This window comes from Ptychodera flava, chromosome 12, assembly GCF_041260155.1.
Source record: "Ptychodera flava strain L36383 chromosome 12, AS_Pfla_20210202, whole genome shotgun sequence".
Classification (NCBI taxonomy): Eukaryota; Metazoa; Hemichordata; class Enteropneusta; family Ptychoderidae; genus Ptychodera; species Ptychodera flava.
The window spans coordinates 40,134,103-40,206,191 of record NC_091939.1 but is presented as its reverse complement, the minus strand read 5'-3'; the positions used below and the strand labels follow the sequence as shown (position 1 = coordinate 40,206,191).

Sequence of the window (72,089 nt, the reverse complement as noted above, 5' to 3'; positions counted from 1 at the left end):
TTCTTCCTACGTTCAATCAAGTACTTATTCACTAATTTTTTAAACAATGTCAGGCTATGATCAGATTCTATTGACAAACAGACATGATGATGACAGAGTAGTGCAGAATGAAGATATTGGGGAGAGATATTTCCACTTTCATGTACGATGCTACTTTTGAAATTTCATTCGTAATTTCTATTGTATCCAATGCAGCAGTGAGAGTGAAAATATCTATACCAGCATTTTGGTGTCATACTTCAAGCATTCTAGCAGTCTGTTTCAAATTACACATTCCATACAATAATATACATATGTTACATTTTCACCCCCATTTCCTGTACAATGGTCAAACCCTACAGCTTATAACAATGGATGATACCAAAGAAGCAGACGTAATAGGTAAGGATGGAAGAAATAGGACTTACAAGATTAAGAAAAGAAGACAGGAGAGAGTAGAAAGATACAGATACCTGTTGTATTCTTCAAGACATAGTGCAAGCTTGTTCAGTGAAATGCAATCACTACACTGATGATCTACTACTTTGTGAATGTTGCTTGTTTCAAACATGTCAGCCAGCGATGATTGAGATGAAGGAATTCGTAGTGAATGTGATCCAAATACCGGTATGAAACATCCTAAAACATACCGGTGCATGATACATTATGGAAAGTATGGAAATTTTTTTATTGAATTTACTTATATAAGCTCTGCAATGATCTGCCATGGAACTGGCAAACAATCTGTATATGAGTTCATGCAGGGATTCTGTTGTGAAACTTTCTGATTGAAATTCACATACTAAGTAACAACACTGAATGCACTTTATACAAATCAAGTACAGTTGATAAAGAATAGAACAGACCATCAAATTTTCAAGAAAACATCATTTTCATGGGACAAACATTGCAATATTAATTCAATGATGACAATTCAGAAACTGATGTTTTTATCTCCATGGTAACATGACAGAACTGATGAACCAAACAGTTGCAGGCACCACCATTTTTCAGCAACAGCAAAGAGATCTGCATGAGTTTTGCATGAATTAACACCAACGCTTCCAATGGATGGATTGGAATTTGATGCAAAAGCTGACAATCGCGCTTTACCCAGGCAATGAAGCTGATGACACTGGGTTTACAAATCAATGTCCAATGACCAGGCACATTGGCATAAAGGTAGCTTATGTTTGACATTACAGACGTGATAAATGCAGACCTCAATCAACATATCTGGCATCACAATGTCACAAAGTAGTACAAACCTTTTCTTAAAATCATCAGCGTAGGATGGCGAATTACTGAACAAGAGAGAAGCATCTTCAGTGTCAGAATACTCAACAAACATCTCATTGATTTCTCTACCTTTAGCTTCATTCTCAGCTTTCTTCTTGTCTTCCTCCACGTAGAATGAAACAATAAGGTAAGAAGCACCTCCAAGGATGGCTACAAAACAGTTCAAGTAGAGTGCATATTGCAAAGATGTAAATTGAGCAAAGATGTTGGTTTTATCACCACGTATACCATCAGCAATCTGTGAAATGATATCAAGGGAAAGATTTAAAATGTGAGACTGATATGGAAACAAATGACAATGTATGAATATTTGCTTTATTTCCAATGTCAATGAGACAGTAGCACATGTATGGGTTCACACAAATACTTTAAAATGGCCTTTTCTATGTTGTTAACTTTTGATAATCACTACTTCAGGTTACTTTGCAATGCTCATTGCATTGCATTCAACACAATCTTCATACCAGTGATATATTTCCTATCACTTCACAGATAACTGACATTATGAGTTGATCATGTCATGGTTGACAACTCCCAATGGCAACATGACAGAACTGATGAACCAAACATGAGCCTAAAACTCAAACAAACCTGGAAAATAGAGGTCTGGAAAATTACTGACAATGTGAATCCTATGTTTTCCATCAAGATTTTGTTTTTCAGAGACAACAAGTTCTCATGTGGAGATGTATGTACGTGAATGAGCAGCAATTGGAACTTGTAAAATTCTTGTAAGTACAGTTAATCTGAAATTCAATATTCAATTTCAACAGAACTTCACCTATAAAAGCCGGATTATCATAAACCTATGCAAATGTAAAAGAAAACAACGCTCTGATCGGACATGCCGTGTTTGGTCCAAGAATCACATAATTTTGCAATGTTTCAGGCTTTCATTGTCATTGAACCTTGCATATGATGTCTGTGAAAATATAGCGACTAAACTTGAGTTGAAAGAAAACTGAAAAGCGTTCCTTTTTTCTGTCAGAAAACACGTATGTTTCAAAATGTGTTCCCTGTACAACCATTCAACCCCTCTTTGCATATGTCAAGAAAGTGCCCATCATGATTATTTAAATTTATCTTGCGGTCAATGCAATGCTGTGACAATTCAAAAACTCCCGCCCAGTGTATGCAAATGGCTGCATCATCAGTAATCCCCTATTGTGTGCCCACGGTCCTGTAACTTCCCGTTTAATAACTGCTCATATTTCACCAATATGACACAGACTATGGTTTTCTATTGTGACACTATGTTTATCATTTGAACGATACTCAAACACTATATAGTTCCACTACTCAAACACTGAGGTTTCACTTCCTGAATCGTTAGCTTTACGGACGTTACAACAACTGGATACAGTATAAAAAGCTTCATTAGCTGGTATCTCCACTGAGAAACAAACAAAAAAGGTGAAATATTGAAGTCAGACAGGGAAGGTAGTTCTTTGTCTTACCTGACCTACAATATAGGGACTAGTAGCATCGCCTAGTGTGTGTGAAAGTAACATCTGAAATGCATTTGCTGTGGACCGTCGTGTTGGTATCACAACATACTGTAATGTATAAGACATGCCATTTTTTAGATATCACGTTTTCACATGTTTCAAAGAATTACAAACATGCTGACTCTTTACCATTTCAATACCTTCTTGCATCAATAATGAACAGCATATGACTTTATGGTTTAGTGAGATTAATTCTAAAACATAATTTCAGTACCCTGAGATTGCAGTGAAGTGGAGCAGCTATCGCCTCATTGTGATTGGTATTTCTAAATTACTAAAAATTCTCCATCCAAATCTTTTGACTGTCAGTGGATTGCCTTTGTTTTGACTCGTCAAGAATATCCAAATAAGAAAAAAATACAACATTGATGGCATTTCAAAGAGCACACTATGTTTATGAAAAGTGTTTACAAGACATTTAATTTGTCAATTGAAGACTGCTGACCCAATATCCAACAAGTAGATAACGCCTTCTCATATTGGCAGGTGTGTGACAGTTACTGTATGTGTTTCATGGAAATGCTCATAAATTATGAATGGCGATACTTGAATAGGTCAAAGGTCACCTGAGAAATAGAATACACACACCCATTCACATTCTCCAAAGGTTACATCGGAAACACAGTTCTTACCAGGAGTATATCTGCAGTAACAGCCCAATTCAAGCTGAGAAACGTCTCTCCAAAAAATATAAGAATCTGAAAAACAACGGTACACAGGACAATTGAACAATTATTCTCGGAGGTCTTTTACATAGTTGGTATACTGGTTGAAGTTGGGGGTTTGAGGCGAGATTTAAAGATCTTATCTGCAATTAGAGAGCAGTCAGGGAAGAGAATTTAAAATATCTGTGTATTATCATCTATCGTGTCATACAAACAGGTTTGATTACCATGACATCATATGGTATTCATAATTATTTCTTCTGTCTTTCATTGAAAATATGCAAGCTAACAACAAATTGTGAACAGACTGTGTCAAATAAAGCTTAATGATCTAGTGCCTGGGAAAATGACATTTTTTATTCAGTGGTTTCAGTTCTCTATTTTTAAATAGACCCTAAAATAGAGGGATGGCAACTGTGGTCTTTTTTTACCGATACATCATCTGGGTTATGTTAATCAAATAATGGAATTATCTTATCACCTTGGCTGGCTTGATCTGCTACATGTGTATGTCAGACTAGGACCAAGCCTAACAAGTCAGTATGTTGAAATGCTGATATCTTTATCATGCGTGCTTATACTGTGCAAAGTTTTCTCTGGTTTTGTAGATAACTCTGACGATACTCTAAAAATCTTTTGCAAGTACAAGCAGTACGTAACAAAAAAAATTACTCAACTGCCACGTTTTGTACAAAACTAAAACATTAGTCGGCTAGGATAGTTCCATCAACACCAACATAAACCAACTTCACAACACACAGGGCTCGAAATTAGCGGTAGTCCCGCGTCCACAGACTACCAACTTTTCCCTGGGGCTACCAAAACCCATGAAATGGTAGCCCACACGGACTACCAAAGCCTGGGACATGAAATTGCTTAGCGGGCGACATGATGTTGATCGCTGTGAGATGACCAACGCTCATACAGTCTACTAAGCTTGACACAGAAAAGCCAAACTATGACTTTGTTATGCAAGTTAAAAGGCGATAGTGCAGTCTAATTTGTTGAGACAAACTTTCAAGAAAATATCATTATCTGAACTGATGTACTTGGATGACAGGCTTTGGAAATAATGGCCTATGAAAATTCATTTTCATAGTTATTTAATCAAAAGGTATCAATCACAATTAAACACAAAATTATTAAAACTGCAAAGAAAAAGCTGTCGGGCCATCCACAAATTACGCTTTCCGAAGTGTACGAGATCATCCCATGATAGTGTACTATGGTGGAGAAATATAGCCAAAATTGCCACGAAAGTATTGGGAACATGACTATACCAAGTTGTCATCCTGAAATTCATAGCCAATCTATTTTAGCCATGCTATGTTTACACGTGCTAAGTGAAAAGTCGTTGTCATGACGAACATCAAAATTTGCATTGAAGCTCTGCGTAAGTGTGAATTGGTCCTCAAACTTTGAGGCGTCACCCTTGTCCACTGCACATGCTATACCGTTCTCCTAAGGTTATGATCTGCAGGTATTGATGTCGAAAGACTAGAAAATTCACTTCCTGGATAGAATCATGCAAAATGAATATTTCATTGTCTAGAGATAAATAAAAATATCCTTTACAAAAAACCTTCATTCATGCATGGGCTACCAAACCTTGTCACTGGGCTACCAACTTTAGAAAATGGTAGCCCAATTGGACTACCAGGGAAAAAAGTTAATTTCGAGCCCTGACACATAAAATGTTTAGGGTCTATGATTTTTATGATCTTTTTTAAAGATTAGGTCAGGGAGTGATGTGTCCATAAAGCATATCTACTATGCACATTTATTTTCAAAGATTTACTGCCATGCTATAGAATAATGCTATCACAAAGTGCAGTGAATTCGTGTCTTTTTAATCTCCTGCGTTGACTGCAGGATTTTGTGGATAAGCAACTAACAACCCATGAAAAGCATTGCATTGGTAACTACTTCACTTCTATCACTTTGACATGTAGCTTGGTTCCTCATGGCCTGGAAAGGACATTGATCAAAACGTTGACAATTTTTGTACTCCCACACCATGTACTGGATTAGTTCAAGAAATATTTATGAAAACTTCAAGGCATCTTGTTCAAACTGAGAGATGCCAATGTTTCAAACTACTGAAAAGTGTATCCATGTTCATGAACATTCTTAAATTTAATTAAGTACTCCTGCTTCACACAATGTCCAAAAACATTGGAAAAAGCTACATTTTAACTATCACACATAAACCCTGCTATTTGAAAACTACAAAGAAGTCAAGACAGCTGTTAGTCAATGCTATTTCAGTATTGCTGAAAATAACACTTGGACATCACAGAAACATCCATCTTGGTTTGGAAAGGTTTGTGAGACCACATCTACCATGTATGAAAAGCTAACATATTTTAGACCAAAAAAACCCAGTTTGAACTTCAGCAATGACAAATTGGCTATGAGGACTTTCAAACAGACTTGTCATGATAGTAAACACAATTATCAATGGTCTATCAAAGAACAGAGAGTAGAAGCAAGAAGCCTTGTCAAAGGGAGCCGAGAAGTTTTTGAGTGCATTGAAAATAATTGTCTGTCAGAAAGGTACTGACAACATGATCCAGATATAGATTTGTAATACACTTATTTTGAGGTTTGCATAGATAATTCCAATGTAATCGTGAAGATGGATATTAGAATGACATGGATTGTTTTCAGTCTATTAAGGATAGTTGACAATTATGTTTCACCAGCAGAAACTAATGCAGATAGATTACGTTAGAGAAATTAATTAACCAATCACAGAAGATAAAAATTATTAGAAATCTGTGTAGTTTAAAACATGGGTAAGCATCTGGTCCAAATAGGATACCAGGTAAATTTTATCAATATTCCACAAATTGAATTTTACCACTTCTGGGTGAGCTTTTCAATTACATCTTTGAATCTGAAATTTCTCCACCGGATGGTCCAGTGCTATTGTCATTCCTCTTTGAAAGAAAGGCTCTAGGGATGATTTGCATAACTATAGGGGTATCTCTTTGTTGGCCAAATTTTCACTTCCGTCCTAAATGAAAGACTTACTTAATGGTTGGAATTAATGGATATTATATCTGATTGTCAGGGCAGATTCCATAAGGGACATAGTACTGTTGACAACATATTTGTATTATATGCCATAATCCAAAAATATTGAGTGTCAGCTGGGGAAATTTTACTGCTATATTTCAACTTTTCTAAAGCATTTGATTAGATAAATCATACTTTGTTTACCCAGTGGCATTTGCCAAGGCTGTGCTTTATTTTCCTTCTTCATTGAAGAATTGAATGGTAAGTTGAGGAATGCAGGTCAGATGGGTATAAAGTTAACACAAGAAATGTATGATATATTTTGTCAATTTTATGCAGATGATATTATTCTGTTTGCAGATTCAGTCGGAAACTTATAAAACCTAATAGGTGTTTTTGCTCAATGTTGTAAAAAATGTGGCACATGAAAAGTGAATTTAAGCAAAACCGAAAATGTTATTTTTCATGAAGGAAGTAGTAAGTCTAGTCCAGATAAATGGTACCTCAGTGATTGAAACGTTAATGTTGTAACATATTGTAAATACATTAATTTGTTATTATTTTCAAGAAATACCTGATCAAAAGCGGTGGTAAACTTTGCAGATCAGGGTAGCAAAGCTATGAAAATTATTTCTGTAGCTTCATATAGAGTTGGTAATTTCCTATTGAACTGTCATTTTAAACTGTTTGATTCTATGGTTCTTGCTATTCTATGCCAAGATGCTGAAATCTGGGCATTTATTTTTTTTCATGTTCTTGAATTGGTATAAAGAGAAATTGTTTTTTTCAGTACTTTGCATACCGAGCAATGCAACTACCTGGTAGTGAAGCTGTAATTGGGGAATGTGGTTAATCACATTCGCCACAACATTACATGTAGAATGTTATTTCAAATACTTAGGGACTGTCTGCTGAAACAAGCATATCTCATATTGATTAAGCTCAGTAATTTGAGTAGATATACCATGGCAATGTCTTTGATAAACATATATTTCCATATGGTTTTGGATATGATTGGTTATTTCAAGAAGAAGACAATAAACATTTACTTATTATGTCAGAGTGTTTCACTTGAGTGTCAGATGCATGTAAATGACCATGGGAATACAGTATTACATAAAAACCAAAACTGCACACTTATTCATATTCAAGCCTTTGTTCTGTTTTGATAATCTGCAGCACCATTAGCAATAGAAGAAGGCAGACATCACAATATTGATTTAATAAATAGAGTAAGTACACTCTGTAACTTAGGATAAGTGGAAGATGAATATCATTGTCCTTTCTATAGAAATATGACAATAGTACGGCATCTGTGCTCATTTATTGCTAGAACCAACTGGCCAGACAATCATGTCAACAGCAAGTTCACAGTGTATGGCAATATGCAAACTGAACCAAAAGCAGTTTTTTTCCCCCACACCAATGGATACATTTGATTTCACTGTCAGCTCTCATTGTCATGACTACATGATGGTTAGTAATATGCTACATCAAATCTGTGCAGAAATAAGGTAGTCTTACTTACCCATGAAATGATATGGTGTTTATGGGCCAGAGTAATTACAAAATAAAGAAATGGTGAACACCCAATGAGACCAATGCCACAGACTAGAGGGTCTGCCCTTGGATTGTACTTCTTCCAGCGTCTGGCAATCTCTGCTCCAAGTGCAACTCCAAGAATGCCAGTTACCACGGTGATACCTCCAAAGATCAATGCAGTACTAGTAAAAAGAAAAGTGGAAACTTAGAAATTCACAACTAATCTTTATCAATCAAAATTACAGTTTATATTAACCATTAGGATGCAAAGATGTCAAAAGTATTGGTTAGGACTAAGATCCAATCAAGTTTTCTTTTAAAAGTTTTTATACACTTCCCATTTTAACTCAACCATTTGTCAAAATGTTGAACAACTCCTAAATATTACTATCACCTGGTCATGATGATACACTGCATTGAATAAAAGTTATTTCATTTAACCTCCAATGAATATTCACAGATGATACTCTTCAGGGTTCTTTCTGCTTGGTCTTTTTATATTCATACAGTATTCTGACACATCCTCATTCTTTAGATATTGAACATTGCTATAGTAACAATTTGACATATTAATGATGAAAAAGTAAAGACTGTGTGAATCAAATTGATAATTTTGTTGATATTAAAATAATTACTTGTGATATGCAATGAAATTTTAATCTAAAGAGTTTTCCACATGTAACTATGAATATTATGCATATGGAGATCCACGTCTTGAATTCATAAGAACTAGTAGTTCTACTGACCTTGATCCGTCTTTACCACTCAATGTATAAGCATCTTCAATGTAGGTTGGTGCCCACCATGATAGACATCCTGCCACCCAAGCCACACCAACAAAGCCAAATGTTGACCAAATGTAGCTTGGACTGAAAAACAAAACCATCAGTTTTTGTAAATATTCACAGTGTACCAGGCAATACAGTATTCATTGGCAGTTTGTTGAAATACAAGACAAAAATCATATTTTTTACTGACTTTACAGACTGAGCATACACAAATGTTAACTCTTTTCACTTCAGGTCATTTAAAATCAGCAAAAAATCACAGTGCTTAGAGGAAAAATCTAAACACACATTGCTGTGACAGACACTATCACAGTCTCTTCATGTCAGTAACAGACACTCTGTTTATGTAAGTTTTAGCAAATCAAATCTCTGAAAATCATATTTCTATATCATTTTATGGTCTTCAAATTGCCAAGTCTGTTCACACATGTTGTAAAGACATGTTACACTTTATTATTTTAATCTGGTAACTGCAGATGAGCCAGGCAGGAAGTGGATAAACCATAAAGTGGAATACTCAAACTGGTATAACACTTTCCTCTCAAAACTGAAGGCTATCTGAAGCTTACAGACTGTCTTAGACTGGTCGGTTTTTCAATCTTATTCACTGATAAACATTTGACAGGAACAAATTAACAAAACAAGAAAAGATTGGACTCAGAAAAAAAGACATTGTATCAAACTCCCATTATGATTTCTTTATGTATTAAAGCAACCTCAACTGACCATTTATTGAGAAAAGCCGATGAGGGCCCAACTTGCAAAACAATGAAGTTTACTTACGTTTTTAACAGGGCACGCAAATCTTCACCATAACTTGTCGCCCTTACTCGACTGTGATCATCAGATGCACCTCTCTTTGGTTCTTTTACAAGTATTAAGATGAGGAATATTGCAATGACACCGAATACTGGTGTGACTCGCAGTCCCCATTGCCATGCCCCTAAAGCTTGTCCAACATAGGTACCTATGATATATCCTAACCCACTGTTAAATAAACAAATAAACAGAAAAAAATACCATGTTAGCATTCAACACTGGATTTGATGACAAAAGTAGACATTGTGTGAATTTGAAGTGAGAGTTTCCTCTAAGGTACTTGATCAACAGAAAACCAAATGTATACACAGCCTTATTTTCATTTATGTACAATAGAGATGGCTATGTTTCCGCCTTTGCTTGTTCTTTAATGTTTTTGTTAGCTGCCAGTCAACTCATTACATCTGACCCACTGCCATAGGAGATCATGTTCATATCTCACACACCTGCCAGAACAGCCCACCAATCAGAATAATTGTTACGGATTGTGCATTGTATTTAAAAATACAACCTGATTGGCTCTTCCAAAGAAACAAACAAAGGTGGAAACATCACCATTACTACGTGTAAATTTTTACAGCTTGAGTGCAAGATTGAGTGAACAGTAAAAGTGGGTTATTCCTTGGGCTGGTATAATTTTTAGTGTGTGCTCGTGAGACAATAAACGTTTCAGTTTAAGTTACTTCTTCAAAAGTCTCCGCAGTCCATAGAACCACATCATAAGAATATATTCCACTGTACCAGGTCGACAATACTCCTTGACTAGCTGATTAATCAAAGAACACTTTCAGCTCAGAAAAGATACATCCATATGAAAATTAACAAACTGAGAATTGCATAAAATATTTCACTATCAGAGGAGATATACTGCAAAATACAGGATTAGGTTTCTAAATGTTTAACCACAGTGATTTAGCCCAATTCCCTTGGTTCTAAATGATCAAGATCGCCCTGCACACCGGAGAACAGGGGAAGAGTTAAGACATTTGCATGACACAAAAAGCAATAGATGTCCTGTGTAGATCGGTTACGGAGTTCAAATGATTTTAAGAAATTACATTTATTTCTAAGGTCTTACCTTCCCACTGGTATAGCAAAGTAAAACACTGCTAACATTCTGGTTCTCATTCCTTTACTGAATAAATCAGCAATTATCGTTGGTGCTATGGTAGAATAACTAGCTTCTCCTACTCCTACAAGTCCACGTAAAACAAAAAATGCTGGTGCCCACTGTGTGAAAATGCAACAGACGAGACAAGAATATCATCAAGCACTCAACATAACTCATTCCAGATAACATTTAAATTCTATCATTAATGTGTGAAAACAAGGAATTGTCTAATACTGAAAGTTTTGAAGAGACTTTCAAAAACTATACGTTCAAAAATGATGACAAATGTACAACCATAGCATCAATGTTCATTCAAAATATGTACATTAGCCTCTGGTCCTTGACAGCTGGTAAAAATGATAATTTCATGTGATTTTAACGTGATTTTTCATTTTTTTTTCCTTCAACGCCACGTTTGGTTTGAAACTATTACCAAAACAACTCTTTTCCTTGACAGACAGATAAATGCTTTATATTCTTCTTAAGAATTGCAGGCAAATGAAGCAGCTGCAATATTGAATGATCAATCTAATAAATTTAGGTATATCATATCATGAATGGGATGGCCTATGTGTCAGGCTATGCTGCAAATGTTGTGAATATACATTCACTATGGGGGAATACAATGAACACAGGTCTTGAATTCATGTGTGAGATGATTACAGCGAATGGAGAAACGGAAGAACAGTAGGCCACAATGAATAAGTTAACAAATCAATATGATAGCAGGGGTGCCATTACTTCAGAAGGCTATGGAATACACCTCTCTAAGAAAAAGTAGTTGCTTTGAAAATTATATTGGGTCAACTGTTTTTTGGGTGAGGCTTCCTTGGCCTTAACATGATGATGACCAGAACATCACATGCCAGGGATCAGTTCTATGTACAAGATATAGCAACAAATAAATTCTTAAAATAAAGGTACAAAACTGACAAAAAGTTTCTGTTATTGGGAGCCAAATTCTTGGAAAAAATGTAAAATTACAAGGCTGTACTTACATGTGCTGGTACCAAAGACCCAAGGACAGTGAAACAGGACCACAAAAATATACCGACACTCATAATTATTTTTCTGTTATACCTATCCCCTAGGTAACCAAATAGAGGTGCTGCTATCATATACATGATAATGAAAACAGTTTGTAAAAGACCGCCTTCTGCATCATTCAGTGAGTAGTATTGTTGAATTTTTTTCAGATTCCCTGTAAGAAATGGAAATTGAATTTGACATGAAATGAGAAATGGTTGGTTTCTGCTCCTGGTTTCAGAGCTTTTGGAGTATTCTACAAAGGAAGTAGGCAAGACTTGAAGAATATTGCACCCATGATAACTAACATCAATTTAGAGGGGTATGTTTGTAAGAACGCACCATTTATGGCACCCTCAGACAAGCCCCACTTTGTCCTATAAGAAAGATGCAGTCCCATGTTTTTCAAGTATGTCATGCATGGACTGTTAACCCACCTGGGATAACTTTTTCTCTGGAAAGAAACAGCTATTAAACAATGCAGTATGCTTTCTCTTCTCTGAATACTTTGAAGTTTCAGAAAATATACCATGTAGGTTGCGATGATGATCCATCAATTTTACATGACTGTGATTGAGGCTTCCTCAAATGGTTACAGTAAGAATCCCTGAGATATTTCTCTGAGCTTTCTACTGCAACATAAACATTTTTGACCTCTAACGGAACCCAGGTGGCACTGTGGTGTATTTTTGTGTTCAGAAATGGAAAACAAAACTAACTGACATATTATCTTTGTTGCCATGCGATATTTAAAGCTGATTGGTAAAATAAATATTTAAATTATGTTATTGCGGTTACATGCCATAACTTAAAGGCACCCTTCTCAATCCCAGGTTCTCATATTAGCAAATGTATCAACAGCCCATTAACAGTTTGTCATTCTTTTGTTTCCAATTGAATATTTCATCAAGTAAATAATATTTATATTAGAAAATATCTGATAACTGAGTGGGGGGCTTTAAAGACCATTTGTAATTTTAGTTTACATCTAGGGCATGAACTAAAATGTTGACATCAAATAAAAATTATTCTAAATATATTCGAGAGGGTGTATAAGAAGACGTAGGCTCATATGTACATTATCATAATGTTAGTGGGCATGCATCTACACAAACTGTCTATCATTGAACTCAAGTAAATACAACGATTAAAAAATTAAAACATATTATTAATGCAAAAGGTTTTATCGGATGTGAAGGAAAATCATATGATATCGCTCATCTCTTCAGTTTTTTGCTTTATTGTAAGAGATCCGAACTTCCCTGTAGTACAGTGCACCGACGTAACGTCCATGCACTGTGTCATGCGATAACGTCAATGTATATTGTCATGCGATATATGACGTAATTTCAAAACCTGACATAGTCACATGATTATTTTACAACTGTATTACTTTCCTATAGCCTCATGTTTGGTATTTTAGAGAGCTTCATTGACTCACCTGCTACGGTAAATCTGTCCATGTAATTTAACAGATTTACATAAAACAGAATACCGACAGTGATATACCCTCTTTTGCCGGGTTCTTCGGGCCCACTGTTTGCACCAAGGGACGATCCCTCTTCAGTCGGGGTTTCAAGTTCTGTGGGCTTGGGCAGTGCATCATCGCGGTTCAAGAGCACCTCTGTTTCGCTCCCGTAGGGATCCGTGGGTGATTCGTCCGTAATAGTTCCGGACATGCTGTCAACGTTAACTTGGTCGGTACTTCGATCAAAGTGGATACTCATCTAGCCAACTGGTACCCGAGCTTTGGGTAACCGACAGGGAGGAAGCAAAATTCGTCTACTACCCAATGATGGTCGCCATGTTGATTTCCATAACCTTTGACTGCAACTCACATGACCTGGGGATATTCTACTTTTCTGGGAGGGAGAGACTTTTGTGTTATGGGATGGTGAGTGAATGCTTCACTTTAATGTGACAATATTGTTATGTTACCTGGCCCATCAGCATGTAGCAGGTTTCAGTGGACATACTTAACGTTGAACCGTTTTATATGTAATATTTATTCTGAATCAAAACAATGTAACCGCCGCAAAATCTGCTCCGTGAGTGACCCAACGTTGGCCAAACAGTCCCGTATTTGATAACTTCACGCATGACCAAGGCGCACTTTCTCAACGGCATCCAGGAAATACCTTTCTACGCATACACAGCACAGTCCATCCGATGAATTTTCCTATATCAGAACAATTCTGTCACTTGTTTTGTCGCTCTCACACAGCTCATCGTCATCTGTTTGCGTAAGTTGGGCTAAGGTATACGATCGTTTGATTCAGATTTCTTGTGATGCCAATCGTCTCGGGGTATATATGCGATCACAGTCCCTCTATCCAGTATCCACTGTGATCAGAGGGACTGTGATCCGATATCATGTACATGATATACTCCCGATATACTGCAGGTATAGCTGCAGATATGTGTACACACAGGCATTCGACTCAATGCAAGCAATGCAAAACGTCACTGAGACAACCAGTATTGTAAGAAAACTTACGGTTTGCTAGCATTGAGTCGAATACCTGTGGATTATGTGTAGTGGGCGTATAACATACCAGGTAGCATAGTGGGAGAACAATATTTGTGCGTGCCATAAAACAGACCATATAATCACAGTCCCTCTATAGAGGATAGAGGGACTGTGATATAATACAGACTGGTATACATACATCAGATAATAAATATCAAAAGAAAATGAAAGTGGTGATACAATGTGAACATTGACAGTATACTGTGTGCAAGTTCCAGTTTCATACTTAGTCACAGTGTTAACATTTCATACCTTTGCGTATTCTTGTTCGCACACAATGAAGTAGGAATGGCAATCACAAAGTAAGTTTTCTTCACATAAACATACACTCAAACTAAAAAATTGAAATCTTCCATTCGCAATATAACATCTCTTCTCCCATTCTTAATATACTGAAATGAGAACAAAGTTGATTGATTTCATTAACTGGCGCGGTCTTTCTGACATCTAATGAAAGGGTGAGAAATGTTACTGAGAAATAAAGATTTTTCATCAGAATTAATAGGGTCACTGTATAACAACTGTGAGTTTGTTGAGTCAGAGATACACCCTTTGGTAGCAGATTAGAGTCACAGAGATATAGGGATACATCCTATGGTAGCAGACCAGAGTCACAGAGACATCCTTTGGTAGCAGACAAGTTTGGTAGCAGACAAGAGTCACAGAGGTATAGAGATACACCTCTCGGTAGCAGATAAAACTCGGTTATAGTTTTGACATTTCCTTGTTAAGTTGATAAACCAGAAATGAGAAAACATAAGTTTTATCAATAAACAAAAAAGTGCATGTTTGGTTTATGGTTTGGTTTGTTAAGTGACACATATTATTACTTTGTACTTTTGTACTTGAGGCAATTTGTGTTATCATCTATCTATTATACAACCGCGGCAAAGCAAGTGCATAGATAACTGATTGTAATACAAACAGAAACTACAATAGCAACAAGTACTGGAAAACCTTAAAGTATAGAAGCGGCATCTTTATTTTACTGATAAAGAGCTAATAAACCACGGGGTGCTTGGTTTAGATATGAGAAGTCTCCTTGCTGAACGTAAATATAAGAAATCAACTTGGCATGGACTTCCTGAAGACAGTACCATTTAACGCCACCCTGCTGAGATTTCTTACTGACAGAGACAAAGCTGACGATAAACAAGGCGAAGTTAGACTACATATTAATTACTATTAGTGTTGTATTACAATCAGTTACCTATGCACTTGCTTTGCCGCGGTTGTATGTATATATAAAATTCTGAGAGAATGTATCATATAACTATCTATGTTATTTCTTTTCTCTCAGGTCAAGTCGTATGACAGCGTAACATCATGTCAGATGAAATGGATTCATCAAATGGAAGAGGTGATTCATCAACTGATGAAGAAGATGCTAAGATGGCAAGTGACCTTGAACTTGACCCAGATCAACCTGATACTGCCAGCTCTGCTCCATATCCGTGGCTAGTGACTGATGTTGAGAAGAGCAGTTTGCAAGAGATGAAAGAATTTTTAAGTCGTGTCAGAAGTGATGAGACTTTCTTCCATTACCAGATGAGTCACTGTTTTGTGACTGTAATTGAGTGGATTAAAGTCCATTCCCAGTCAGATGAGATGAGTCAAGTGTCTAGCTTGTTAGAACTGATTGACTTCACCTGTGTACCAGCCGATGTTGTAGTCAAGGGCTTCCAAGCGTTGATGGATCTGTGTACTGATGGAAATTCTATCAAGTTGATGTTGGATGTGATGGTATACCATGCTTCCAAACACAACCAGCCACTTGCACATGCACACAGGCAAGTGCAGTCCCATCTACAAGAAAGGTTTGTGATTGTTGGTGGCATGGTTTTGACAGATCGTAGCTTTCAAAGTGATGTCAGCTGTTTCAATACCACTACAAAAAGATTCACCAAACTGACTGACATCCCAGAGCCATCCTTTGGCCATGGTATAACTGTTCTTAATAACTTCCTGTACATAGCAGGAGGTTGTAACTACCAAACAGTGGATCAGCCTCAAATTGTCAGGGAAGTACATCGTTATGATGTCATGACCGGCAAATGGCTGTTTGCTTCACCTTTGCTTGAGAAAAGGTGTCTCTTCACATTAGATGCTATTGATGGGAGGTTGTATGCTGTTGGTGGAAGGAGTCCTAGAGCTTGGCATTGGCAACAACAAACACCCTCCGATATTCTGTCAAATACTGTTGAATGTTACAACCCTAAGACAAATCAATGGAGCTATGTTACACCAGCAAATACACCTCTAATGCTACATGCCAGTGCAGTTTATGGAAACAAACTTTTCATATCTGGAGGAGCTGAAGAAGCCGGCAGGAATAGAATTCCAGTCTTCTTCCTAAGGCAACAAGTACTGGGAATTTCTGACATGAGCTGCTACAATCCTGGAACCAAGACATGGGAAGCTTTGACACCAATGCCACATGGGGAAAGATCAGGACATGCCATGTGTACTTTTGGAGATTCAATTTATGTTATCGGGGGTTCTGACAGTGATCGAAATTTCATCACAAAAGTTGAATGTTACAAGCCTGACACAGATACCTGGATGTCACCAGTAACAGATATACCAACTAAAATAACCTTGAATGGTACTGCTGTCAATAATGATAAAATCTATGTATTTGGTGGATTAAAGATGACAACACCAGAAGGACATGGTGAGCCTATCTTTACAAGCAATTCAAATGTGAGATGTTACAGCCCATCACAAAATATGTGGGAAGATTTAGTCCAAATAGACAGTCTTCTAACTCCAAGTGGATGTTTCCTGAAAGTGCCCCAGTCAGTCTTTCACACAGGTACAGTAAATGTATTCCCAGCAAGTTGTATATATGTGTGTGTCTGTGTGTGTCTTCGTGTGTGTCTGGTTTTGTGTGTGTGTGAAAAACTGTTCAGGAAAGTTGGTATATCAATGCTCTGAAAGAAACTAAAAAAATGAAAAAATTGGCAGTAGTGTACCAGCTCATACTTGATGTGCCTTAGTTAAAAACACAAATGCAAGACTGTGTGATGTAGTAATTAATATGCTTAGAAGATTGTGATTATTCACAATGATATAGTGCTGTACATATATTCGTTCAACATTTATCTTTTCGCTAAGATTGATCATTTTCAAGCTAGTCACACATGTACAACAGACCATATGATCTAGCTTCTGTGGTTGCCATTGGATGTTTGAGTTGACGTTATAGTGTTGTTCTTCTTTACCTATGTCAGGAATCAATACATCAGATACACATCAGAGATTGGATTCCATAGTACAATGGCCACCAGTGTCCGCCTCCATCTGTCATCAACCACCACCCTCTGGCCAACTTACTGAGGAGAACCCTGCAATGAAAAAGTTTTATGAAAACATCATGGTCAGTTTGAGGAAACTGTTCAAATCAAGTGTTGACAGTGATGTTGTGATTGTAGTTGGCAAAGAAAGGCTTCCTGCACACCGAGCAGTTCTTGCAGCATTCAGTGACTACTTCAGAGCCATGTTCACAGGAGGAATGTTGGAAAGCACAAACAAGAAACAGGAAGTAGAGCTGCAAGGCATTGATGTAGAGGGACTGAAAGCTGTGCTGCAGTTCATATACTCAGCTGAAATGACTTTGAATCATAATAACTTTGGGAGCATTCTTACTGCAGCAAGCTACCTCCAAGCGACAGCCCTGCTTGACTTCTGTATCGAATTCCTGAAAGATGAACTCCATGAAGATAACTTTCTAGAACTGGTCACTATGACAACCACCTACGGCTTACTTGAAAGGTTCACCAGTTATGAAAAGGTCATCGACCTCTTCTTTCACATGGCAACAGAAAGTGAGAAATGTTCAAGAGTGCATTCACTGACTGTTGAACAGTTGCTCCTTTTCTTGCAGAGCAAGTTTTTGATGAGTTACAAAGCATTGGATGTGTTCCAAACTGTCAGGGATTGGGTTGAACACAACCAAGATGTCAAAACAGAAGATGTAAGAAGACTTCTCAAGTATGTATCAAATGAAAGCATCAATAAGATCAAGATTACTTGTTTTGTATAGAGTATAATTTACATGTATCTTAAGTTGCTGCAGTTGTCTGGTGGAAAAATTTGGAAGCTCTGGCCATAAAAGTGCAGCTATGTTGATGTTATACATCTAGATATCATGCGTGAAAATACATTGTTTGTAAACAAGAAAGTTGTGTGGTTGTAGTTTTGATGACAGCCTCCTTTTAATATTGTAAGTGGCATACAGTTGTAACCTCAAGATGAATCAATTTCAAACAATATCCCCGAGTAATGCTGTGTTTTGACGGCTCAGGGAATCAAATACTTGTCACACTAGGTTACCACATTATTCACTTTTCATGGCCATTTTTTCTTCCTACAGTTGTGTACCTTTCAGTTTGCTCAGCTGTGAAGAGCTATTACAACATGTCCAGTCATCTGACTTTATGATGAAGGACACTGAGCATGCTCAGAAACTACTACTATCAGCTATCCGGTACCATGCCGTGCCTTATTACCAACATGCATTGCAGTCAGAGTGTCAAGATAAGTTACATACAGAAGAGGTCCTTCTTACAACAGGTAACAGAAAATTAGGTATTTTTGAGTTAATCACAAAAGTAATGACATTCAAGAATATGTATACAAATGAAAAGTTTTCCTTGTCACTGATAACCTGCCACACTCAGCCTGCCACATAGCTGCGTTAATATTTCATGTAGCACTGCTGTGCATTTTCAGGTCTAAGTTTTACCAGTCTGATAACACTGGAAGTATAATTTTGCTTCTCTTTATTTCTCAGGAGGAATGCAGGGGAAAGATACCAATATACAGTACATGAGTTATTTTGACAGAGTTACTGGTAAATGGCACAATCTCTGCGAGATGCCCATTGAGAGATTGGCATATGGAGTGACTGTGCTTGACAACTTTGTTTACATTGCCGGTGGAGAGAACCATAATGACTCAGACATGGACCCTAGTGGATGTCAGTTTACCACGTCAACGGTCTATCGTTATGATGTCAGACTTGACTGTTGGCACATCATGGCTTCCATGCAAGATCCAAGGACTGATTTCTTCTTTGCAGCCTTGGACAGACGATTGTATGCGGTTGGTGGTAGGAACAGTAGATTCATGGCTGGTATTAACTCTGTGGAATGTTACAACCCACAAACTAATTCTTGGTCATATGTGTCTTCCTTGCCATCATCACTATTCGCAATGGCTGGAACTACATTCAGAGGAAAACTCTATGTCAGTGGTGGATGCTATTTTCATCAAGATCTCATGTACTCTAATGCCCTTCTCAGCTATGACCGCAAAGCTGACCTTTGGACTGAGGCATGTGCTATGTCACCAGTATGTCCTGTATCTTGGCATAGCATGGTGGCCATGAATGACAAGATTTACGTGGTTGGTGGCCAGCAATTGCCACTTGAGACATATGAAAGCATGTGCTCCTATGAACTGAAATGTTACGACCCAAAGACTGACCGCTGGACAAAATGCAAGGTCATTCCAACAGAAGAAGGAGATGACCCTACAGCAGTCATAGCAGGTTACAGGAGTGTTTCCAAAGATGGGAAAATCTACTGCATCCATGGTGTGCTCACTGAAGAAACATTCATCGTCAGAAGACAAGTGAAATGTTATGACAGTGAAAGGGACGTTTGGGAAGAAGGGCCTGAAATGCCACAAGATGGATATCAGTCTTTAGTCACAGTACGGTTGCCAAGTTACATGTTGAAGAAGAAGAGAGAAGAAATGCAGATGTTGTCAGGTCAGAATTGTTTTGATATTCTGTGGCACACACAAACATCTTGAGTATCTCTGACTCACTGATGTTGTACTAGATCCCCAATAGTTTAGCATCATTCTGAATTGAAGCTTTCTAAACATTAGTAGAGACAATATTTTCAGATGATAGACTGTACAACCCCTGCTTGTATAATGATAGTCCAAACGTAGTCAATCATGTCATGATCATTTTCAAAATATGGTCAATAATGATGGTCATTTAAACATGATCATTACACACATTTGTTACAATTGTCACCAAAGTCCAAATGGAGTCAATGATGATCAAATATTTATGATCATATCGCAGTCATAAGATATTCCTTGTAACAATTCATATTCAAAACATTGTTAATGATGCCAGCACGCATTTACAGTATAACTCTCCCTCTCGGTGTTCAGTACTACGCTATATATGCCCTTCAAAGCATTATGCAAACAAAGTCAATTCACACTCATGCCATATGCCTTGCAAAGTTCAAAAACAAAGTATCATGCATTTGCAAAGCTCAAAATCATCATTGACAATGAACGAATATACTCCATATAAATTCCAGTTTCAGATAGATCAGAGACAGACCTGCAGGAAAATTCAGAGAACATGTGTGAAGCTGATCATGGGGTTGATACAGACAGAAGATTAGTCAATACCCATCATGCAATGCAACTTTTGGAAGGTCTGCATGGACTCCATTCTGATGGTCTTCTGTGTGATGTCACCATGGCAACTGCATCAACAAGCATACCCGTTCACAATATACTGTTGACTCTCCTAAGCAATGTGCAAAGCTTGGATCAATTCCAAAAGGGTAACAAAATACATCAAATTTGAATGTTTGCTTGTCTGTTGGCAACATTATGTATCAAGAGATAGATAGTCTATGAATTCGAAGAAAACAGATTACTTTATATTTGTTTTGAGGTGTGAATCAAGTTTTGTAGATTCAAAACAAATCAAATCTGCTCCTTGTTTATATTCAGTGCCACTTAGATTGCTAGAGTCATATCTCTCCATGTCTGTAGTACACAGAAGGCACTCTCTTAGACGGCATGTTTGTTGAAATAAGAGCGGCTTGTTTTAAGATAAATTGATTTCAAAAAAAAATTAAGTTGTTGAAGCTAAAAGAAACACAATGTTGGGTAGCTGAGGTCAATGCTAATGCAGGAAGAAAGTATTGAATCATTGTGTCAAATCATAGACCAGAAAATACAATGGTCTATGGTCAAATGTATAAATGGTGCAGGACAGACATTCATTGTATTTTTACCAGTATTGCTGCAAAATGTTTGCAAAGTAAACTTAATAGAGGACGTGGGATTCTCATAGATAATTTTAGAAAATTATGTTATTTCTGTGATGGATTAATTATCCAAAGGTATTGGTACTTTTCAAATACATTTTTACTTCCAGTTTAATAGCTTCATTCTGTACAGTTTATAAACCCAGTATTTTTAATCCATTTGTATTCTTTCAGCTTCTGAAGATGAGGACACAGCTGAAGAAGTAATGACACCATTGAAAGTTGAAAGTCAAATTGAAGTTTATGAGTTGGCAGAGCCGTACCTTAATGTTTTTGTCAATCTACTGTACACTGGAAAACTACCAGCTTCTTTCCAGAAAGTTGGTTTGAATGAGATCAAAGCAGCTGCTAAGAAACTGAATCTTCAGGTTCTTTTTGATACGGTGATGGATGAGTCTGAATTACCATAATCTGTTGATACGGTGATGGATCAGTTTGAATGACCATAATCTATGGATATGGTTACACAGTAATGGATGAGTCTGAATGACCATAATCTGTTGATACGGTGATGGATCAGTTTGAATGACCATAATCTATGGATATGGTTACACAGTAATGGATGAGTCTGAATGACCATAATCTATGGATATGGTTACACAGTAATGGATGAGTCTGAATGACCATAATCTGTGGATACGGTGATGGATCAGTTTGAATGACCATAATCTATGGATATGGTTACACAGTAATGGATGAGTCTGAATGACCATAATCTGTTGATACGGTGATGGATCAGTTTGAATGACCATAATCTATGGATATGGTTACACAGTAATGGATGAGTCTGAATGACCATAATCTATGGATATGGTTACACAGTAATGGATGAGTCTGAATGACCATAATCTGTTGATACGGCGATGGATCAGTTTGAATGACATAATCTATGGATATGGTTACACAGTAATGGATGAGTTTGAATGACCATAATCTATGGATATGGTTACACAGTAATGGATGAGTCTGAATGACCATAATCTGTGGATATGGTAATGGATTAGTCTGAATGACCATAATCTGTGGAAAGGGGCAATGTTGGCTCTGTGTTGACAATTATCTTCATCGTGTGACCAGTTGGCTGTAAAAGTCTTACAGGTTATTTAATCATTTTGGGTTATAGCAGTTAAACTAGAAGCAAGTAGAAAGGATGACAGTTGTTTGAATATCAGCTGTTACCAGTGGCTAGTAGAATGAAACCCTGACAACTGAACTGTAGATAAATCTGTGTAGTCCCTTGCACTGCATTATGATCAAAATAGCTGGTTCAGAGAGCATTAGGAGAAATATCTGAATCAGTTTCCTACAAGTGTGTTGGATTGTTAGGTTGTTGTAGCAACTACTATTGAGTATAGCTATGTAATCACAGTGTTGCAAAACACTGAAGAGTTTTTCTTGAAGTCACATGTCAGGTACTACGGTACTAGACAGTGGTTTGGTCAGTTTTACGTGTAACATTTTGAGAATCAACATTTACTGTAAGTACAGTGAATTGGAATATTATACAGGTATAGATAAAATGACTAACAATCAAATATGGTATGAATATATGAAATTTGGCAATACAGTAATCATTATTTTATTCTTGTCAACAAGACTTTATGTTTGAAAGAGAAATGATTTACAGATGCTAACAGGAACTCAATTGAAAAACAAAAATTGAGTAAAACTCAGTCAAATTAATTATACATAGTAAAATTGACATTTTATGATCTTTGGTAAGACTGTCACTTGAGAGGGCAAGACAATGTTAATTTAATGTGTTGTCAGAAAAATTTTTTAGATAAGAGTTCATGTAGGCGAATGCTTATATGTATACAAGCAAATTGCGTATCAGTATTGTACCTTTGTAATTCAAAAACTAGCGATCTTGCCAACTTCATCTGATTGACTTAGAAAACACTTATCTGTAATTCTGTTATGTGCAGTTTTGCTCTGTTGTAAGATTTAACAACATAATGATCAACATGTTTTCTGTAGGAAAGTGAAGTTTCCTTCAAAATTCAGTACTGTATAAAATACTATTTATAATGATATTGTACCGGGACGTTGTACAGACTCTGTGGATTTAATCTGTGCAAGTATTTTACAAATAACAAACAGGATGCTCACAAGATTATCATTCATACAGAGAATTTTATGGAACATTTGATTTCAAGGTCACAATTGATATAAGATTTGAAAAAGATGTACCCTGAGCATGGATGGGCAAAGCTGATATGTGCATATTTTCCTCTAGCCACCAGATAGAGTTTGTGCCAGTATTTACTTCAAATCATACGTACATGATTGATCCTGACACAAATATCATTAGCCCTTTGTCGGTATAAATTTCATGTCAAGCCCATTGTTTGTCATCAGAAGTACTTCCTATAGAAAACTGTAATGTTGTGTTTAGGTAGCTGTACATGATATTGACTCTGACATCTACTTTTTGTAGGAAGAGCTTCTGTTGTGATGGTGTGTTTTAATACTCATTTTGTGATGTGTGTACCATATTCCAGAAATGATGTATAAACACTGTTCTGTGCAGTATACCTTAAACAATGACAAAAGACTTTGTTTCCTGGGCAAAGTATTGCTTAACCGTTTTTTGCTTTGTGTACATTTTGAAAGAAATAAAGTTTGAAGGTAGCTGATGTAGAAGAAATGCTCAAAGTACATCTGATGCCAGTGCAGCAGAACTTAATATAGCGCCCTCACAGTTAATGTTCGGTGCATCAGCCCAGTCTTCTAATCCCTTCTTTTTTGCATTGTCACTGTAGCAGTTTTCAGACCTTGAGAATAATGTCTAAACCCAGTAGAATTATCACCAAAGAGTTCCAATTCCAGGCTAAACTTACTGAATGAGTGTATCAGTATTAGAAAAGATATCAACAGCTTACTACAACCCTTTTCAGAATTAGAGCGCGAAGCTACTGCAGTGAACTGCAATAAAACTGCTTACACTAATTAGTTTCAGCTGTAGCCGTGGCCACTTTGGTGTTGAACAAGGCTACTTGATAAAGACCAAAAAGTCTGCTTGTACAAAGGCAAAACTAGCTCTATCTGAGGCTCGAGTTGTAAATGAGAGAATACGATTGGCACCCTGTGTTCAAGATTAAGATACAATGTAACATTACCATGCACTGGTCCATGTACAAATCTTTTTTATTTCAACTTCCCCAGACAAACTGTCTGCATGGGACATACAATGTTGTGGACTTTGCCAGCGGGCTACAGCTGAAACTAATTAGTGTGAGCAGTTTTATTGCAGTTCACTGCAGTGGCTTCGCGCTCTAATTCTGAAAAGGGTTGTAAGTATCTTCACTGTTCAAAGAGTGGCTGATAAGTAATGCCATATAACATACAAAATGTGTGTGGAAATGTCTGTTCATTGGCAAGTACCTTTGCAGAATCCTTTCCTTATGGAATGCATATGACATGGAAATTCTGCTGAATGAAGTCTTTGGGATTTCATTCCTTGCTTGAACTATTTCAAGTCAATTACCAGGTTTTCCTTAGCAATCACTTTTTTATATCATAGATGTTTTACTATCCTTTGTCATACATACAGAAAGCTCTCAATCTTCATTCTTTCAAAATGAAATCTAAGACAGATGGTTTGTGAGATGCTTATGAAGTTAATTTTATCATGGTATGGTGATAGATTTTGGTTAACTGAAATTTTTCTGCATTGCAAGTCTGTAAGGAAAAGACACCATTCAAACTCTCATGTTCAACTTTCCTTCATCACAAGAAATGGCTGGAAAATGATCAAAACACATTGTTAATGAAATAAATACTCAGACTTGTCTTTTGGTTTCCATTTTATATTTACTCAATACATCGAACATTCTCACTGATTAAAAAAACACATTGTGAAGAATTGATCCCAAACATGAGGGTTTTCAAAAGATCATTCTGAGTTGTTCATATGATGATTAGCTTCCTAAGTTTACAATATAACATGTGAACTGACCAATCAGCTTCAAACATGACAACTCATTTGCATATAACTGCCTGATCTGGTGTCAATCTACAGCTGATAACACACAACGTCATTTCCTTCAACCTTGCATAGTCAAAGTGAATATCCACTGTTTTGAAAATGCTGTTAATTGAGAAAGAATAAAATTAAGTAGATGACATCGGTAGGGGAAGGATAACTCTAAATCTACTATGCAAATATTTTGTCATCTTTGAAGCCTTGTCGGACAAGATCCATATACATATATTATTGTCAGAAGTCATAAGGTGTGCTAGCATAATACTAACCAAACTTTTCACAGATGATCAAAATTTCCGAATTATCCAAATTTACAAAGGTGATATGGTTCAATTAATATTAAATTGATAAGTTGCATGAGACAGTAATTGCATTTCTGATGTTCCAGTCTCTGAGTTACATAAGTACATGTTCAACAGACACGGTGTAAGTCAAGTATGAACTTGAACCCATCTCACATTTCCAGTATCCAATCAGTGGCCATGCACTGGTACACTACAACCACACAGCTTTATATCAGACTATTTCTACAGATATGTTGGTAATATCTTACACTAAACTATCAGCTCTGAGCACAGGTCTTTTGGCACCTGTGTAGACCTGATGGTGGCCACCATGGGCCAGCTGGCACCAGTGTACCTGATGGTGGCCACCATGGGCCAGTTGGTATCAGTACGTGCTCCATGTTGCCATCTCAGGCGTGATACAGATACAGATGTCAGTCTGGTGATGTAATGGTACCAACCTGATGGGATTGATGATGTTAAGAGACACCTAAGTGTGTTGACATACCGGTAGTACTAATGGTACTGGAACAGGCCTGCTGGTATAAATGCCACTGTGCTGGCACACACCTGATGGCATTAACGTAGACATAATGGTAACTGATCAGCTGACACAGCTCTGCTGTCCCTGACATAATGCAATAACATCAATAATGCTTACATATTTCTTTCAATTTGAAATTTTACCATGTCTTGGACCAAAATTAACTCTAGCCACAACAATAAATAAAGTTTAAGACAAAAAAGAGCACTTACATTAAAATGTTATAAAAAAGGAAATGTCGATGAAGGGCCTTGGTGATACTTGTATCAGAAATATTTGGAACAATAGTAATAGATATATTTGAGTTCTTTGAATTTTATTGCAGTTAGGTTTTATGGTGGGGAAAGTTCATGAAAAGTTGTTTCTAAACGTACCAGTCTCTTGAGCGAAGTACATTTCTATCTACAAATCATAGCTATCTACTTCACTTGCCTATTATAATATCAATGTTCTATTGCTACTTTCTAGTTTGAACACTTGCATGTACAATGTTATTGACGCACAAGCTGCAGATGGGACCATACTACATAGAGGAAACTAACACAAAGCTTTCAGCGCTCATCTTACAACACTGACACCTGGTCTGTAAATTGCGTCACTGGTACAGCAAAGTAATTGGTTTGACAAGGTCCATCTGGGCTGAGTAATATACATGCAACAGCATAAACAGAACAATGCTGTCAAAAGGTTACAAAAGACACATCTATTGTGGGTTTTCAAATGAACTGACAGATTAAAAATGTATAGACTTTAATACACAAATACATCCAATTTTTCATACACATACAAAGAATGGTTCATGTAAAGATTATGTGTGACAACATACATACATAGAATTATCAACAGCTGGCAAACACAGTATGCGCATTATGGAAATTTTATAATTATTTCAAAAGTAAATGAATCTTGACACACCTTTGTACAATTCAGTTCATTACAATACAATAAGGTACAATATCATGTGATTTAAAATCAGACTAAACGCTATTAAAAGTGGCTGTAAAGTTTTTCAGAAAATGATTTAGTGGCGAGAACTCAGTAATGTCGTTCTTAAGTAATGTCATCCTACCCTTGTCCCTGTAGAATGGTCTTGCCCGATCATAACACTGACGGGATTAAACCAAACAGAGGGCTGAAATGATCTTTTGATTGCTTTTTAATAAACAGTGATGTTACTTACGTCTCAAAACAATGTTTCTTTATGTAAAACCTGGCCGTAAGAAGACAAAAATTAACAATAATTGATGATTGTAATGGAATGTCATCAATGATAACAGGCTGTGTTTCCGCTGACTCCATGACAACAGGCAGTCACTCAGTAGTTATGAGTAAAACTAATCAGTAACTGAGTAAGTGACAGTACTCCATGTACACAGTCATTGATAAGTGACAGTACTCCATGTACACAGTCATTGATAAGTGACAATACTCCATGTACACAGTCATTGAGTACTCCATGTAGTCATTGATGGTAAATCACAACAGTACTTTAACAATAAATAAATGACAAACATCTTTTAAACTGAGAACATAATCCAAAAACAAATTAAATGCTGAGTTTTGGTGATCACTAGTAGTGAGGCAAATTAATGGTAAAGAAGTTTGATGACTAAAGAAAGTATTGGAATAATGAGTACAGGAACTGAGTCTGTAAATGATTTCACCGCCACTTTGCATTCAACAATAGTGCTAAATGAAAGGAGTGATTTCTATAGTGTTGATAGAAGTATTTACTTACTGAGCTTAAAGAAGCCAGAAGAGAGGCAGTGTGTCACTGGTCAGCTGATGAACAGTGAGTTGATTAGAAGGTACTTGCATTTGATACAGCAATTCAATGACACTACAATGACATCACTTATAGTCAATACTTCACTGATAACTGTCATTGATTGGCTCTACCTGAAACAATTAACGGATTGTAACTTGTTGAGGCTACTCTGAAAATGTGATGAAAGTAGCCATCAACAAAGCAATCCATATTAAAATGAGAAGTACAAAACCACAAATCAAACACATTAAATCACATAAAGAGAACGATGACATTTCTTAAATATTGGTCTTTCTTCACTCAACGGAGGCACTGTGAGAACAAGACACTGAAACAGAGTTCATCAACCAAGATATTGTAAAATGATCACTCAATTGATTGCAACTTTTCATTTAATCTTCTGTGTGAGGTCTGTCACTATGGCGGCTGTATACAATTGTTGTCGAGGTGTTGAGACTGTGCGAGCCACATTCACCTTTTTACTTTGCCAAGTATGAACGATTTATTGACCTGTTGTTGTTGCGACGAGTCAAAACCTATAATGAAGATTATGAGCAGTCAATGATATCACTAAAGATTATTCAAAAATGAACAACATATTTAAGACAACAATAGCCACTCCAATGATGTGCAGAATGACACTTGATTATTATTTTAAAAATGTACAAAAATCAACTTGCCTTCAGAAGCAATCACAATAAATTTACATTTGAGCTGAGCTGTATAACATTTTGAACAATTTTTCATAATTAATACCAATGGTCACACTAACATATGCTTAAATTCACTCCTGTAAATCAATAAAACAATTGAAATGTTGTACACTTACTAAAAATATGTCATAAAATTCTAAGCTAATATCCACACTATATTAACAGGACAAAGATAAACACTAAATATCAGTATTGCACTTACAAAGCTTGACCTACTGGCATGAGAATCACTAATATATTCACAATAAATGCTGTCTTTGAAATCAACGTAGGGTAAATGAAAATTGTCACTGACTTTCCACCTTCAACTATTTTTCGATAAACTATATTATCTTAATTTGATATAACAAGGGCCTATTTAACAATAGAAAATTCTGGGATTGAACCAATGTTTGATGATGTGCGGGTAAGATAAAGAGGACAAAAACATGATGTCATTCATGATCAAATGAAATGCTACTTCCATCAAAAATTTCTAATGGCTGTCAATTCATTAATCAGAGATTTACATATATTACCTCTATCTTATTTGCATTGGCATTTATCATTTCTTGAATTAATTATCGACACCTGCTTTTTATCTACTCTTGCTGAAGGCTAATTTTTTCCACTTTGAATTTTTTTAAAAGCTTTAAATTTCTTCAAGAGTGACTACAAGCCACTATATTTTACAATTTGACAGCAGTGGTGATGATTTTGTAAATAAGTGACTTGTAGTCTTGTCATTCCAAAATATAAATGAAAGTGCAGGAAATCTGTCATTGTTTATCTGACAGCTGTATTGAATAATTGATGGACTTATTTTTACTCATTGGATAAGTTCCTACATGCTCCTTTCAGGTTCAAGTCACAAAAACTAATGATAGACAAGCACTTTGTGGTTGAATTTTGACAGATTCTTTGACAATATGTCAGATTATCACTCAATGACAGAAACTTTGACTGACTGAGTGTGAATGAGTTGTTATTAAATAGCTCAATCATTTCATCAACCTCATTATCAGTTTTCATCAACCACTGCCATTTTATAAATAATTGACAGTTGTTATTTAATTGGTTAATGACAATTGACTGACTTATTTTCATTTATACACGTCACATCATAATTCACTGAATGGCGTCTGTCATTTAAGTAACCTGCAATGATTATCCACTCGATGATGTAACCGACAACTGAAAGTCAGATTTACTCCTTGCAATGCTTGTAATTGTGATCTGAGAACCAAACTTTGGGTGATTTCCAACAACTTTTAGTGGCAATAAACTGTAGAAAACATGCCTAATATTGCTAATTTGCAGTGATGCAATTGGTTGTGCGTTTAACTAATATGTCTGCATGGGTTTACTTTGACCATAATATTTGACATTGAGAAAATTCCAAAAGTTTTACAATTCAACAAAATTTGGTGCAACTGAAATGTCAGAAACATTTCATATGCTAGACATTGCTACAGCAGGGATTATACCCCAGTCACTTCAGAAATTTCTTTTGACCTCCTTTTTAACCACAGCCAATCATATGCAGCGAAAACACCACATACAAGTTGTTCATTTAATAGATGAGGACAACATCACCATTTTTGTATTTTTGGTCTTTAGGTGAGTGGCACTTATTTCATTGCAAAAACAAGCCATTATTACCTGAAGTAACCCTGATGGAACTAGTGTGGCATTTATGAACTGTTGATTTAACACAAATTGATTCTTGTCATCAGTTCATACAACAACAACCCAGGAATCATACGTTAAACCTCAAAGTCTTGGGTTTCACCGTTATATAATGCTAACACGTTGATGCCCTTCCGGAGAAAACAGTAATTCAGTTTGACAACATTCATTATTAGATAAAAGAAAATGTACATCAGTTGCCATGCCGATATGCAGGTGCCAGTAATATTACTTTTTAGCAGAATACATTATTTTTCAGTCAGTGATAGCTGTAGAATTCGTTGAAGCTCTTCTTCTTCTTGTTGTCTTCTCTTTTCTTCCTCTTTTTGTTCCTTCTCTGACAGTTCAATGGCCAGTTTCAGTTGGTCTTCTAACTCATTGGTGGTCCGTGCTCCCATACTCTGTGTTGGTGGAGTGGGTAGTGGTCTCTGGGCCATGACTGGAATAGCTGAACCATCACCACTATTGCCAGTCACGTCTCGGTCACCAGGTTCCTGTGACAGTCGTAAGCTTTCTTGGATTGCCCTGATCAAAGAAAATACACCTTCATGTCACATGATCAGAGTATTTACAGAACTTATGAATCATACACAGACTACCGGTATGCACAAACAGAATTTTTTTTGCAATGCGTTATACAGAAGGCTGGATACTTCATAAAACCAAACATTGTTATTGAAATGTCAATTAGGTGTTGCCTATGGCATTCTCAGTGTACGGTGCTGGCAAGCAAACAGGACGATACATCTTTGTCTGTACACCACATAAAAAAGTAATAAGTTGAAATTCCAATTCTCTCCATCTTAAAAGACAGATTAGAAGTCTTAGATATCAAGTCTTGTAGTGGCAAAGCTCTGCACACAGTCAGTATCAAAACCTGCTAATTACAGGCTTGCATAGCTGAATGCATGAAAAAGCAAAGCTATTTCTACAGACAGTAATTGTGTAATACTTTCTCACCTTTGTAACATCCTGTCTTCATGAGCTCTTGCAGTTCCTGGTCGACTGTTATTTAAGGCTTCCCAGACTGTAACCTATTGACAAATAATAATGGGCAAAATTTAGCTAACGTTTAAAGGTATCAAATTTTTGATGAAACACCTCTTGATAAATTAGCAGCACAAAAACACTACAACACTCTTGAACTATTTGGAAAAATCTTGCCAATGGTCAGATTCTACTTCTCCTCATAAAATTGTTTGACTCTGTCATTCAGCTTCAAATGGTTTGATATTGCAAACCCTCTGTCATCATTCTTGGATAGGTAAGGTCATGGTCACTTCGTCCTTTGTAACGAGATGCAAATTATGTTTTACAGAAGTCCAATTTTACTAATGAATACAACAGAACTTGTCTACACTTTGGTAATCTTCTCCTTGATCCATGAAGGCACGTACACAGACAGTAGTATCTGATACTAAGAATTACCCACAATTCTCCTTGATTTGTTCCATTAAAGATTGCTAGTCAAATAATTTTTCTATTCTACATATTAAAAATAAATGTGAAACATTTTAACAACTATTTAATTATATCTAATATCAGAACATTTTGATATTACATAAGGAGTTTCAAATTATGAGTATAACCATGAAAGTCATGGTCTAACAATATTGCAAATGCTACAAAAATGCTATCTCCTGTCTTCAAATAGGAATTGAGAAGAATTGTGTGCTTAAGTATGTTTTCAAAATTTCCAAAACTAATCTATAAATTTGTCGACACACGAAAGACATACTAGACTCAATTGAGGAATTACTGACAAAACAAATCAGAGTGGGTCATGGGATACATGCAATCAGTATGCACAGTGTAAATCTGGTGGATCATGGCATGGGCTATATCTAGTGTACCTAATACAAATCAGAATGGATCATGGGATATATCCAGTGTGCCTAATACAAATCAGAATGGATCATGGGATATATCAAGTGTGCCTAGTACAAATCAGAATGGATCATGGGATATATCAAGTGTGCCTAGTACAAATCAGAATGAATCATGGGATATATCCAGTGTGCCTAATACAAATCAGAATGGATCATGGGATATATCCAGTGTGCCTAGTACAAATCAGAATGAATCATGGGATATATCCAGTGTACCTAATACAAATCAGAATGGATCATGGGATATATCCAGTGTGCCTAGTACAAATCAGAATGAATCATGGATCTATCGGGCATGTGTAGCAGAGATCAAAATGGATCATAGTACGTGTAGGTATCCAGTTTCCAGAGTACACCTCAGAATGCATCATGGGATACATCAAGTATGCATACTGCAAATGAATGATGGCTCATGGGAAACATCTAGTGTGCATACCAGTATGTGATATCAGAACATAAACACAAGCATGACGCTTACAAATACAGGTGCTACAATACGAGCACTCATAAACACAACCATTTGATACAAATACACAGACACTAACACAAACAGAGTAGCTGCATCACCTGATCATCCTCTGTACCGGCATCAAGTAGACTCTGTTGAATTGCAAACTGCAACAAATCATCATCCTCATCACGCATGATTGGTTCCCGATATCCGTCACCAAGACGATCATAACTTGCTGGTGGTTCAAAGCAGGATGCATCCACAGCACAGAGAATGCGTGGTAGTGTTGCTTCTGACGTTGTCTCACCATTGCTTTCTGAACCATTCTCATGTAGGCTGATCACTCCAACAACTGACTCATTACTTGCATTTAAGTTGCCAAATGTAATTCGTGCATTGAGAATATGAAACAGCGGAATTTCTGGAGATAAAGACAGAAAATGCTAAAAATCAAACTAAAATCCTCCTTGAAATCTTTTTAATTTACAAGATATACAACTGTATATGAAAACCAATTGTCACTCTATTGTTTTCTACAGCATAGTCGGATCTCATAAGAAAGTGAAATGTGAACATTTTGACTCAAAATATAGCACAAATATCAAGAACCTTAAGACCTTTTCACCATTTCCTGTGTTTAATCACTTAAACTTTACGCTTTGTAAGGAAAGTTTTGATAAATAAAGTTAAGATGGAAAAATTTCCATCCCAGGATGTGAACATTTAAGTATTACCATTTTTAACCCCTGGCGCAAAACTTATTTGCCTGAAAAAAGTGTGACTAAAAGGTGACTTTGAATCAACAGCTGTTTAATCAGGACAAATTGAGATCTGGACTTGAGTTTATTCTATAACTAGAACAAAGCTTAATGCATGAAATGATCTCTCTGAGCTCTACATAGTGATGTCATCATCTTTATTGATACCTGTGTTGTCTCATTAAAGAATTTTGGATAAAATGATACTTACCTATTTTCACCGGAAACCCAGCCGGTAATTGCAATGTTATAAAGTCCCTTAATTTAGCAAAGTGAGCGTTACTTATAGCCATTAAGTCAATAATTGGTAGAACTTGTTCTTGTAGAGAGAGGGGATGTGCCTCACACAACCAGAGATTGGCCTTGAACTTCTGTACCTTGGTACTGACTTCTTTGGGGCGTCCTATGTCTCTATCACCAAGTTCAAAATCAGGGTTGAAGTACTCCTCTGGTTTGATGGCAGTGGGGTTGGTTGGGTCAGAACTTTTGGATACGTTACCCTGCAAGGTTAAGCAAAGAGGTCAGGACTGAAGTGTGTATGTTTAATGATGACCAATTGAAAAAGCAACCCATTGTCTGTTTGAAAAAAATAAAGCTTACTAGCTAATACCCATAGTTATCATGTATTTTATTATTGGTAATTAGTTCATAGGTGTAAAACAAACTAACCATTGCAAATATCACCAGGATTCCTACTGCTTTCTGATAATAAATTTATTCTTCATCAATCTTCATATATTCATAATTTCACTTACATAATTCTGTTTCAATAGCACAGACAGTATTGCAAACAGCTGTGGGTACACTTTTAACCCAACACTGATGGAAGTCAGTGAATGGTATTACAACAGCCAAGCACTGTAACCTTCCATTTTCAGTTTGCATCTAATTTCTGCCTTGTTCTAAAAATACCACTACTTTGCTAAAATGAGTCACCATGTATGAGTCTCACGTATCCAGGTCATTTACATAATCTGACATACTTCTTTGACAAATTGTTTGTGGAGTGACCGTGGCATGGCTGTATGTAGACAATTGTAATCAGGACTGAAGTCTGTAACTCATGCTATCTACAATCAAATCAAGTTGAATAATTGATATGTTGCCCACATTGAATTGGCAACCATCAGTTAAAGTACTGATGGTGATAACATAAAAACTTACCGCAGACGCAGCTTGGTGTTGCTCAGCCATACCAAGAAACGATTGCAGTGGATTGTGGTTCTTGAAAGTATCTGTGCATTGGGAAAACAGTAGATTACCCTGTCAGCCATTTTAATGCACAGAAACGACTCTGGTCAAAAAAGTAATCATTTTCTGTGCTTTTTCTCACTCTGCTAGCCTCCTAATGCCTTCTTTGGGACTGACTAGATAGATCTACAAGTCATCCATCATCTCAAACTATCATTAAATCATGAGTGTAACCATAGTAACAGGAGTCAACCTGCTGGCACATGAAGTAAACTGGGTCAGTACTGAGAATGTACATGGATTTCCACAGTCATGGAATTCAAATTAATATGTAAGAGACAGCAGGTTAGTACAAATAAATCAATTTCTTCAAAATCCTGTCATTACATGTCCAATCTTTATGAATATTCATCAAAGCTGTCAACAGGTATCTCAGTTTGTGATCTGACATACAAGTAGCTATCCTTTGTTCTCATTTCACATCACCTGCAATCCTCTTTGCTCTCTTCAACCGAGTATTTTACATTCCATACAAATCAAGTGAAATCATACAATGGTTTTGAGATGAATTTAAAGAGAGACACAGATATTCTGAAGTGTTTTAGTGACAAATAGTTTCCTTCCTGATCCAATGATGCATTTCCTGCATTACATCAGGAAAGCAACGGAGTTAAAATGTGTATGGTTGTTTCCTGAGAGTGCAAAAATTGGCATGTAGTACAAATTGGGGATTATGTCTCTTTATTGAGTCGGCCATCAGATAAATGCATTGCTAAATGGGTTCTTGTGATCAACTAGCCATTCATCATTCAATCAGTGACTAGCTTAACTTGGCATCAATAAAACGGTACAATCAACATTATTTGATTTGCTACAGCAATTTATGTTGTCCGATGGAGAATTGGGATTACCTCTATCACACAATAATGCAGAACAGTACGAGCTGCAGTCATTACAGACACTTCATTTGAGGATAACTCACAAAGTACAATATACTAGTAACAGTTGCGTGACAACACAGAAACAATTTCTGCATTTGAAAATCACCAGAGAGTCTGTACATTGTAAATGCTACAACTGTCCATATTCAATGTTGCAATATTTTCACTGGTGAGAAGTAATATACCTGCTGTGAATTTACAGTATCGGCTGATTTTCTTGAAGTAGAACTTTGAGTAGCTAATGCTACTATGGATCACTGTTGAGCCCCTGCATCAAGACCTCAAATTCCTGTTCAGTTACTGCAAGTCCAGTGTGGCACTTTGACAAAAACTACTTTCAGTTAAAATCTCTGAGAAATGGATGTCAGTTCTGAAGGTTATCGAGTTCTAGATGACTGATGTATGAATATTCATCATTAAGATTGAATTTGCATACTTGAACAATATTCAGTAATACAATTTGCATGACTGAATACTATTTTGTTGCAATTCAAATCTTGGATGGGACAGGTGACAAAACAAATTTGTGTCAAACATCCAGAATTTGTAGATCAATACAGAAAAACAAAGATTAGTTCTGACTCGTTCACAAAACACTTTCCATTTCTCACACAGCAGTGTTACCTTTTGTTCTTTCTTTGTCTTCTTCAGTTAGATGTTCCAGTCGTTGCTTAGTAACCAATTCCACATTGGAGGCACCGAATACCTTACACTCATACCCATTTACACTTTCCACTTTGTCACTTCTCCATCCCCAGATGCCACTTTTATTTCTGAAAAACGAAGATTACAAACAATTGAAAAAAAAGAATTTACCTGTTCATAATCATCACTGCACTGTTTTCACACTATTACCACTTCTATTACAATTACTATTACTGAGAATGCTGCATTTTATCTAAGATGTCAGGATTTTTTTCCGGTTGTGGTAGAGTTTTCAGACATGAAGAGCTGTTCTTGTACATGTACATCTAATGACAGTTGTAATGTGTCTGGAAATTTACAGACAACACTTTGAAGAGAAGCAATAGTTGCTATGCCATACAATATTAAGCACAGAGACATCATGTCATGAATGAAATAGAAAGCTAGAGTTACTGAAAAAATACATCAAGATGGAAACTATAACCAAAGTCTACTGCAATTGAAAGAGTACTTCATTTGCATCATGAAGAGTTCTTTGACTATCTTCAAACAGAATTTCTAAATGAACATACTTCGTTAAAGTTGAAAACTATAAAAATGTCATATTTATCCTACATAAATGCCAATTTATTTGTTCATTTATGAAGAACTCATTTAGATGTCCTATTATCTAATGCACATGTCAACTTTTATCCAAAATTAATGACTCTGAGGTGCTTTTTGACGTATTTGATAGATAATGACATGGTTAATTCAGTAAATATATCGTAGTCTGTGAAGACTTGCACATTTCTTATTGATTGATTCATACTCATCAAAAAGCTAACAAACTTGTGTCTTATAACATTACAATTTAGGATCATTCTAAAATTTCATGGAACAACAAACTTTCGAAACAAATGAGCTTGTGAGATGTATTCAATTTATAGAAAATGATGATTAATCCAGCACATTTGAGAATGAAACATTTTGAGGTCAAATGCACAGCATGGTGCAAGCACTGTCACCACAGCCATAGGCCCATACCCTTGTTCATCATACCTGCAACATTGCTTAAACTTTTAGTGATAAAATAGCATGACAGGGATAACACTCACTGAATGAACATGATAAAGTCTTGATAATATTACAGAAGGTAACCTGACTTCAACTGAGTAAATTCTTTCAATTTAACATTGCTGGGGCTACAGAGTTTGCCCAACCATTACTCTGTATGTAACATTGCATATGATCTTCATTGGCTGTTGTTCAACAATAAATCAAATTTAAAATTCTTTGTATTATTTTCAAAGTTCTCTGTAGTCGCGTACCATTGTATCTTGGTGCACTCTTGATTAGATGTTGTACCATTCACACCTTATGATCATACTCTAATGGGGAAATTAAGTTACATCAGTTCATTGATCACACAGCTTACTATGGGGATAGGCTGCTTTTCAATTTGTGCAATTCTTTACCGTCACACATTCCTGCACTTAAGTCACTCAATAATTTTTAAAGTTGGGTTAAAAATTTACCTTTTTAAGTCATTTTAAACATGAGTTTTATATTCTGATCTATTTAACCATTCCATGATTTTTATACGTTGTTACTTTTATTGTACATTTTTTATTGATGTCATTTTTCACTTTATTTAATGTAAAGCCCATTGGAATATTTAAAGTATGTAATGTGCTATATAAGAAATAAAGATTATGATGATTATGATTATTATTTTGATAAAGTTTGAGCTATTTCTGTCTTTAAGCTTTCAATAAATTGCATGACATAAACATCTTGACAGCAAATACATGACATACACCTATTGCAGCATGTGTTCATAGGTTATCTAGGTGCAATAGCTGTGAACCGTTGCAACAAAAATGCAGTAAAACTCTCAAAATATCAGACAAAAGACATAAAATTGCAGTCTGGGTGCAAAACTGCTTCTAAACCATTTTTTAATAATGAATGTTGTAACCTGGCAATTGAAAGAGGTTTAATTACACAAAAATTGGAGATTAAAAAGTTGGGAATTACTAAACCTGAAAATCATCTCTGAGCAAAAGATTTTACCTGGGAAATCTGCTACTGAGTGAAAACTACATGATGAAGAGAACATACCAATGATCAGAAACACTTGTATCACAGAGAGATAATTCTACAAGACTTACCTGGTGAATGCAATTTTGCCGGTATCAATGTAAGTGCACACTACAGGTGCTGTCAGTCTAGAAGCTACTGTGGATTCACGTGGCATCATCAGGGTCAAGTCAAAATCTGGACGTAGCTGTAATTTCTCCACAAACACTTGACACCTATCATGGTCTACTTCCATAAATGATGCTGTGTTTTCACCATCTAAGCACAAAATGAAATTTTAATGTGAATAAAATATTCCGAGTCAAACCTACTTACTGTACTAAAACAAGATTTTGCTGGACACCATATTTGCATTTGTGGTGGATACAATATACAGACTTGGCAATTTTCACTTACATTTTGCACAGCTACCTACCGTCAGAGACTGTTCCGGCTCATTCTATTCCTCTTTGGATGGCTAATTCTTGATTGGCATTGCTTACCATAAATCATAAGTGTGCATTTCCCTTGAGCAATGTAAAATATTCAGTGAAACTATAGATTTGTTACATATTGATAAATCAAATCTCAACCATTTCGTTGTATATTCCTTTTCAAAAATTCATCATTATTAATATACTACAAGAAATAACATTGATGATATTGCAGATATTATGAATCATGGGATGGAAAAATTCTGTAATATTTAAGAGGCTCAGAAAACATTCCATGGAAATTCTAAATTAGAAATTCAACAGAATTCTACACGAACAGTTGACAATAAGTTTACGGTGACTCACCTTCCCCTTTGAAAATATAACTCCTGTTACCACGCTGCCATGTCATCTGATCAAAACCTAGCAGCGTGGTATCAACTCTTACATTAGCACCACTTTTATAAACCCTGTATACATCACTGGGGCACATCCTGGACACAAGAGGAACTGTGGACACAGAAACAAACAAACAAACACATTTAGCTTCCTACTGGTGCAACTAGTAACAGATTTTACAAAAGAGCATCTTTTATTAAAATCTTCTCGATGGCACTTTTTACAGTCTTGAACTTTGAAACTGTTCCTGACAAAGATTATAATGAAATGATGATGAAATATTTGTCAAAATTTTGAAGAAAGACACAATTTCAGATTATTTTAGGGTGATTCTGAAGACTACCATTGCGTGCTTGCAAGTTTCTTGAATTTATGCGGCTCTCTACATACTTCCTAGTATCTCTAACTGTATTCAAATTAACGTGCTTCAAAAGTTTTGGTAGATCTTTTTTTGAGATTTGGCGGAAATTAAAACATGAAATTGCAAAGTGAACACTTGCTAACACTGTCAACAGGATATTCCAAACTGAAGTATAACATCAAAACAACCACAAATTCCATACTAAGGGATAGGAAAGGCTAGCTCACATACAACCTCTGAAAATCTGACAAGTTTTCAACAACATTTGGAGTGGCTGAAACATTTTTATACCTTCCTATACATATTTCATTTCTATGACATGACATGGTCTGTAGTCCACTGTGCATATGTATGCACCCACTTACAAAACTTTGTATTCATTTCTGAATAAATTCACAAAAAATCCACATTTTCATGGTTGCTGCACATTGTACCTTGCAACCATTTAATAACAATTTGAATCATTAAGAATAATGATAATTTTCTGTAATAAAATATCCCAGCATAACTTAACTTCGCATATTGTACCTCTTGACACAAAACATTTTCATGTCACAAGTTACAAGGGTAAGCTGTATACCATGTGGTCTTGATATTATCAATATATACTCTGATATCTTTCTGCTTGAATTCCAATGCAATATACTGGTATACATTAGCTGATCTTATCCATGATTTATAGATGTGCTAAATTAGCCAGTAACATGAGTTACAGAAGTATGGTTTGCATAGCTGTCAAAATAATTACTAAAGTATCATGTGATACAGGGGTGTGTAAAATTGTTATGTGATACTGTGGTGTATCAAACTGTCATGTAATATTGCGGTGTATCAAAATTGTCATGCAAGATTACAACTTATCATTGAAATCACATTAATTCAATGATATTGTCAAAAATAAAACTAAAAGCACATCAATACAGTAATGGGGAAATGAAGTCCTGTACAACCAGAAACTGATGGTCAGGAATGATTACTGTTGCTGAATAAACAAAATTTACTCCAAAGCTGTTTAAACACAAAAACCTGCTGACTGAGATCTGTCATTGCTTTACCTAGTCCCTATCAAATCAATTCTAACCCTCTTCAGTTCCAATACGCATGGTTCCTAAGCCACACAACACCACCCAGCCTATGCTTATGCTCCTAGAACCCTGGAGTCCTCATCAAATCATACTCTGCCATGATGCATTCTGGGTATAGAACCAAGCTGTGTACACCTATACATCATTAAATTCTTTGTCAGGTTTCACCATCCACAGCCTTCCCCTTCAAATGTTCAGCCATAGACAGTGGAAGCTTTTACCCTCTATGCTTCAGTTGAATTTAATCAAAAAATTTAATTTCCCGTTTAGAAGACAGACAAATAAGAGGATAAGTAAATATATTCCCGTTTTCATTTTAACAGTGATTTCTATGACACCAGATACATGGTACATATTCTCAGTGTAAAATATCAGTTATATCTGACTGAAAACAGCTCTGAACCATCATCAATGGAAGGATCACTATGACTCACCATGATAGTGCTATATTTAGTAAACCTCTCATATCAAGGCCAACCACAGATAATTTATGTGCAACATCCACTGAGTCACATCAAAACAAAGTCTCTCAGTTTCAAACACTGAGGCTATTTGCAAAATATTGAAGTATTATGCCTGACATATACAATGCATAGATTATTAAGAAATTAGCTGTATCCATGAACTGTAAGCCGATAGCAGTTATTGCAAAAACTAAGTCATCTTTTCTCAATGACTTTTTTATCTCCATTCACCTCAAGGATAACAAGAACTGTAACCAGGATGGCTTGCTGGCAAATGTTTCATGCATGAGTCATAATGCAATTAATTTCACTGACATCTTTGAGTTCATTCTGATTTCTTGAAGCTACAACTGAGATGTCTTCCTTTTCTGAAGAATTTGAACACTGAGCACCAATCATTTTATTTCAACTTGTTTTATTTTTGTCTTGGCAGATGCTATATTTGATGCTGTTATACTGAATTACGAATGATTCAAACTTTACAGACCATTAGACTGAATTGAACAGATAAACCATAATTACAGTAATATCATCTCAGTACGATAAAATTTCTTTAAAATGACCTTCCTTTTCAAGAAATCAACATTATGAAAAAGTGATGATGATAAAAGTGATGATAATAGTAATAATGCCGACGATGACAAAAACTATAATGATGATAATTATTCCAATGATGATTATGATGATGATAATGACGATGATGACAAAACCATGATGATGATGTTATTGATTAAGATGATGATGATATCGATGATGATGATAACGTTGATCACAATTATTTTCGACAAGTTATTATCAATCATTTTGGTTTATACTATATGTTGTGATCCTACATGTAGTAACTAAAACATAGCAAACTGTTTGGTGAAAAAAGCACAGTTCTCACCTAGCTTTTACACAAAAATAACTTGGTACATTACGACGATATCATTATCATCATATTTTCCTCTTTCTATTTCAAAACAATGCTCCGACAATAATCATTCAGTATATTATCTATGTGTGAAAAATTAGAGTAATGTTGACAAAAAAAATTCAATGTACCGATATTACTTGTTATTCCTTTTCAAGTAAGTTCAAAATACATCATGCTATTTTTCCTCCATCTCATCGCCAACCAAAGTAAAAAAAATCCATATTTTTTGTTGTATTGCAGCATGGATGATTCAAGTCGCAAGATATTATTAAATTTATTGCCCTACTTTAATAGAATGAGGATTATGGCAGTCCTTATGTGGGTCATAACACCGTGTTTTAATCAAGGTCTCCCATTTTTAAATAACAAATTAAAATGTTTATTCATATCAGTGTGATTAGTGGCAGAAAAACAATGATTTTTAGAAAGGAAGCACCTTTGCACTTTTTATCTTTGTTGAAACAAAACATTCCTGAGAAAAATCATAATCAAAAAACACCGTTTAAATGCCATTCTGAAATTTTTGGCACACCTTTATTGTTAGCTCATAACAGAAAACGTGCTTCCATGGCAACCCCTAGGGGCAAATATGCACCTAACAAAAGACACTGCATTTCAAAGAACCTGGGAAAAGAAAACTGGCTCACTTATGCAGATACGATAAATAGCTCATGTTATTGGACAAGTAGGTTTCATTGAGAAATAAAAGGTTCTGTACCTGTTAAATTTCATTTTTCATGTTCATAATTTATCAAATACAATGTTGAAATTTACAATGCTGTCGATGTTGTCATGAAAATTGAATCATGTAAAGAATTGAAAGCATTTGAAGTTACAAGGTATGTGTGATGAAATCAAAATTAAACTCATTACAATGGATGGCTAACATCTTTTCTTTGTTCACAACAATGCGGTTTTTTTTTAAGCTTTCTTGGTCCTGTTCCCTTTATTGTCCCAGCATACAGATCTGTCATGTGTACAATACGCAAAATCTAAGAGATTCACAAAAAGGAGAAATTTCTTTCATTTACAATATTTTTCCATTTGTTTTTTAAGCACCAGCACTCTCATCATGACAGATACATTTTTCATTGCTATCAATAAACCAGATTTGAGAATGAAGCATTGTTGATGTCACTGTAACTATACGACCATACTGTTGTGTCTAATGTTGTTCTATGGTTGCTTTATATCTATATGATGTTACAAGACACACAGCAAATACAGTAACACTGAAACACTAAATGTGACTGAAAATTTTATGTAGACAAAACAGAATTGAGATGTGAAAATTCAGGTTTTCACCAATAATCACTGTCATTTAAGCCTTTCACCCCCAGTTCCCTGTATACAGTCCAACTTTACCATAGAAAACAATGGATTTGGGACAAACCATGGTGGTGAAAGGGTTAAGCTTTCCAATCTCATAGCTTTAGCTTTTCCAACTCAAGCCAAATTAGTAAAGTTTTGCTGGTGTCATATCTACATTGACAGTATTACATGTTTTTTTTACAGCCAACTGCATGAACCAGATTACTGAATTCAAATACAACTGGTTTTAATATGAAACAGAAAAGGTTGCTGAAAATCATTTTAGAGTTCTAAGAAAATAGACCATTTAACTATTTTGCCTGGGTATAACACTCAAAATCTTATCATTTTTCAATTTTTTCCCGTATGGCACACAGATTGAGATTTACGATAAAGAAAAGTGAAGTAGAGTTGATAAATTGATTCAAATAAATTCAGATCATAGAAAATACAGTATTTGGTATGAAATTGTCATTCATATTCTTCTGTATGATATTACGGCAATACGTAAAGTACAGCTATGGCACCACAATTGTGAGTTAGCATTGGGATCAAAATTGTGAGCATCTGGATAAAATACTCTGTCAAATTAATACATTCAAATACAGTGCAGACGCTTGATATGTTCTTTGGCTTGCTAAACATGAACAGCACACAGAGTCATCACAGCTGTGAGTACCGTAGTATAGAGTTAAGAATATTTTATGATTACTGTGGATTATGTAAACAGCAAAATGCTAAGGCAAAACTTCTTAAATACAGGATAATACCTTTTCTGCCAATGTGGGATTAGGGAGTTGACTGAGACTAGCTGCTGGCTATGTGTACTGTGTGTAGATATCCTAAATGATTGATACAGCTGATCTCACAGACAAATAGTATGGTAAATTGGAGAATAAGAATAAATCCATGCCTTGTATTTGAAAATTCTGCATTTCCATATTTCATGACTATTTGTAATAGTTATTTTGTTGTATGAATTCAGTTTATTTTTTGAGCATATTTTGTCATTTATTTCATTTCACTACTAGCAGTGGATTACACTACAGTATATTCTTGAATATAATCATTGGTACTCACCCCAGCTTGTAAATTCCCATTTCATTTCAACATAAAAATCAGGTGCCTGGGTGAAAAGACGGTGAAATAACATATCAAAAATCAGTAACATATATCAAGATTTAGTAATGAGTTCTAGATGTGTAAAGACATCCACACTGGTAGTCTCATTTCTTTCAATTAAAGACTGACATGGACGTTTCCTCTCGGGGGAAGTTAACCCAGTTTCTAGTTGCATTTGCTTAAATTCATCCATTCATCAGCGGTGAGGGAGAGGGTGTATCAGGAATTTACAATTTGGTAATTTAGTAGTTGGAAGTGATGCAAGTGTCCAAAAGGGGAGACTGAGGGGTTGGTTACAAAGGATGACAGCTTACAGTACCTCACCTTTAGTATATGTTATCTAACTTTTTAGGAATCTAAGCCTTGGCTAAACAGTATACAATGTATGGTTTGCATGATGGACGACTGCTGTTGTAGTATCCAGTACAACCAGAACACATGTAAAATGCATATCATATTTCTTGTATACTAGAAGTATACATGTACCGGTATAATGAGCCAATATGATCAACACTTGCAAAATTTGGTTCACGGTCAGCTTTAATATCAGTCACTTGATAAATTCAAGTGTTGTAAATTATTCCGTTGAAGTGGGCAAATAAAAAAAGAAGCTGCAATTTCTGTCCCTGGGGTGAGTCATCATCAGCTGGACACCATGACTGCATAGATGTTGTTCCATTTTCTCATTGAAATGCACTATGTTCAAATGAAACTTGCGAATAAGTAATATAACAGAAATGTAGCAAAGTTTCTGATATAATTATCTGTGACAAATAATCAGCTTGAAAATAATCATCATGACACAAGACAGTTTAGATTGTCCATTTATGTTTCATAATCACAGACTTCTTTGAGATTGGTAAATATTTGGTCTTTTTCAGAAACATCAATCATTACTTGAAGTCATTAACAAATCAGCATAGTTGAACTCATTATATACACTTCATTAATAATCTCAAATTACACTTTATGGAAATGTTGACTTGCAATTACTGGTGCCAATGAATACACAGTAATCACAGGTAAATGATATTTCCTATTCCTGACCATGACGGCTGTTTGTTTCAACGTTCAGTGAAAATGACAACTTGTCAACTTGGTTATTTACATCTTACACACTTCACAACAATTTCTCTTTCACAGACAAATATGTGGAGTTGAAAATTGTACCATGTACCAGTACTTCATGCAATGATGGATCTTTCTGAGCAATGCACGCTGGCTGTGTATGAACTGCACAGATGACAAAGCTATGCAAACTCCTTAGCTAGTTCAATTTAATAAGATAATAGGATTGCAACATTTCCCAACAAGCACCATGCATGTTATTGTCACATTTAATCTTCCAAGTGATATATCAACTAAGATACTGCCATGCGACACAGCACTGAATGTATAGTCACTACCATTCACGGTTATGCTGTCATGAACATTTATTAAACAAACATTTTATAAATATTTTATTTTTGACCTTTTAAATAATTGTTATTTTACATAATTCAATTTCCACAAATTTATCCATAGTGGTGAATTTCGGGCCGACTCGCAGCGATTTCGAAGCTGTTATCCAATTGGTTGGCAGAATCATACCGTTATAATGAAATAATACAAATAAACTCCCTAAGTTGCTGTGAATAGTGACAATCGACCAATCAGATATAACCTTGCAAACACGCTGCGAGTCAGCCGTGAATTTCTCCCTCTCTACCCCCAAAATACTAACAGTCAGTCCAGTCCTTTCCAGAACAAACTATTTCAAGTATACTACACAGATTTTCTTGTTTTAATGAAACTGCCTCAATATTCTTTATGAGCACAGACTGTATCATACTGGTACATGTGTACCTCTAGCATTCAAAAGGTCAGATACAAAAGCCAGCCTCTGATTCTGCCCATGGATTTCAATAGGATGCCGCAAAGGATGCATATTCATTTTAAAATCTGTTTCCAAGTGTGAAATTTCTCTGTATCTCATTTCTGATGAAAACAACCAATACATTTCTGTATTTATCTGTTCACAGCAAGCAGTTCCTTGTGTATGTACCGGTACTTTAGAAGAATACACACACCAGATTGACATGTCATTATCTTAAGATTCAATTTTTTATTATTGTCCATTTCAATTTCTATCAATAAAGACCGTGTCTATTGAATTCTTTCTGTTGTAATGTAAAAATCTTTGGTACATTTGTTTCTAGCCACAAAGGTTATGTCCTACCTCATAATCATAATATCTGAATCCCCTGCTCTATTCTAAATACTATTTCAACTTTCTGAAATCTATATTTTCATCTTGATACCTTTTACATCAAAAGTAACATTGAGAGAACTTACCGCTCTTAATTTTTCAAGTAGTTCAGGAATACCAGCAACCCTAGCAGACGCTCTCTGATAATCTCTGTGTTGTAGCACCACCTGGACCAACTCTGGATCTCCTGTGCTGATAGCTTCCTGTAAGACTAAACACCGGGAAATTCTCCATCAGGAATACACAATGGGAAGGGTCATTGCAGAGGTCACATTGAATAATACACATACTGGTAGAGTTGCAAGGTACTTGATTAGTGATGATACAATACATCATTGTTTGGCTGAACATGTCAGAGATGAAAACCATACATTTAAATCATTTGACTATCAAATGATCTGAGAATCACATCAAATACACAGTACGTTGTTTAATTAAGGACTGTTCACCAAAATTTCATTGTTGAAGCATCTGCAACATCGCTTAATTTGTGGAGGGACGTAGCTCTACATGGCAAAGCTGTGTGTTGCCGGCGTTATACGACCTCCCACCACATATGTTGGGGGAGGCCATATTATAAAATGCCGGTAACACACAGCCCTGCCATGTAGATCTATGGAGGGACCGTGCTTAAACTAAGGTTGGAAATAAAAATAATGAAAGCAATGACATAAATAACAACAGAAGTAAAACATCAAAATGCATTTGAAACAAACTAAGTTTTTCCTCTGGTAAAACAAACATTTTCATAGCCTATTTAAAATTTGTAAACTCTACAGACTTTTTCTACAAGTCCTGAGAAAAGGAAGCAACTTAACCAAAGTGTGCATCTCATGCAAAGTCTCATTGACAACCTAAAGCAACAGAAAATATTCTCTACATCCAAACCATATTTCCAAAAGCCATGTTAAAGGAAAAACTGCCTATTTTTAAATATTTGACCTGATACTATGACCAATATAAATGTTTCATCCTATCTTCTGTATTTTTAATCTATATCAATTTGATGATGATAAGTTTTGGGGTATTATTGAATTCTGTTTACCATCCTTTGTGACCAGTACATCATCATTTTCCCAAGGCTCTAAGATCAGAGCAGTTTTCAATGGCTTCAAAATACAATAAGGAAGATGGAAAAACTGAATAATGACAGCTTTCAGACAGACAACCATCTACATTGATATGCTCCAGATTGCTGGCAGAAAAACTGATGAATATTTACTGTTTAAAATAATTTGCCTCTTTCAAAGATACTCTTCATCATAAATTTGTTTACACTGTAATGCTAAAAATATTACCCAGCTCTAACATATACAGTTACTACATATAGTCATTCCTCATAAATTTTGTTCTGGATTAAAATTGTTTCACAATCGGCATTTGAAATCAAGAGTTCATGAGATGTCGTCATGATGAGATGACAACATACATAAGGAATTATAACATGTCATATCTAAGCAATAATGAACCCCTTTCCAGACCATAATGGACGAAAGTAAACTTTGCATGGCATAATGTACGAGGTGAAGCCGAGTACAATATGGAGTGAAAAGTTTGCTCGATTGTGTGACGGGAGGGGGTACATTATTGCTAGTGTTTTAAAATTTCGCAATGTCAGTGAATTTGTAGATGTAGAAAACATACTGGGGGGTATGGGGCCACAAAACTGGATAATCAAATACATTATCAGTAATGATCTGGGGGTGACATCACAAAATTCACTGGTATTGACAAGCTGTAATATAATAAACATTATACTTTCTCAGGCTAATCATTTGGAAATTCTGTTTTGATAATTCTTAATGACTGATACTACAATTCTTTTCATCATTGCACCAAGTTTACAGGCACACAATCACCTGCCACCTCTGCTCTTAAGCTTTGAAACCTCACTACTTCAAGTTTGCCACCTCACACTTCAAGTTTGCCACCTCAGTACATTTAGTTTGCCAACTCACACGTCAAGTTTACCACCTCACACTTTAAGTTTGCCACCTCAGTACATTTAGTTTGACAACTCACACTTCAAGTTTGCCACCTCACACTTTAAGTTTGCCCACCTCAGTACATTTAGTTTGACAACTCACACTTCAAGTTTGCCACCTCAGTACATTTAGTTTGCCAACTCACACGTCAAGTTTACCACCTCACACTTTAAGTTTGCCATCTTATCACTTCAAGTTTGCCACCTCATTACTTTACATGTGCAACATCGTTACTCAATGAGTATGACCACACTGCCATGGTTGTAACCTTGTATGCTTCAACTGTGACCCTATGTGCTAAACACACTACATGTACAGTATTTGTTAAATGTTGCTGTATTCCCCATATTGATTTACATGTACACATTTCTACTATAGCAATGTGTGCAGTAGTATTTTCAATTTGAAATCCCTCGCCACCAACTATCTACCAGCAAAAGGGTAGACATTTTGGATTGCCTACGGGTGACATGCAAAAAGCAATGATTCTTTAAAATTGTACTGTTCATATTTCTTCATTTGTTTCTTAATACAGAAAACAGGAATGCAACACTTGTCACTTCTCAGAATCTTGTCTAAGTGTTTCTGTGGTCAGATATATCTGCATCTCTAACTACTTTTTAGCAATTGGCTCATCTGCCTTGTATCAATGTTTGATGGAAGACTGTAGACAAGTTCCATACAACATACAGCTGTATACAGTATTTTGCTGAATGTTATAAATATTCTATTTGCTCTTGGACCCTTCAGTGTCTTGCATGACCCACTCTCAAATAGAAAAGTAACAAACAGTAAAGAATGCTGTAAGATAATAGAAAAGTAACAAACAGTAAAGAATGCTGTAAGATTAGAAATAGATGAACATCTCAGTGTACTATGAAGTCCATTTACAGGAATATTACATTACTTTTAGAAATAATACATTAGTCAGTGTTTGACTTTGACTGTGCTAGACGTAATCTACATCAAGTCTTTGTTGTGAAATACATTAGTCAGTGTTTGACTTTGACTGTGCTAGACAGAATCTACATCAAGTCTTGTGATTCATCTTGTATAACTTGATTCATCTTGTATAACTTGATGAGATAGGTTTGGAGATGATAACAAAATATGAAGTGGGAATTTATCAAAACAGGAAATATTATTCACTCTAAGTTTCCTTCTCTTGTCAACTTATAATACCAGAGAGATTCATGAAACATCTGCTTCAGATTATTGTCTTTAAGGAGAGAAATTATTTGCAATTAGAAGAAGAGCATGGTCATAGAATACTAAGAGTATTTCAAGGTCATCTTGACATTAAATGAAGTTAAATGCTTGCAAAACAGAGCACAGATGTGTGGTAATTACACCATCAATTTCTAAAAGCATTTTATCATAATATTATGGATTAATTTTAATTAATTAATGGACTAATATTCTTGATGACTTGGCTTTCACAATACTGGTTGCATTGTAGTCCTGACATGCAATTGATGTTTACCATGTCAGCTAACACTTCAGCCATCAGGACCTACAGTCAATACTATAGTGTGTTCTTGGTCTTGTTAATCAAAGAATGGTTATATTACAATAACAGATTGACTCATATCATTATTATACATGTAAATTTCACACCTATGCTGATTAAATGCACTATAAACCTCACCATCAAGAAATGGACACCTAGGATAAACAACGATAGAACCATGGCTATAGTACTCGATTGCACCGAATGACTTTCAGAAATCCAATTTATATTACCTCATGGAAAGAATACTGAGGTAATCCTAACATTCATGGTTAATTTTCCCTCTTCAATGAAGATGCTTTATCTAGATTTGACAAGACCTCTGAGTTCGCTTGGAGTGTCAGAGTGCAGTGGTACATTTACATTTTATTTGACTCATGCAAAACTATCCAGCATGAACAACTAGATCTTATATGTACTGATATATGCAATCTTCACTCAATAAGAAACAGCAATGGCATGGAATGTCATTACTATTACATGAAATGCCCATATGGACAGACATAAAAACCAAATTTATTACCACTTCACAATTTCCACTATAATTTTACGCTAGGTATATTGCACAGCCTCTGTTAAAACCTATACACATCACACAGGAATAAATGCTCACAGACTGTGATATTTCTAACAATATAAAGCATTTATAACTGATATTTGCATTTATATGATGAGTATCTGTAAGAAGATTACACAATAATAACTGCTATATGACAAAACAGAACATCTTACAATTTAAGAAATATCTATCAAAGGGTACCCTTTCATTATTGATAGATTACCTGCCTTAAATATTCAGGGAAGTCACTTTGAACAGTTTCAGAGGCCCTGGATTTGACATATTTATGATTGAAATCATATGTTTGGTTTGACTGTTGAGTAAAGGTACTCTGTTAGAATGCATAGGAAAAACACCAATGAACGCAAGCTGACCTATTAAGTAATGTAAGCTCATAAGTAGTAAGAATGAAACATAGTATCCATGATCATTTGATATTTTACAGTTTGATATATGGTCAGACGTAGAGATTACAAAAAGGTCATCAGTTACAATAGTTGCAACAAATCATTGAGTAAGGTTACAGTCACAACATCTTGTTTTGAATCTCTCATGGTATCAATTTTTTTGACCTGGTGAGTGTTCATGTCAGTATTGCAATATACCGGTATATAACACAACTGGAACCTCATACAGAGACAATGATCTAAAACGAATCCAAAGGTACAGATACCATATGCTCTGGCAATGTTTTGAGATTTTCTTATACAGTACCGGTACATCTTGATGATAAATTAACATTCTGCTATCCCTTTCTGACATTTAATAGTATTGATATACATGTTGTTTTCATTTTCTGTGGCCACTTGGTCTTTCAACCAGTACCTTGCATTGCATTGCATTGAACATTATCTTGACACAAGTAATACCGGTATACCCAGTATACCGGTATGTGCCACACAAAGTTCAACAAAGATGTAAGGTAAAGTGTTTCATTTTGGTTTCTTACTCTTGGCATGTTCAATGTAAGCCCTAAAATAATCCTGTATATTCCATATTGTCTGACAAAGAGGCAGCAGTATCATATGTGAGAGTATATAACATAGATGTCTGTTATGAGTACTGTATCTACCAGGGCACTGCAGAGCTCGCTAACATTTTGTTCAAATCATACACAAATGATCTTCAAAGAACAAGTGAAAAAGCAACGCTGGTAAAATATTCCGATGTTACATCTTTCAAAGATTATTCAAATGATGGAAACATTTTGAATATCATGTACGTGTTCATTTTAACTGCAGTGACCTTGTCTTCAGATGTTCTGAATCAATAAACCATATTTTGTTTTTGTTGTATTCAATTCTAAACAGTTCTTGTCACACTAATCCTGCAGATCTGACGTTGCAGACTATTTGTCCATTTATAATTTTCTTGGAACAATCATTGATAAGAAACTTACGTTTCAACAGAACACTGATACAGTTTGTAGTACAGGTATTGTACATGTAAGAAGTACTGACCACAAATGTACCTGTTCAGTACACTACTTGTACAATCACTGTTTATTCATTGGAATATACAGTACTAGAAAGATTATAAGTAATATTAAGAGTCTGCTAGCTGTTTCCTTTCTGAACTAAGTCTGGTTTTGAGGGAAGGTGTGAATGTTTCAAACATGAACAAAGTACAGATGATTATTAACACATGTTCTACACATTGTGGTACTGAATACAAGAATATAAAAATAATGTACAAGAAAAGAGATTTTGTTGAAGCCTTGAAAATTGTCAATGATCAAATCCATGCATTAAGTATGGTATTTAAAGAATCTTCAATCTGGTGGTAGGTTTATTGGACAAATTCTGATTTCAGCCAAACTCATTTCAGCTACTATCCCTCTGCCATTAGATGAATTAATGAGCACTTGTTTTTCATTTATTCATGCACAATTGTCTTAGCTTGATAGGGGTACATGTACATACATTTATTAAGACTTTTCTAATGGCAGAATCTTGTCATCCTTCATATTGTTAACCCTATGGTGTACGTATTTTAATTGAGTTGTCTCTAATGCCATTTTTGCTACAGTGCTTGCTTTACCATTGTTTGTGTCATTGCAAGAAAAGTGTTCTTAAAAGGATAATAAAGAATAGCAAAGAATAATTTAGACTATATACCGGTAAGTATCATAAAGTCAAATCAATGTGCTTGCTCTCTACTACTCTACTTCAATCAATGATAACCAGTAGTGTAAATGCATGTAAAGTACGATGTTTGCAATTTTGATGAGTACTTTACTAAATCAGTTTTTTGTTTTCCAGTTTCCAAAACACACTGACTACATCATGGAAATTTGAATGCATCATGAATTCACTCTTGGAGAGATTACAGACATGACCTTGTTTTACCTGCACAGTTTCTCTAACCTTTGAACTCAATATATCCCATAAATACGGAAAACCTGACACCGCCGCACAAAATGAACTGGGTTGTCAAGGCACCCTACCGGTATGCTGTCTCACAGTCTACAATGGGTCATATTATAGTGATGCTGATATTGTGTGAAAGCAGGAGCTATTTAACCACTCAAAACTATCTATACAAAGAATTCAGAATTTTCACAGCATGTGTAGGACAGATGAAACTATAACACTCTTTGTCAAAGGTAACTTTGCCCAAAGCAGACTAATGAATCTGCCAAAACTCTACTGAAGGCAAAATTCAATATTTTCACACAAACCCATCCATCTTTCTTCCAATTGTGCAAATTTTTAGTTGAAAATTACCAAAACTGGCAAACAACTGAGGGGTATGACCCGTGTCCTTCTGCTCTCCTGCAGAAAGGATCTATTACCTTACTGACTGTCTCTGAGAAAAATGAATTTACTTTACAGGTGTTAATATCAGTAGAACTGTCATCGCAACATTGCCTTTCTTTAGAGTAAAAGAAATGCTTCCAACAGAACGGAAATGAGAAATTTGTTTTCATTTTGTTCATCCGTATCTCAGGGGAAAGCTGAACTGAATTCACAATAATGTTAACTGTGTCTAGAATTCCAATAAGATGTGCAGACAGCAAAGTCAAACACTCAGTTACTGTTCCTTTTCAAAACTGTGTGATAGATTCTAATGGGAAAGACTGCATCAGAACTTCATCAAAATTCAAATTACTTCTGATTTTAAAAAGATACAAAGAATATTTACCCAAAGTCGTAATTTAAAAAGTCCTTATAAGTCAATGACCTAGCTACAAGCTCACAATTTTCCAATGCGACTTTTAGGTTCTGACTTTAATTAGATCATAGAACAGCCTGTGCCAAGTTATTGTCAAAGGCAATAACTGATTGCCGTTACCTGCATTGCTGTCACTTTCATAGGGATTCCTTTTGTATAAAAACTATGTCATATTAACAGACACCAGAGATGTTACCATGGTTCCAAGATAAAATGTTCTTCTGTTCCCATTAGCCTGAGCTAAAAACAGCAGCCTGAGCTTGGCAAATGTACACAGCATACCAGCAATTTGCTGCTTCACAGCAAACTGTGTTGTTGATGGCTCATTGATTTTAAATGGGTATGCGGATATAATTTCACAACAACTTCAAGATCTCCAGGACAGACTACAGGGTAAATGATCTGAAATCCATGGAGTCAATATTCATAATAACTCATTATCGTAATGTTTGCAAACTTAATAAATGTTTATGTATATTTTGGATAAACTAATATTTATGTAGGTGACCTCATTTGTAGGAAAATGTGTCCTCTAAGAATTAAACTTTGAAAAGATTACGGAGACTGTTCTGCCTGAAAACCTTTCCATAGTAATGATTCAGGTGGGTGGTCCATCTATTTTGATACAAATCAATTTGTATACTTTCAACTGACCATGGAGAAAATTGTTCAGAATAACCAGTATGCAAATACAATTGATATGTAAATGACAGCCTTCACTGATATTCAATAGCATACAAAGGTCATTGAAATAGCATTGGATGTTAACTGTACAATGTACAAGATAAGTTGAATAATTCAAAAATACCGCAATTATACGGTGTCGCTCAAATTTGATCAGAATTGGTAAATACCACTGAGTATGGGTTAATATTATCAACAATACCCCTTTTCCTGCCAAGTCGGTGAAAATCCACTTGAAATTCGGTGTAGCTAGAATCTGAGCAGCCACGGCCATTATCCTGCCAAGGCGGTGGAAATCGGGCTACTTTTTGGTACCCCCTTTCCTGCCTAGTCGACGTAACTACGTGTAGCAAACCCTTGCTCGCGCTAGGGGTCGTTCGAGGACAGGTTTTGGGCGAGGAACGGCGTTTGCTCTCGAAATGGGTTCACAGAGAGTCCAACGACAGGGAAAGGTGCGGAAGCTACCCAGCCAGTCCCCCACCCCGTTGGGGGACTGGTTTTTTTGGGGGGGACGAGTAGCGTACTTGGCAGGTTAGCACGGTGACGTATTCTAGCAAAGTTTGGGCTAACTTGGCTCTGAAGCACTACATAGATTGCGGCCGAAATTGACCGTCTCGGCAACGCTAATCTGTAAGGCAACCGCCTAAGACCGCCTCAGCTGGCGGTGCAATTTTTTGCCAATGGTGCGAGACGAAATCACGGACTTAGTCCTGATTGACGGGAAGTGCGGACGGATTTGACGGACTCAGCTTGATTAGTCCCTGACATGGAACTGATCCGAACGGACTTGAGCGACATTTGTGAAGGGTAACCACCGCTTTTAACCGACTTGTTACCTTCTCGAAAAGACTACCCACTCAGATGTCGGACGTTGTCGGCTGCACTTGGCTCTAGATGTTCAAGCCGTTGCAACGAAACACACCGCCTCAGCCTTGCCATTCACGAACATGGCCTCAAAATTTGATACCATTGTTCACCGACTTGGCGGCTGCGGTTAGGTGCGTGAACCGTTGTTCACCGACTTGTTACGCCTATGTTGTCCCTGTGAAGTTCGGCTAACGGCCGAGTCTAACGGGAGTTGGCAGACCTGTGTTTGGTTTATACCGTAGTATGACCGACTCAGGTAGAGGTACCTGTCGGTATATTCCGAGTTTTACGCACTCGGGCGTCAATGACGGGTCGTCATCACCGCTGATGACGTAGACGTGCTGGCCACGTTATTTGAAGGAGCCATGTTTGCCCAACGGACGAGGCCGAGACAGCTGTTGACAATTTTGGCATCCTTCATCTTTGACCGCCTTGGTTGGGTAAGCGCTCGGCAGGCGACGGTTATGACCTAAACAAGCCGCTGAAGCACTGTTCGTTGCCGTACAAGAACGAGACGGCCAGTCCATTACTGCTAATGGGCGATCTGTCGGGTTGGCTTGTCACCGACTTGGATGACAATACGCCCTGCGCAGGCGTACCTTGAAGGGACATGAGGTTAAAGATACGGGTTTCCCACCCGTACTAAACATGGGCTTGGGCCAACGTCCTTGGGTGGCAGGTGCGCATGCCACTTACCCAGCTGGACGGAATGTCAAGTTGAGATGCTAATGACATTGACTATGTTATGCTAAGTGCTCGAGGGATTTGCATTGCAAATGAGTATTATTAGCATATCAAATGGTGCGGACAGGCAATTTACATGACGGGTAGGAATGTCAGCGCCGGTTGGTGGACTGATTGCCGTAGGTCCATTATAATAACAGGTGGCTGCATATATAAACACCCCTGCGTCCAATCATGTCCAGGGCTTTGTTCCCTGTGGCTTTAAAAGGGAGGGACCTGCTAGTCTGTCGACACTGTTCCAGACATGAGCTTGACGGACCGCAAAAGTTTTCTGAAGGCGAGCAGACGACTGAAGCTCAAAGATGCAGAGTCTCCGGGCGGTAGTGGTAGCGATCGTTGTGATGTCCCTAGTAAACGTTCTAAGAAGTCGGGCAAGAAACGCTCCCGTAAGGCGAAGCTATCTCCGGCTGAAAAACCCAGTGGTAAGCGTAAACGTAAGACTGATCGTTCTGCCGATGAGGATGATGATGGGTCACTGGTTGCCAGTGGTCTCACCCGGCTGCTCCGGGAGAGACTACTTCACCTGCAGAGACTACATCTGCTCTTGTGGGAGATACTTCACCTGCACAGACTACGTCTGCTGCTGCTAGTGAGACAGTGAGTAACGAGACGGCTGATGCCATTGGTTCTCCCCCGGCTGCTCCGGGAGAGACACCACCTGTTGCGTGCACCATGAGCCTCATCCTGCGTCAGGAGAGGTTCCTGTGCCCAGTGCGAAAGAGCTTGAGTCCTCGTCATCAGCAGAGGCTGCCAGCCCGCTCCTGCCATAGTTTCGTGTGCTGCGATGTCCCCGCCGAAAAAGATAGTGCGGAGGGTTCGTTATCAGGATAGCCCACCTGATTTTGAGCCAGATATGATCCTTGATGCCGCTACGGGCGAGTTCAGGCCCAGACGCCCAGACGACGGTGATATCACCGCTGAGTCCGACTCGGAGGTTGACGAGGATGCGGCAGAGGACGATGACTTTTATGACAGGCAGTATGTAGGTGAGGCAAGCTCTGACGACGATGATGACGTTGCTGCTGTGTTGGCGGAGGACGACACCCCTCCTGTCTGGCGTATGTCGGAAACTACGATGCTAATATATTGAGGAGACCGATTTTGACCATGAGAGAGGACCGACTTTCACCTTGCCCAGCCACTCCCGTGAGATTGATTACTTTTTAAGTTTATTCCAGCTACACTGATCAGATTGGCAAAGGACGAGACTAATAAATACGCCAAATTCCACCAGCGATATATCGCTAGGAAGATAGATAAATACTGGCGTAACGCTGACTACCGAGAGGTGCAGGCGTTCATTGGCGTCTTAGTCTGTATGGGTATCGACCGTAAATCATCAGTGGAGGATTATTGGTCTAGCGATCCATTTCTGAGAAATCAGGGTATTTCTACTGTGATTACCTGCAGTCGCTTTCAGCAGCTTATGCAATACTTTCATCTGGCAGACCCAGAGAACGATCCACGTCGTGATCCTGATGAGGCACGCCGCCGACGTCGGTGTCAGGAGGATCCCTTTTATAAAATCAATCAATGGATGGAGCCTATAGTTGACAGGTGCGTGAATAATTATAAGATGGGTAGAGAGATCTCCATCGACGAGGGCATGGTGCGATTTAAGGGCCGTTCTAAATTTAAGCAGAGATTACCGCATAAGCCTGATCGAGACGGTTTCAAGATATGGCAGCTGTGCGACTCCACCACTGCATACATCGCTAACTTTGCACCGTACCTAGGTGTGAAATTTCGGGATCGGACTGATGGGAGACGGCAGGAGCGAGGTGTGGTGAAAAGAATTACGATGGAGCTGGTCCAGCCATTTTGTGGATATAATCACAGCCTATTCTGTGATAGCCTGTTTAGCACGGTCGTTACTGCTAGAGAGCTGATGGAGACCGGGATCTACATGGTCGGGAGTTTAACCGCTGTAATCGTCGCACCATGCCCCCTCAATTAATTCCGCCGGTAAGAGGAAGCGCCTTCCTCTGTCTGTTGGGGATATGAAAGCCACGACCAGAACGGACTCTCGTCTTAACATCACTGCTTATCAGGATAGTAACGCTCAGGTGCTGATCTTGAATACGGTCTATCCACCCTTGGAGTGCGTGCCAGTGGGGGAGGGAGACGAGCAGCGACAAGTGCCTCTGTCGCTGTATAATTATCGCCGGTACATGGGAGGTGTCGACCGAGCCAACCAGAAGGGCAAGTACTTTCACACTGGGCGCAAGAATCACAGATGGTGGACATATCTGGCATGTTACCTGATTGATGTTGCCCTGGTAAATGCATATATATGCTTCAAGCATGTACACCCTGATAGTAAGCTGACCCATAAGATGTTTCATCTGCGTGTAGGGGAAACAACTCATTGGTGGTTATTGTGGGCGATTGCAGCCCAGTGTGAGAGAGGTCGAGGCCACCGTTTCTCTTGCCTCGTACATAAATCCACAAAATCAGCCGATGCACGTTGTCAGCCGTTTGGAGGGGCGGCAGAAATGCTGTAAAGTATGCAGCAGAGAGGGTAAGACCACTGCGAGCGGACGACTGTCTGAGACGTCCAAAGGATGTAGTCTGTGCGGGGTTCATCTTCACGAGGGCGAGTGTTTTGCGGCTTTTCATCATCGCATGATGCTACGAGGTAAGAGGAGCGTTGGCGTGCAGACCTCTACTCACACAGCCCCGACGACACCCATCAGCAAGAGAACCCGACGTAAATAACGGACAGGGGACAGCTTCGCCTAACAGTGGCTTGACTGTATTCTTAACACGGACCATGATCACATTTTGAGCACGGTTGTGCCGTTTGTTGTGCTTTACGATCCCGTTGATTGTAAATTGAAACACGGATTATTTTGTACAATCCCCCGATTGTAATCTTTGTAACACGGACCATGCACTCGGACGTCGAGACAGACTCTGAGATTTATTATTCGGCATAATGTAAATTATCCCCGATTAAAATACTATCTATGGATCGCATATATTCGTTTGTTTTGTTTAGACGGATTATTTTGTACAATTCCCCCTATTATAATTTTTGTAACACGGATCTGCCACCCCGATTGTAATTTTTGAAACACGGACCATGCACTCGGACGTCGAGACAGACTCCGAGATTTATTGTTCGGCATAATGTAAATTATTCCTGAATAAAATACTATCTATGATCGCATATTTTCGTTTGTTTTGTTTTTACCCCCACTTTCGTTTTTGGCAGATCCGTAAGGACGCTATAGTAATGGATGAACGTGCGTTGTATCACGTGGGAGGGGCACAGCCCAACGGAGGCTGTGCTCGTGCGACGTAGACGTTGTACCAACCATCTGTCGTTTGGGTTAGTGCATAGAGCAGTTGCACTGTCCAGAGCTAAGGTGGTACAAAACTGCACCTTAGTAACAACTGCACAACTAACCTGTTAGGAAACGGTAACACTAACGAGCTAAGTGTGCACTGAACTGGCCAAACTACGTACACGCCTTCCTTCAATGGCGAAGCTATGTCGTTGACACTACGTCAAAGCAGACTGCACTGTGCGACTCTTCAAGTTGTTCAAAGTACGTGGCCAAGTGACACAACCCAGGGGGAACAGGACAGGTTTGAGGGTGCTGCCGCACCCATAGCACTAACCCCTGGGTCTTCTACTAACCCACGAGCCAGGTGATGTTTCCCGGTGTGGACGTGCGTGCCGGCGAACGAGCTTTACTTCCGCAAAAGTAAGCTAGAAAAGGCATAAAAGTGCACGTCCCCCGGGGCAAACAACGCCCAAGACCTTGTCATTTTCTCGACACAACCTCATCAGCGGTTGCCCCTCTATACGGGCATGCAAAAATTTTGAAGTCTAACACGTATATGGTCGGTAATCGTACCCTGAAAATGCGGTATTTTCCCGCCAAATGCCCGGCAGGAAAGCGTGCAGGAGAGCCTATCTTCTGTAGACACGGAAAAGGGGCCGGTTTTGACCGACTTGGCAGGATAACGGACAGGGGCGCTCGGCAGGAAAAGGGATACATGTTGTTTATCTGTTCAGTGGAGGAAAATTCTACGTTGATGTTATGACAATGATTTCTGCACAGTACAACCAGAAAAACAACAAGAAATATTTAACCCTTTCACCACCATGGTTTGTCCCAAATCCATTGTTTTCTATGGTAAAGTTGGACCTGTATACAGGGAACTGGGGGTGAAAGGCTTAAACCAGAAAAACAAGAATGACAAAAGTAATTAAGGTCTGAAACTTTAGGTACTGGAGGTCAACTTTAGCAACATGCATAGCAGAAACAAGCCCCTCTTAGTTTGAGTATAGACGGTCTTCCCTCCCTCTACTGTCTATGGTTTCATCAGGTCTGTTAATATGTAACAGTTCATAAACAATGACAGGAAATGATTCAAGATCAGTGGAGTTGGCTTGTTTCTTACAGGCCTGCACATTTGCAGGATTTCACTTTTTCTTACCTCATTTGCACATTTTTGACACTGATGTGCTTATTTGAACAAAGTCACATCTCAACCCTGCATCTACCTGTACGCCAAATACTGAGACGGTAGCTTTGGCGGTATGGGAGCCTTTGTGTGTGACGGACATACATCCACACATACCCACAAATATACAGACATACAGATGCCACTCAGACTCATCATATAAGTTCTTTTTGGTATTTATATATAAACCAAATATGAGCTAAAAATGAATGTATAACATGTCTCACTTCAGAAATCATATGAACTTCAGTTAAATGTGTTATGTTGGAAGATTCAAATTCTTTATGCATGAAAAAGTCTGCCCAGAGTACAATTCATGGCTGAAAACGACACCAGGCCTCACCTGTCCATCCTTGCTTGTTTTCTGTATTGACAATTGCTTTGTGTCGTAAAAGAACACGTACACTCTCAAGATGACCCAAAGCCACAGCGAGATGTAATGGTGTCCTGCCTCTGGGGTCTACTGCTTCTATGGCTATGTCATGCTGCAATGGTAACAGAGATCAAAGAGGAGACAAATTTAGCCTCAGCATCACACTACAACTCAGCATCACACTACAATCTCAGCATCACACTACAATCTCAGCATCACACTACAATCTCAGCATCACATTTCAATCTCAGCATCACACTACAATCTCAGCGTCACACTACAACTCAGCATCACACTACAATCTCAGCATCACATTTCAATCTCAGCATCACACTACAATCTCAGCGTCACACTACAACTCAGCATCACACTACAATCTCAGCGTCACACTACAATCTCAGCATCACACTACAACCTCAGCATCACACTACAATCTCAGCGTCACACTACAATCTCAGCATCACACTACAATCTCAGCGTCACACTACAACTCAGCATCACACTACAATCAACCAATATAGCAAAACAGATAAATTCAGCACAAATAACACATTGAATTCTGAGTATTTTGCAGAGTTAAAATGGCACATAAGATGAGAATGATGATGATGAAAATGATAATTTAATCAAAATAGTCATAAAAGTCAACAAATTTTATCAAAAAGATACCATGACGATTGGCATAAAAATTTGAATGAGAAAATGAACAATCTTCTGGGTCAGTATCATCTGAATCAGTACTATACAAGGAACACTCATGATTATTTCAGCAGAACTGCAACAAAAACTTTGCATATCTCAATACCTGCAATACTAGGATCTGTCATGTCAATTCACTGTGGACTTAATGTTCTAAACTTAATCACATGTACAGGTACAAAAACATTGACTTGCTTTAAAAGCAGTTAATCTTTTTTTCTACAGAAATGTTTCACACATTGATGAAGCCCATCAATGTTGTTTCAACCTAAATTTTTCATTGTAATATCTATTTTTCCTCTGGGAATTATGTATGACCTTTGACATTTGTGTGTCACTCTTTCACGTGTACAGTCAAAATTGTTCCTCAAGCTTTCAGAATTTTTTCACTGTTTTCACACTCTGAATGTCTGACTATGCCAGTAAACTAAATGTCAATGAAAGAATGTTTATTGTACAATGTACATCAAAATGTATAAGGAATGATAATTTCCTATCATTTTTATCAAATGTACTTTACACTCTTTTATTTTCTAAGCACAGGACTGAGGAGTATCACGATATGTGGAAATATTACTTACTGAGGCCCTAATTCAATTCATTTCATGAAATGTTTTTCTATGTCAATGTGTCCTTTGACCTCGGATACATCATGATAGAATTGTATTTGTCAACAAAGAACACATAAACAGCAGTGCTTGTATTTGTTAATTCTATTTGACGTGAAAACTAATGTTCATCTTTGTATATCTATTCATTGTAACTTATATTATTCAACATCTGAGATCAAGAACAATAGAATTTTGCGTGAGCTAAAAAAGCCGTATGGAATGCCCGTTCCATAACACGTACGATTTCAAGGCCCCCATCCCTGCAGCTATATCTGCGCGTTCACTGTTGAATAGTTTCAAGGGACTCATTGGAAGTGTCAGAACATGTCTCGCACAGGCTCTGTACATACGTGTGTAGTACACACACACTATTCAGAACTTGCAGAAGTGCGCCCAAAATAGCGTTCCACACTTGCGCTATAAATCGGAAGAAAAATTATCGACACTGCACGAAAAACGGTCATTACTCAGTCTCTGTCCATTTGATGCCCAAGTAACAAATATAAGATTTATAATAATAAGGTTATTACGAAAATACCGCAAAGGATGCACAAGGACATTGGCGCAGCGTATCGCCTGACACAAATATTATATACATAAAACATTATTCAAGAATTGTCAGGTGTTATACCTGCCACATTGAATTTGACACTTTCTTGATTATGCTACATGTATTTCACCATTGATTAGAAACACGACATAGATAAAAGTACTGGAACATAAATTCTGAAATACATTACTACTGTCTAACCCATTTCCTTGGACACACATTCAAAACTGAAAGCAACTGGACTGGAAAACTGAAAGTCATGCCATTCCACTGTACCATGAAAGTGAAGTACATGTAGCAATCCACAGTCCCTAAATCACTAATCCTAAATACTATCCAATTCTGTAATAGTGTGTAATACAGTATTAGCTTCAAAACCATGGAAAACAGAAATGCCACTTGAGATTTCCTCAAATATTCTATGATTATCTGTAAATTTATATCTAGTCTGTATTCCATGACTATCCAATTCAAAGAAATTTCAGCAAAGTCTATGTACAGGTACTAAGGAATCCCTGGAGAATATAACAAGTAGAAAGCATTTGTAACCGCTAATCCTTGGAGATGTTCAATCCCGGGGGAGCAATTTCTGGAATGATTGTCAAATCATGTAAGTTGATGAGAAAACACCTTGTTATCAAGAAGTCACTAAAACACTGCACATTAATACAATAGTCACATGGCTGACCAACATCCCATATTGTATAGCAACTGAAGTTTCATAAAACCCTATCTAACGTCTCTATCTTACACTTGGGTTTCATTTTATAAGATACCCGTATATCTCAAAATGATGTAGGGTAACTTTGTATTATCAATCACCTTATTCTTTCAACCTGCAGCTTTGCTTTCTATAAGATATGATATTGCACAAAAATTGCAGTTACTTTAGCTTAAAGGCACTGTTTGTGATCCCTGGGATCACCTTTGTTCTAGTCTGTAAAAGGATTATGGAGGTGTGATAGCCTTTTGTTTTCAATTGATATTGTAATCTGGTGGGTAAATTTTTCGATGATACAATCGGGTGCCAAAACAGGCCTTTAAACCCAGATTCAAATGGATTACAGTTCAAACAAAACCATGTGAACAAACATGCATAGAAATGCATAGATAGCCATATGCGTCTTTACTCTTGGTTTTGTTTGTTTCACTATCACTATGGTAGACTGAAAGATTTTTGTTTATGGTCTCCACCAACTCTACCCCAAACCATGACTGGCACCAATCATGACGTAAGGTTTAGTTTATTCTGGGTGAGAAGAGCGCCCACATAGCTGCCAAAGAGATTAATGACACTCCTTGTTATTATGTAACCCAACTTAATAACTATTTATAACAAGGTTAAACTTCATTTTGGCTGTTTTAAAAACCTGCCGAGTCATTTGTGGGAGGTACTTGATTTCTTAGAGTTCACCATGGTAACCTACACTGTACCTTTAATCATGATTGGGCTTTGGTGTTGATGGAGACCCATCCATGACTGAATGTTTCAATCCATGACATCACATGATCTCTTTGGTGTGCTGAATGTGCAAAACACTGTGCGTAATCTTTAATCTGCAGTAGAACTGTTCATCATATTGTAGACAAGACACTTTACCCACGGGAAGTCATTAATATTATATAAGCAAGCAGAGCAGAACCATATGGTGGAATTATTTTCAGCATCTGGTACAGAATATCATCACAAGTACACAAAACTCTCATAGAGAACTCTCACACCTGTCACACATAACTGTAATGTCACATCCCTGTTTTCTTTTGTTTTTGTGTTGTTGTTTTTTGTGTGTGTGCTGGTACGATCACTGTCACTGGTGTCGGATACTGTTCAACCATTCCAATATGAAAATTCCCCTTTACTGAAACTGAGTTACTGGCACGGTAATATTAACGGTAGTAGCATATTGCCATGTTTGTCTGAATCCTTGAGAAAATATCTGCCTAAAATGTTCTGTATTGATGGCTCAGAATTAGAACAAGCCATGAGCATCACAATGTTTTCAATATTTTTTCACATTCATAACAACAAACAAAAGGAAAAGTTCAAGATATCAAACAGTGACACTTTCACAACCCTCCCACCTTTGAAATCTTTTACACTTGTATAGTTGTAAGAAATGAAGCCCAAAATTTATATTTTCATCCCCTATTGGTCTGTAAAGGGTAAATATTATTATTTTGATTGATGTGTTGATACCAGTATAATAGAATTTCATATGTATGATATCAAAATGTGAATGGCAAAGTACATGGTACAGGGATGGTTATTGGAAGTAAATAAAGCCTGCTAATGAAAGCCATGAATGCTGCCATACCTGTTATATCTTTGGTATGACATGATTTCTGACAAAGTGACATTGACTGGTTTTGCATAAAATAATCCAGAAATAGCATTGCTGGTTATTTCCTATGGGATTTCAATGTTCATCATTTTTTCTCTCTGAGTTTTATCGTATGTGTTCACATAATTTTAATGACCATTTTTCAAAATCACACTGTTAAGTAAACTCTTTAGGCAAGTAATTTACAGCTATAAAATCTTGAAAGTCATGTAAGTGAGCACACAATTTCTTATGTCAAAGGACCATGAAAAGACACTTTTATTTTCATACTTTTGGCTGATTCTTTGTTATTTCTTTTTCAAGGAAGTAAGATTTTCTCCTGACCATTGTTGACAGATAGTAACTGGTATGTGGTAAATGCTTTCTCTTTACTAAATGGTGACTATTAATGATTTTCTAATTTCTTATCTATACTTGAATACAGTATTTTGGAAATAATGTTTGTATTTAAAGACATCAATACTTTTAGTTTCAAGTATGAATGCATTGATGTATGTGAACCAAACAAGAATTCATGTAGTCCTGATGTGTGATAAGATAAGTGTCAACAACAACAACCTTGGGGTGATGTACGTCAATGTTTGCAGTTTACTAAAGCTGGCTGCCCAGCTTTTATTAGTCATTACCATATTGTTTAAGCGTTCTTTAACAATACCGTGTGTAAGAAGGCCTGAAATTATATTTCATCATGTTTTAATAAATCAAACGATGTGATGGTAGATGATAATTTATGGGAATGAGGGACACTTACAGCCTGATTCTGGTTAACATTACTATAAGTGATATTTCTATCATTCATAATAATGGAATAACTTGATGTGAAAATATTATGATGTTGTATTGTGGGCTTTAACACAAATGATTCCCCAAATACAACAATATCCTATCTGGCAGAAGTCAGAGCTGTTGATACACATGAGCGGTTTCATAGTTGTTGCAAATTACTGATGACGGTTTAAAAACAGCCTGCACACTATTTCATTGAGCACTTCAAAACCTGACAAAATAAAACAAAATTGTGCTGCACCAATATTTCAACATAAATGTGGCTTGGATTGAAAATGTCCAGGGTTACAAAATCTGTGTGTCAATAGACTTCCGCTGAAAATTATTCATCAAATAATGTAATTGGAGAGTCTGTCGGGGACGAAATTGTTGATATGCTAGACATGCTTCGTCATTCACACAAGAGAATTGTCCCTCCTACATCGTTACATTTCAGTTACAGTGACAGTTGAAGAGACACGTATCGTAAAGAGACGTATCGGTAGGCCAGTAGTTCAACTAAACACACGAGGGGCCGTGCTCCGCACAATCTAGGTCTGTGAGTGTATACTGCACTCTGAACAACCCGAGCTTCACGGTTCAGCCTGAGTTCAGCTATCCGCGAATATAATATTATTATGCATGTTTTGTAGATGAAAACAAAATCCAATAAAAATGTAACAGCTTTGCAGCTGACATTGCGACGTCTAAACCTTGATTCGATGGTTAAAATGATTGTGTATGTTTAAATAAGCATCTGTCATAACGCAAAACTACAAAAGTATCACATGGACACGGGCTACGTTGTAGTACATAGCACCGGCTTAACAATCTGCATCACCCAGGGTGATGTGACAGCTCGGAGTTCTGCAAAAAGATGACGCTTTACCTCATCTTTGTTCAAGAGTCTCTCCAGCTCTTCATAGCTATTATGCCAGACAAGCCAATGCAGTGGATAAATCTCCGATGGTTTGCCTTTCGGCATTATTTTGCTGCAAGAAATGTACAATTTTTCCTCAAACAGGAAGTAATTGCATGACAAATATTGCTGTTTGTTTGTTGTCACGCATTCCTCAAATGCATCAGATGACGCCGCCTAGCGCCTTGTGTTGGTGTTTCAATTTTGTTTGCAAAATGACGAACTTGTCGTACCCGACAGTGGTGGCACCATACTCACTTGGTGGCTGTTAATGCTTGAAGAGCTGTTTAATAGGTAAAGTGAAAGGATTCATAAAATGGAAGGAATATACCTCAAACAAACTTCTATTGATGTGATAATAGTCTCAATCGTTAATAATGTAATGTAAGGTAAAGTAAGCCTTATTGATATCGTATCTTGATCATCAGGTACAATAAAGGTTATGCAAAAACAACAATGAAAGAGTATATATAATATATATATAAATATAAATATCTATAATGAGGTCAACATATTAAAGGTTCATAAATAGTTTACTTTGTCTTTTTCATTTTGTCTTGTCTGAGTTTAAAACATGTATGTATGTATTTTCCCAATTCACATAGTGATGCTTTATCTGTCCTTGAAAAGATGCTTACAAGGTCTTGTGTGCCTCTGAATGCGTTTTTACAAATGTTTAGCTTACTGAAAAAATCATGTCTAATGTCTGTGTATCCTTTGCAATGAAAAAGAAAATGTATCTCATCTTCTACTTGTTTGTTTTGGCAAATTGGGCATGCTCTGTCTATGACGTGCAAGGTTTCTATATCTACCTGTTTCTATGTGTAGTATGTGTGCACTAATGCGTAACTTGCACAGGGCTGAGGGTATTAGAGTATATCAATGTTCCACTCTGAGCTTGCATATCCCAGATATTTCGAAGGGACTAAGCCCTTCTTCTTCATTGGGACCACAACAGTCACTGATCTAGAACTGCCACACTGTCAAGTTCAAAACTCCTTGCATGACAAAAGAGAAATTATGTAACAATTATGTAACAGTTTCTGGTATATGTCCATGCCCTCTGGTGGGGGTGATGTGATAATAGGAAAGCATGCTATTGGAAAGACTACGAGCCCTGGAACTTCGGCAGAAAACTTACAAAATGAGAAATTTGGCTCGCGCGACCATGACTCGCCTGAGCTGAATCATTGGGGAGGGGGGGGGGGGACTCGCACAAAGCTAAGTTCCATTTGGATTGCTCGTCACTTTTTGCACCGTGCTTCATGGACCCTCACCGGGTAAGCTCCTGGCCTCTGTAGCATTAAGGGACTGGCCAGTGTCTTCGGGCTGGGGACTGAGTTATTTTTTGCGGATATCAAAAGGTGGCTGACCTCCCCCCCTCCCCCCAACGGAAAAACAAACGTATAAAACGTCTAAAACGCGCTCTGAAAGGCCTTTTAGAACAGACGTTTTCAATTTTGAACAGAAGCTTTCAATTTTGGTAATAATGTTATTAAATGGTTTAATGCGATGTACAGTAGCATTTCTAGTAATATTAATAATAATGGTCGGTTGACAGACTTTGTAAATTTAAAAAGGAGTTTGCGACAAGGATGTTCAGTTGTTCATTCTTTGTGTCGAAATACTAGCCTGTAGAATTATGCAATATACAGAGATAGATGGAATTAACTTCCATGTCAAGTAGAAGAAAAACACGCCCTGGCATATTGCTCAATTAGCAGATGATACCAATGTTTTTGTTAGAAATGAGAAATCTATTTACGAAATTTTGGATATTGAATCAATTTCAAAAAGTGAAAGTTTGTGGGGATTAAAGTGGACAACCTAACCTATCAAAAGTGCTTGGGCTGTTTGTGCGTTACAATAAGGGGAAATGCGATCGGTTAAATTGGCAGCCAAAGCTCAGTGGACAAGCCATAAGGTACTCAAAGCGCTTAGAAAATGAGAAACCAAGCTCCGTTTGGCAAATTTTTGATTACAAAGAGTCTTGGGTTATCTAATCTATTGTATTTAGCAGCAGTATTAAATGTAACTCCTGATGTTGTTAAAAAAGTTGATCAACTGGTGTTTGACTGCATCGATTGATCTGAATATAATTTTTTAAAAAGTGTCTTATTGTCAATTATAGAAAGAGGAGGTTTAGGTTTCCCAGTGTTTACGAACTGTCACTGGCCTTTTAGTTTAAACGGTTTAGACAACTTTTTGTGGCTAAGAAAAACACGGAAAATTTTTGTTTTCTCATTTCCTTTAGCTAAGTAGTAATGACAGTTTATTCGATCTTCCCAATCTGCCTAGTGAGATTTGTAACATCATTTCTGACTTTTATAAAGATTGTTTGAAGGTACGATGTCTTATGCGCTCAAAATGCGAAAGAGGCGGCAAAAGAAAATTACTGTGAAACTCTTTTACCAAATTGTTGTTTCATTGGCAGGAGATATTTTGCACACATTTATTTTGAGCAAGAAAAATCAAGAAATCAATATTTCTAAGATTACAATTACAAATCACAGGAGATTACAAATCATACAATTAACCGTCTTGACGAATGCATTTACACGCTTATCTCATTTCAGATTGGAAGATAGTTCGACACCGTGATCAGGCATACTGTTGAATTTCTCTCGCGTAATGGCCAACGTTTGATGTTATTACGCTTTCTGCAAATGTTTGGATTTTGCATTTGTAATGCAAGCTCATCTGCTTTCTTTTAAAGTTATACACATGTTGTTATGAGTAATTTGTAATATTGCAACATTCAGCTATAGATAACCTAACACTTTTGAGAAATTTGAACAGTATGAAATCCAATTCTCCCAAATACACTGAGTGTTAAGATGCATGTCCTATTTTTACTACACAACGGTGACACCTTGAAAAGTTGTATACAGAGATGTGGTTAAAAGGGCTTGATACATCAAGCAGGGCAACTTTGGTTTTAGAGCTAGCAAAGTCAGGCAAATCCTTGACGTAAAGTACGGACAACAGTAGCACCGACTCAATATTGAATCTTGAGGTACTCCTGATAACAACTTACGACTACATATATCGTTATATTCTTTGCAATCTATATCATGACTCCATCTAGCTTCCGATTATGATTCGTTAAGGTCCGAATCTGTGAGATTTTCTCCTTTTTTGTTACTATAGTACTCGTATAATGCACACATAAATTTACAACTGAAATATATTTTATGTATACCATACCAGGCGATAAACCTACCAGAAATGCAGCGCCACTCACCCGATTCTTTTATACTGAATATGACAGAAACAAAGCACGTTAAAGAACGATGGAATGAACACATTTTTAACTTTCGATGTTAAAATTACCTTGCCTAGGATGTCGAAAACCAAAGGATTATAACATTTTATGTTATTAAACCTTGTCCAACTGGAATGTTGTAATTTGATCATTTACAATTGCCTACGAATAAATCTACCAAATGCCTTTGTTCCAGAATTCACTTCTTTGTTACAAAATGACCGAATGTAGGCCTACTACAATGAAGAACGCAAAATCACTGGTTTGACTGAGCTGTAACATAATATGATTTTATTTCAAACTTTACATCACATAAGCGTATGGTTTTAGTAAAGTAAAGAGAAAACGACACATTATGATACAAATAATGGGCAAGCTTGATAAAATATCATTTCGATAAGTAAGCTTCATTGAGTGCACTGTGAAATTTATCGACAGTTCGTGAGCTGAGGGGGCCGAAGTTGTGGGGTTAAAGATGTTCCTGAGTTGATCAACATACCAACTTGTTTAAACATCGACCTTCATATGTACAACTGTACACAGTGTACATACATTCAATGGACGATGCTTTGGCACAGACAAACATAGACAGTCTATATTTGTCTATGGCTTTGGTGACCAATACACTGCCAGGCTTTGACATAGAGACCGACCTGAGATTGTGACTTTCTGTCTCCCGTCCTCCTGTAGATAGAAATGCTAGCTGCACGTCAGATTTCCTCACAGGTATAAATACACCAACTATTCACAGATGGCAGCGATTTAGCGTAGGAAAGCGAAGGTTTGGTACAGCTCTTCTGGCCTACGGACGACATTCTGCGCGATTTCGAGAAAATGAGATATACTTACGAAATCAGCCCGTTAATTTTAGCCGACTTATTAAATGATAAAGCTCGTTTTAAAAAGAAAACTTAAAACACTGATGTTAGGCAGGTGAAGATTTTTCAATCTGCGACAGAAATAGGGGTAGAAAATGATGGCTTGGATGACTCAGCATAAACAATCAGAGACTTTACATTTAAGGAATATTGTCGGCTTTTTATCGGGCAACAAGGCACCTGCTACCGACTGACACCCATCCTAATCCACGCACTTTGCGCACGGAATGTTCTCGGCTGTTTATCGGGCACACCTGTCGCTCGCTTCTGGCTGGCAGCCATCCCAATCCACACACTTTGCCTACGGAATGTTCTTGGCTGCTTATCGGGCCATGGAGGTAGTCTTCTACTACCTCCATGATCGGGCACGCGGGTACCATACCAGTCAACTCGCACTTTTTCCAACCCGCCCAGAACCAACTCGCCCGATTCCAACTCGCCCGATACCAACTCGCCCGATTCCAACTCGGATCGCCCGATACTATTTTGCAATTTTTAGGAGTACCTGGTACGTATAAAAACGCTTTATTTCTTAAAACAGCCTACAACAAATATTTCTAACATTGAGAACCACAGGTGCGGGCGCGGGATAGGGCTTGAAATGTACGTGCCAATACAGAAAAGTTTTTATTTGCGAATTTCACGTTTTGCAATTCTCTTGAAAGAATAAATTTCGTTCGGTTTCTTTACGTATAGGGATAGTTACTGCAGTTACTGGCTCATGTCTTCAGGAACAGCAGGAGCGCATTTCACGAGTTATGGCCCGGCATGGAAATAGCTTGCCTCGGGCCATCGGGTTAGCGTACATGGAATCAACAACTACATGTAAAACAACGCGCGAGTTGGCATCGGGCGAGTTGGAATCGGGCGAGTTGGTATCAGGCGAGTTGGAATCGAGCGAGTTGGTTCAGGGAGGGTTCGAAAAGGTGCGAGTTGACTGTAATCCGGGCACACCTGTCGCCTGCTGCTTGCTGACAGCAACCACAATCCACGCACTTCGCATATGGGCATTGTCGGCAAATTTTCCTGTTGCCCGCTGCTGGCTGGCAACCATCCCAATCC

The 72,089-nt window shown here is 37.1% G+C and overlaps 3 protein-coding genes across 10 annotated transcripts in view; 1 reads left to right on the top strand and 2 right to left on the bottom strand.

Moving 5' to 3' along the window:
* The window catches only part of LOC139145867 (protein spinster homolog 1-like), a 20,309-nt gene extending 6,824 nt beyond the window's left edge, over positions 1 to 13,485 (bottom strand). For 2 of the 6 annotated variants that reach the window (XM_070717289.1, XM_070717288.1), the window contains exons 1-9: positions 13,200 to 13,485; positions 11,731 to 11,933; positions 10,700 to 10,851; positions 9,586 to 9,789; positions 8,761 to 8,883; positions 8,001 to 8,196; positions 3,419 to 3,484; positions 2,736 to 2,834; positions 1,348 to 1,516 (exon numbers count right to left, since the gene is read on the bottom strand). In XM_070717289.1, coding sequence (XP_070573390.1) covers positions 1,348 to 1,516; positions 2,736 to 2,834; positions 3,419 to 3,484; positions 8,001 to 8,196; positions 8,761 to 8,883; positions 9,586 to 9,789; positions 10,700 to 10,851; positions 11,731 to 11,933; positions 13,200 to 13,485 — 1,498 coding nt within the window. Of the gene's footprint in view, positions 1 to 1,247; positions 1,517 to 2,735; positions 2,835 to 3,418; positions 3,485 to 8,000; positions 8,197 to 8,760; positions 8,884 to 9,585; positions 9,790 to 10,699; positions 10,852 to 11,730; positions 11,934 to 13,199 lie in introns of all 6 variants that reach the window. The other 4 variants (XM_070717290.1, XM_070717291.1, XM_070717286.1 and 1 more) reach the window with 3 other exon arrangements.
* Positions 13,486 to 13,529: 44 nt separating this feature from the next.
* LOC139145863 (uncharacterized) lies at positions 13,530 to 22,981 on the top strand. Of its 3 annotated transcripts, none has more exons than XM_070717282.1 (7): positions 13,530 to 13,652; positions 15,589 to 17,103; positions 17,522 to 18,281; positions 18,664 to 18,863; positions 19,084 to 20,064; positions 20,639 to 20,890; positions 21,557 to 22,981. In XM_070717282.1, the coding sequence occupies exons 2-7, from the start codon at positions 15,615 to 15,617 to the stop codon at positions 21,790 to 21,792; spliced, it is 3,918 nt and encodes a 1,305-aa protein (XP_070573383.1). In that variant the 5' UTR covers positions 13,530 to 13,652; positions 15,589 to 15,614; the 3' UTR covers positions 21,793 to 22,981. The 3 variants fall into 3 exon arrangements, with proteins under 3 accessions (XP_070573383.1, XP_070573381.1, XP_070573382.1); XM_070717280.1 differs by lacking the exon at positions 13,530 to 13,652 and adding an exon at positions 13,699 to 14,001; XM_070717281.1 differs by lacking the exon at positions 13,530 to 13,652 and adding an exon at positions 13,699 to 14,016.
* A 3,516-nt stretch (positions 22,982 to 26,497) lies between these two features.
* On the bottom strand, positions 26,498 to 67,038 carry LOC139145865 (ankyrin repeat domain-containing protein 13D-like). The gene is made up of 12 exons (XM_070717283.1): positions 66,855 to 67,038; positions 60,969 to 61,110; positions 46,710 to 46,834; positions 44,334 to 44,379; positions 39,084 to 39,227; positions 38,376 to 38,562; positions 36,202 to 36,350; positions 34,610 to 34,680; positions 33,657 to 33,945; positions 32,804 to 33,108; positions 31,308 to 31,381; positions 26,498 to 30,872 (listed from the first exon to the last, which is right to left on the bottom strand). The coding sequence occupies exons 1-12, from the start codon at positions 66,948 to 66,950 to the stop codon at positions 30,596 to 30,598; spliced, it is 1,905 nt and encodes a 634-aa protein (XP_070573384.1). The 5' UTR covers positions 66,951 to 67,038; the 3' UTR covers positions 26,498 to 30,595.
* Between the last annotated feature and the right edge of the window lie 5,051 nt (positions 67,039 to 72,089).

What these genes read in the sequence shown, in the direction of transcription:
- LOC139145863 (XM_070717282.1), top strand. Translation starts at nt 15,615, where the DNA reads ATGTCAGATGAAATGGATTCATCAAATGGAAGAGGTGATTCATCAACT. An exon ending in AGAAATGCAGATGTTGTCAG is followed by an intron (nt 20,065 to 20,638) that starts GTCAGAATTGTT and finishes TATAAATTCCAG; the next exon opens with TTTCAGATAGATCAGAGACA. An exon ending in CTTGGATCAATTCCAAAAGG is followed by an intron (nt 20,891 to 21,556) that starts GTAACAAAATAC and finishes GTATTCTTTCAG; the next exon opens with CTTCTGAAGATGAGGACACA.
- LOC139145865 (XM_070717283.1), bottom strand. Translation starts at nt 66,950, where the DNA reads ATGCCGAAAGGCAAACCATCGGAGATTTATCCACTGCATTGGCTTGTC. An exon ending in TACTTGAAAAATTAAGAGCG is followed by an intron (nt 44,380 to 46,709) that starts GTAAGTTCTCTC and finishes CTTTTCACCCAG; the next exon opens with GCACCTGATTTTTATGTTGA. An exon ending in GAAGACAGGATGTTACAAAG is followed by an intron (nt 30,873 to 31,307) that starts GTGAGAAAGTAT and finishes TTCTTTGATCAG; the next exon opens with GGCAATCCAAGAAAGCTTAC.